Source organism: Dasypus novemcinctus, chromosome 10, assembly GCF_030445035.2.
Source record: "Dasypus novemcinctus isolate mDasNov1 chromosome 10, mDasNov1.1.hap2, whole genome shotgun sequence".
NCBI classification, from domain to species: domain Eukaryota; kingdom Metazoa; phylum Chordata; class Mammalia; order Cingulata; family Dasypodidae; genus Dasypus; species Dasypus novemcinctus.
In genome coordinates this window covers 95,432,958-95,505,046 of record NC_080682.1, presented here as the reverse complement: position 1 = coordinate 95,505,046, position 72,089 = coordinate 95,432,958, and the positions used below count along the sequence as shown (strand labels likewise).

Here is a 72,089-nt window from a genome sequence, read left to right as displayed (position 1 = left end):
TGATGTTTATTCCTTTTGTAGTTATGAAGACGTTTGAAATGACTGAGCTGATGACAGCACAACTCTGTAAGGAAACTGAGAGCCTCTGAATATACACTTTGGGTGGATTGTATAAGGCAGGGGACTTTATAATACAGTGAACCCATGCTGATAGTGGACTGTGGTTAACAATACAAATATGAGAATGTTCTTTCATGAACTATAGCAAATACAAAATATTAATACCTGGTGTTGATAATAGGATGGTTTGTGAAAAATACACCAAAATAAGTTATGGACTATAGATAGTATAGTAATATTATGATGATGTTCATTCTTAATTTATAATAAATGAGTCACATTATGTAAGGTGCTGTTGGAGGGGCAATATCTTGGAATACTAGATGATATGTAGATTATTCCTCAATTTTTGAAATAAAAAAATATAACAAGAAAAAAATAAAAGCAGCTAAAGTGTGAAAATATAATACAAACTAGAGAAGGGTGATGAGTGGACTCTTCTTATTTGAAAAAAAGGCAAGGCACCAAACAATGGAATGTTTTTACTCTTTTTATTATTTTTAAATTTTTTATTGTGAAATAATTTTATATTTACATAAGAACTGTATGCCCTTCACCAAGTTTACCCTAGTGTTATAAACCTTAGGTAATCATGATAAATTTATTAAAACTAAGAAATTAACATTGGTAAAACACATTAACTGAACTAGAGATCTACTTTGATTTTACTAGGTTTTCCACTAATATCCTTTTTCTCCTCTGCAATACAGTCCAGGATACTGTCTCACTTTTTTCAACATGACATTTTTGTCTCCTTCCATATGTGATGATTTCTTGTTCTTTCTTCGGGCTTTCATGACCACGACATTTTGAAAAAATACTATCCTATAGAATACCTTTGAATTTAGGTTTAGCTAATACTTTTCAAGATTAGCTTGGAGTTATGGACTTGGGGGAAGATTATCACTCATCACATTATATCAGATAATACATGATATCAATGTGACATGCTACTGGTGCTGTTAAACTTGATTATTTGGTTAAATTGCTGTCTGCCATGTTTCTTCACTATAAAGTTGCTATGTTGTTTTTTTTTTAAGTCCATACTCTGTTGGTTAGAAGAGAGTCATTGAATCCTATTTATATCAAAATGAGGAGAATTAAAATCTACCTCTTGAAAGCATGTCACATTGATATCCTGTATTATCTGATATTACTACATATTTTCCTACTTCTCTCCACGTAGAGGGCTTGGAAGCAGGAACACTTAAGTAGCAACAAATACACCTAGCACTGAGTTCTTAATTTCTAAATACTTTCATTCAATAAAACAAACTGGGGTTCCTTGTTTATATCAAAATGCTTCAAGATTTGGGGAAGAGAAATTATGAGTTAATTTTGTTGTGTCAAAAAGAAGGAAGTGATAAAAGACAATAGAGTTACATCAAAAAGACTAAACCTGAAAGAACTCTCAATGATCAAAGCTAGACGAGTTTTAGGGCCAAATTTATTAATATTATTATTCTTTTATAACACACACAAAAATAAATGTGAATGAGCCTATACTGATATAAATAAGCAATTAAAGAAATAAATATGGCAGAAAGAACAACTCTTCCATGCCGAAAATTCCAGAGAATAAATCTGGAATAAATGAAAGCATTATAAGATTAGTTTTACAACACCACAATAATAATTGCTACACACATGATTTACTGGTGAAAGCTAAAACTAGTAGGTGAAACTTTAAGGAGGAATAGGATATTTGCATAGCTTCAATTTACTTCCTGGAAATATTTTTTATTGGATGTTTTTTCTAGCCTTCCCCCTTTGCCTATTTGACCATGATTTTATGCTTCATTAAAAAAACATAGAAATGTAAATGATAAAGTGTGAACTTTGTTGTATGCAAATTGAAAATGTTTGAGGATGGCAGGATGTAGGCATACCTGACAAATAGTGCCAACTGCATTATAAATATATGACATATTCTCACTGAAGTTCATTAGCAAAAAGGAGATAACTTAAATAACTCCCAAAAGTAGTGCTTTGATAAGACACTATAATGCAAAAGATGAAAAGAGTTTTATATTAACAATGTACTTGCTTGTAGATTTTTTTCTTACAGGAGTATGGGTCAGTAACTTTGAAACTATTTAATATAATATTAGAGATAAACAAATAAGGAAATAAATCATAGATAATATGATCCAGATTGCTTACTGACAGATAAAGAAATTACAAATAAATAATATTTCTAAAGTGATATATGAAAAAAAAAAATTCCGGGAGGAGGAAAGATGGTCGCTGAGTGAACTTGCCTTTGCAGTAGGTCCTGGGAGGAGACGGTTGGGTGCAGCTACAGGCTCTCCAAGGCCGGGCTTTTTCAGGATTTTTGCAGGGCAGAAGTGCCTGGACATCGACTGGGTGGAAAGGTAACGGAGAGGATTGGTCTAATAGATATAATTTCGGTTCTATTGCCTGTAGGTGAGACCCGCGCACAGGCTCCTCCCTATTAGGGGTGGGGGGAATCGCGGTCCAGCCTGGCGGCACCGCTTTTAGACAGCTCTGAGCTGTCAAGTAGTTCACGAGTTCTGGGCGAGCTGTGCATGGGTTGATGTGACGGGTCGCCTTTGCAGAGCGATTTGGGAAGATAGACGGTGTTTTGTTGTGAAGCGGGAGAAACTTGTGATTGCGAACATAAACAATAGTGCTTCCGCCTGAAGCCCCGCCCCCAAAAGCCCGGCAGCCGGTCTCCGACCCAAATAGGCTGTAGGCAATAAAGAGACATAATCGGAAAGTTGTTTTAGGCTGCGGCAAGGGAGGGGGACACGTCTGGAAGCAGATTAGGGAATATTTGGCGAAGCTTGGGAAATCCGATTTTCGAATCTGTTTTCGGCGTCACAGGCCGGGCTTCAGATCTGTACTAGCAAAGTGGCTGCGGTGTAGAGGCACCCTCTAGTGGCAGAGGTTTGGAATCACAGGACGGGAGCTGTCTAAAAGCTGAAGTGAGATATACTAATGAGCCCAGCTAAGTAAATGAATTGCAGGGTTCAGTCATAATATAGAGTTTGCGGATCTGACTTCCCCCTTAAGGCTGGCATCCAGCTGTGGGGATCCGAGGGCTGTGTTACACTGCGGGGCTCCCAGGCTTCCTGTAGACCAGATTGAAGGTTGCCAGGTCTGAATTCCCTAAAATCTGGTGGCCCACACCACAGAGACTCACATCTCTTGAGACCTCAATATCTCAGACTTTCCATCCCTGAATCCATCACGCACTGAGGTCCATCTGAGGTCCTTAAATGCCCTAGCCTTCAACATTGGCGTTCTTTCCTTATCGTTTCATTTTGTTTTGTTTTTATTTTCATTTTGACTTATTCTTTACTTTTTTCAATTTCCTGATTGCTAACACCGCATTATCCCCTAGTCTTCTCTCACAGCGTATCCCCCAAAGTCTTTCTTTTACTCAGTTATTTAAGGCTTTTTTTCATGGTAGGTGCTGTGAAGTGGGTGTTTTAATTCTGGGTCCTGCATATCTATTTGTTTTCTTTCTTTCCCTTATCTGTTCCCCACCCTTTGCCCATCCCCTTCTACTTTCTTCCTCTCGTCCCTTCCCCCCACTTTCTTTTTTTTCCTTCTTTCTTTTTTTCTGTTGTCTCTCTCCCTCTTGTCCCTCATATTCTACTTAGTTTATTTTAACTCAATTATAAAATAGGTGCGGCAGGAAACACCTCACATTCGCTGGGGTTTTCTCATCCTCCACTGCCTCATTTCTGTGTGAACTGATTTAGCCTACCTACACTATCCTCTTTCCCCTACATCTTGATATCCACCACCATCTACTGGCTCTCCTATATTCCAACTCCCACCTCCCTTTCTTTGATCCACGAAGGGTCTAAGTCTTAATTTCTAATACCTATGTTTTGTTTTATGTCTGCTATCCACTCTTGAAACTATTACCATTTTTTTCTTTTTCCCTCTCTCACGAAATCAATAGCTTTTTAGCTCATACCATATTCCTCCCATATTCAATCATCTACCTCATAATAGGTACTCTACCTACTGCTATAACTCTACACAATTTACATGAATCTAACCTCCATCCTCCCAGATCTCATATTCTTGCTTTGTTAACATATATCACCAATACTACCTTACACTTTTCCCTTGCTTACACAATTGCCTTTCCCCAACACTAATACTTTCCTCTAAAGTGAACTTAACCAACAACAAGAAACTAGAATGAGAAGAAAAAAGTGACAAAGAGAAGATATAACACCTATGCAAAAATAACAGCTAATTAACCTCCAAGAGCAGACAAAGAAGCTAAGGAACTGATTAAATCCGTCAAGATAAAGAGATGACCAGAAAGCAACAAAAATCTACAAACCAAACCAGTAATCAGGAAAACATGTCTGAATCCAATCAACAAACCAATAATCACGAAGGGGAGCAAAACTTGGCACAAGCAATGAAAGATCTTAGAACATTTATCACCGACAAATTTGACGAAGTAATGAAAGAGGTTAACAACATGAAGACATCACTTGGAGGGGAAATTGCAGACATACGAAAAAACATAACAGATATGATGGGAATGAACACCACAGTTCAAGAAATCAAAAATACACTTGCAGCAAATATCAGCAGACTAGAAGAGACAGAGCAGAGAATTAGTGATGTGGAAGACAGTACATCAGAAATCAAGCAGATAGTAGAAGGGGTCAATAAGAAGATAGAAAAAATCCAATTAGGATTTAGGGACCTGAATGACAATGCAAAACGCTCAAACATATATATTATAGTCATTCCAGAAGGTGAAGAGAAGGGAAAGGGGTCAGAAGGAATGTTGCAGGAAATAATGGCTGAAAACTTCCCAAATCTACTGAAAGAGACAGATGTACATATCCAAGAAGCACAGCGCACTCCACAAGTCATAAACCCCAACAGGCCCACCCCAAGACATATACTTGTCAAATTATCCAATGCTCAAGACAAAGAGAAAATCCTAAAAGCAGCAAGAGAAAAGAAAACCATCACATACAAGGGAAGCTCAATTAGATTAAGTGCTGATTTCTCTTCTGAAACCATGGAGGCAAGAAGGCAGTGGTATGATATAGTCAAGGTACTAAAGGAAAAAAATTTCCAAACAAGAATACGCTATCCAGCTAAACTAGCATTCAAACATGATGGAGAGTTCAAAATATTCGCAGACAAACAGAAACTGAAAGAGTATACCAACAAGAAACCTCCCTTTCAAGAAATTCTAAAGGGAGTTCTGCAGGAAGAAAGGAAAAAACAGGAAAGACAGAGTTGGAGGAGAGTATAAGACCAACAAAAATAACAAAAAAGACAAAAAAAATATACAAACAAAATATGACAAACACAAATGCAATCAAAACATGGCTAACACAAATAATTCCTTGATAGTAATAACACTGAATGTCAACGGATTAAACTCACCTATCAAAAGATTCAGACTGGGACATTGGATAAGGAAATATGACCCATCCATATGCTGTTTACAAGAGACACATCTTAGACCCAGGGACGCATGGAGATTGAAAATGAATGGCTGGAAAACAATCATACAAGCTAACAATAACCAAAAAAAGGCAGGAGTAGCTATATTAATATCAGACAAAATAGACTTTAAATGTGAAACAATTGTGAGAGACAAAGAAGGATACTACATTTTAGTCGAAGGGAAAATCTGTCAAGAAGATCGAACAATGATAAATATCTATGCCCCTAACAAGGGTGCCTCTAAATACGTCAGGCAAACGCTGGAAAAACTAAGTGAAAGAATAGATACATCTACAATTATAGGGGGGATTTTAATACACCACTATCAACTCTGGACAGAACATCTCAAAAGAGAATCACCAGAGAAACAAAACATCTGAATAGTATATTAGAGGAGCTCGATCTAATAGACATATATAGATTGCTACACCCAAACACAGCAGGATATACATTTTTCTCAAGCGCACATGGATCATTCTCCAAGATAGATCATATGCTAGGCCACAAAGAAAGGCTGAACGAATTCAGAAAGATTGAAATCATACAAAACATTATCTCTGACCACAGTGGAGTCAAGCTGGAGATTTGCAAGGGACAGAAGCCCAGATTTCACACCACGATTTGGAAATTAAACAGCACACTCTTAGAAAAACAGTGGGTCAAAGAGGAAATCTCAAAAGAAATCAATGACTACCTTGAAACAAATGATAATGATAACACAACATACCAAAATTTATGGGATGCAGCAAAAGCAGTACTGAGAGGGAAGTTTATAGCCATAAATTCATATATCAAAAAAGAAGAAAGAGCAAAAATTGAAGAACTAACTGCACATTTGAAGGAATTAGAAAAACAACAACAAAGTAACCCAACAGGAAGAAGAAGGAAGGAAATAACAAAGATAAGAGCAGAACTAAATGAAGTAGAAAATAAGAAAGCACTTGAACAGATAAACAAGACCAAGAGCTGGTTTTTTGAGAAGATTAACAAAATTGACAAACCTTTAGCAACACTAACAAAGAAAAAAAGAGAGAAGATGCAAATACACAAAATAAGAAATGAGAAAGGCGATATCACCACTGACCCCACAGAAATAAAGACTATCATAAGAGGATATTTTGAAAAACTATATTCCAACAAAAATGACAATCTAGAGGAAATGGACAAATTCCTAGAAACACATAAGCAGCACATATTGACAAAAGAAGAAATTGATGATCTTAACAAACCAATCACAAGCAGAGAGATAGAATCAGTTATTAAAAATCTCCCAACTAAGAAGAGCCCAGGGCCAGATGGCTTCACAGGTGAATTCTACAAAACATTCCGGAAAGAACTGACACCAATCCTGCTGAAACTATTCCAAAACATCAAAACAGAAAGAACATTACCCAACTCCTTCTATGATGCCAACATTCCCCTAGTACCAAAGCCAAACAAAGACATCACAAGAAAGGAAAATTACAGACCAATTTCTCTAATGAGCCTAGACGCAAAAATACTTAAGAAAATACTTGCTAATCGTATTCAACAACACATTAAACGTATTATACACCATGACCAAGTGGGATTCACCCCAGGTATGCAAGGATGGTTCAACATAAGAAAATCAATCAACGTAATACACCATATAAACAGATTGAAGGAAAAAAATCACATGATTATATCTATTGATGCAGAAAAAGCATTTGACAAAATACAGCACCCTTTCTTGATAAAAACACTCCAAAAGATTGGAATACAAGGAAATTTTTTGAACATGATAAAGAGTATATATGAAAAACCTAAAGCCAATATTGTTTACAATGGAGAAATCCTAGACTCCTTCCCTCTAAACTCAGGAACAAGACAAGGATGCCCACTGTCTCCGCTCCTATTTAACATTGTCTTAGAAGTACTTGCTCGAGCACTGAGGCAAGAACCAGAAATAAAAGGCATTCACATTGGAAAGGAAGAAGTCAAAATTTCATTATTTGCAGATGACATGATCCTATACATAGAAAACCCTGAGAGATCTACAACGAAGATTCTAGAACTCATAAATGAGTTTAGTAAAGTCGCAGGTTATAAGATCAATGCGCAAAATTCAGTAGCATTTCTGTACACCAAAAATGAGCAAGATCAGGAGGAAATCAAGAAACAAATACCATTCACAATAGTAAATAAAAAAATCAAATACTTAGGAATAAATTTAACTAAAGAGTTAAAGAACTTATACACTGAGAACTATACAAGATTGTTCAAGGAAATCAAAGAAGACCTGAATAAATGGAAGACTATTCCTTGTTCATGGATAGGAAGACTGAACATTATTAAGATGTCTATCCTACCAAAACTGATCTACACATTCAATGCAATCCCAATAAAAATCAACGCAGCCTTCTTTAAGGAACTAGAAAAACTAACTATGAAATTTATTTGGAAAGGAAAGAGACCCCGAATAGCCAAAGACATACTGAAAAAGAAAAACAAAATTGGAGGACTCACACTACCTGACTTCAAAACATACTATAAAGCTACGGTGGTGAAAACAGCATGGTATTGGCATAAGGAGAGACACATAGACCAATGGAATCGAATTGAAAGCTCTGATATAGAACCTCACATATACAGCCACATAATATTCGATAAAGCCACCAAACCCTCTCAACTGGGAGAGAGTGGCCTATTCAACAAATGGTGTCTGGAGAACTGGATAGCCATATGTAGAAGAATGAAAGAGGATTACCATCTCACACCTTATACAGAGATCAACTCAAGATGGATCAAAGACCTAAATATAAGAGCCAAGACCATAAAAACCTTAGAAAGCAGTGTAGGGAAACATCTACAGGACCTTGTAATAGGAAATGGATTTATGAATATCTCACCAAAAGCACGAGCAGCAAAAGAACTAATAGATAAATGGGACTACCTCAAAATTAAAGCCTTCTGCACCTCAAAGGAGTTTGTCAAGAAAGTAAAAAGGGAGCCCACACAGTGGGAGAAATATTTGGCAATCATATATCTGATAAGAAACTTATAACGTGCATATATAAAGAACTTCTATATCTTGAAAATAAAAAGATAAACAACCCATTTAAAAATGGGAAAAAGACTTAAACAGACACTTCTCCGAAGAAGAAATACAAATGGCAAAAAAGCACATGAAAAAATGTTCCAAATCTCTAGCTATCAGGGAAATGCAAATCAAAACTACAATGAGATACCATCTTACACCCATAAGATTGGCAGCTATGAAAAAAACAGAAGAATACATGTGCTGGAGAGGATGTGAAGGAAGGGGAACACTCATCCACTGCTGGTGGGAATGCAGAAGGATCCAACCATTCTGGAGGACAGTATGGCGGTTTCTCAAAAAACTAGCCATAGATTTGCCATATGACCCAGCAATACCACTGCTGGGTATATACCCAGCAGAACTGAAAACAAGGACACAAACCGATATATGTACACCAATGTTCATAGCAGCATTATTCACTATTGCCAAAAGTTGGAATCAACCCAAATGCCCATCAACAGATGAGTGGATCAATAAAATGTGGTATATACACACAATGGAATACTACTCGGTTGTAAGAACAAACACAATACAAACACATGTGATAACATGGATGAATCTTGAGAACCTTATGTTGAGTGAAGCAACCCAGACATTGAAGGACAAATACTACATGACCTCAATGATATGAAATAAACAAGCTGCCCTAGATAGCAAGAGACTGAACGATAGGCTTACAGGAAATCGGAGGGTGGAGGAAGGATATGAGCCGATGTCTGCAGGGGTGGAATTTAAGATGAGATGGTGGTAAGTATGAACACAAAGAAGAGATAAAAGGGGGGCAAGGGGTTGCCTTTGGTTGGGGCTTTGCGGGTTTGAGGGTGGCTGGGGAGGGACGGATGGGTAACATTGCCCAAAAGTGGGGGGAGGGAGGGGTAGCATACGAACACAGGAGAGGGTCAGGTGTTGGTGGAGAATAAAATGCGGAGAAAATCATACCAAAATATAATAAAGAGGGTTACCTGTTTAGAATGCTCAGAGGGGAGGGTCTGATGCAGGACGGGCTCCTGGGGAATGTCTAAATGCTCATTCTGCCAGAGTGGGTGTCACCATGGGGTAGAAACCCAAGTAGTGAGAGTGGGGGTGGACCCACATCCTGGGGAGGACTAATGCCACCAAATAGAGGGAACTGTATCCCTCGAGAGAAAGGGTGGCTCCCAGGGCATTGGGGCAGTTGAGCAAGTTAGGCCCTGAACACTATTCCATCTATCTCTGGAAGTGGCTCCTCAGGAAACGGAGGTTGGCTGTCACTGTGGGCACCAAGGTGGAAGGGAAAATGGACGTTAAATGTGTGGAACCAAGGTAAATGGGGGGTAAGAGAGGAGTTTCTTGAGAGTACATAAGGATGGATATAAAACATGTAATATTACACCATAACATATAGGAGATGACAGACTGATAATGTAAACCATAATGTAAAACGTAGGATAACTAAGAATGTAAAGAACTGTGTATCCTAAAGTATGCACCATAATGTAAGCACAGATGTCACCTTGTTAGAAAGCTAATGTCTCAGACTCTGTACATCACGTTAAGTAAATATGATGTGAATAGGGTGTATGAGTATCGCTGTGGAAGGAAAAAGGTTTTGTGGTGGATGTATGGGAGTGCTGTATATTATATATATGCATTGCTGTGGTCTAGGACTCCTGTGAAGAGAAGCTGAATAATTAGGGGGGAAAAAAAAAAAAAGAAAAAGATAGGATGTAGAATTTTTTCAAGTCAACATTCTTTATCTACGTTCTTTATCTAACTTTATCCAAGTTCTTTATCTAACCTTTAAACCCATCGCTATATGCCATTCCCTAGTAAGGGACCATGACATTATATTGGGCTTCAAATTTCGGGGAGTTCTGGATCACAGAGTGTTTCAACAGTGGCAATGGAGGGATACTGGTATGGGATACCAAAGACAGGTGATATATGACTGACAGGGAGCTGTACAGAACATATGTCCAGGGTGCATGGTAATGTTTGGATATACTCATAGTGGCAACAATTGAAAACCACAGCAGGGGGGGTACTGGGTTCCTGGCCAGTGGTGCTCCGTCGTGGTCCCTAGGGGAGCAGCGACAGTCTCCCAGGTACAGCGGCGGGGACCGGGAGGGAGTGAGGTTTCAACAGTGAGCCCCTGATGCTAATGACTATGCTTGTGAGCTGATAAGCCTAAAATAAGAACAAGGCCTAGAGCAACATTGTGCCTGGGAATTTCCTCCTGTCAGCCTTCATGTTACTCAAATGTGGCCAGTCTCGAAGCCAAACTCAGCATGTAAATGCAATGCCTTCCCCCCAGCGTGGGACATGACACCCGGGGATGAGCCTCCCTGGCACCGAGGGACCACTATCAACTACCAACTGATGATGCAACTGGAAAATGACCTTATACGGAAGGTTCAATGCGGATCAGCAGAATATCCCTGTCTACATAAAATAACATGACTTTAAAAGGCTGTTTGACCTAAAGTAAGGGGGAAATGGAAAGGAGAAATGAGTTTATATGGCTACGAGTTTCTAAAAAAGAGTCTGGAGGCTGGCAGAAGGATTGCCCTCATGCACAACTGAGCAGAGTCAGAGAGACAGATAAAGCAGATACAACCCCCAGATATTGGTTCCTTTGAGGGCTAAAGAGACCCATGGGAGTTATGGTCATGGCCGATGGGGTTAACTACCAGGGCAGATGGCCCCTCTTTGGAAATGGTGTTTATGTGTGATGAATCTGGACTCAGATGGGATCTTCCTTCATAAGACTTTCATGCTAATGTGCTGGAGGTGCAGTTAATGTTGGGGTTTAAGATATATTTAGGGGATTTGAATCTCTGGACTGGCAAGGTGATAGCCAGGTCCTGAGCCTCAACAGACTCCAGCACCTACAATCTGATTTACTGGACTTACCACACTCAGCTAAGATGGAGTTGAAGAAGGACAACCACCACACCATGGAGCCTAGAGTGATTACAACTGAAAGTGGGAGGATTGCATCCAGCATCCAGGTGGAATCTGAGCCTCCTCTTGACATAGAGGTGCAATGGACACAACCAATCCAATGTCCACATAGAAGAGGTGGCATTGGATTGGGAAAAGTGGACATGGTGGCTGATGGATATGGGGAAAGGCAGGAAGAGATGAGAGGTGGAGGCGTCTTTGGGACATGGAGCTGCCCTGGATGGTGCTTCAGAGGCAATCACCGGACATTTTAAATCCTCACAGGGCCCACTGGATGGAATGGAGGAGAGTATGGGCCATGATGTGGACGATTGACTATGAGGTGCAGAGGTGCCCAAAGATGTACCTACCAAATCCAATGGATGTGTCATGATGATGGGAACGAGTGTTGCTGGGGGGGGGGGGGGGGAGAGGTGGGGTGGGGGGGTGGGGTTGAATGGGACCTCACATATATATTTTTAATGTAATATTATTACAAAGTCAATAAAAAATAAATAAAAAAAAATAAAAAAAAATTCCAACCTATAATTCTAATCTAGTAAAAATTTCTTTAAAAATTGAAGGAGAAATATTGGCATTTTCAGATTTGCAAAGCTGTATTAGAAATAATGTTAAAGTTTTTCAAGCCTAGAAGAAATGCTCTCCAGTATAAAATTGGACCTATATTAAAGAATACAGAGTATTGCATGAGGTAAATATGAAGGTAAATATATTTTCATCTTTTAATAATTTAACTACATGACAAGTGACTATATAATGCAAATTGTATTGTATTCATATAATTAAATACTATTCAAAAATACAAAGAATAAACTATTGAAACATAGTTGAAACCCAATAAAATTATATTCAGTAAAAGATGTCAGACTCCCCCCAGTGAGTATATAGCTTATGAATCCATTTATGTAATAGTCTTGAAAGATGAAAATTAATCTGTAGTAACAAAAAGCACTTTAGTATTTGAGGCCTGGTCACAGAAGGATTATAAACAGATAAAACAGAAACTTTTTGGGGGACGGATATGTTCATTAGCTTGATTGTGGTGATGGTTTCATGGGTGTACATATATATATGCCACATGTATCAAACTGTGCACTGTATAGAGGTGCAATTTATTGTATGCCTATTACATCTCAAGTATATTATTAAAATGAGAATAAAATCTTATTAAAATAGGTATGATGGAGACATTAGGAAAACATGAAGGAAGGTCACCTAGCCCAACAGAAAGCGTGGGGGGAGTGTAACGAAGGTTGTCTTCAGTGTGGTGATGCTACATGCATATGCTGGGTGGGGTGAGAGGAGAGTGTCTAAGGAAGAAGAGCATTGGGCATGGCAGGCAGAGCTACAGAATAAACTAATGATCAGATACCAAAAACCGCAAAGTGTTCATGAGGCACTTCAGCAATTTTAGTGGTTCTGGAATGCAAAAATTAAGGCATGGTCCATTGAGAGATAAGTCATATAAGGAGGGTTTTATTTGCCATGTTTAAATATTTAATCTTTCTAATCTCTTTAAAATTCATGACCTCAGTGAGGTGTCTCTAGAAATCCCACAGTTCAAGTGGATCTACCCTTATGTCCTCCTTGTAAACTGTACTTCAGTCACCAGAACACCGGTGGCACAATGAAGTATATGATTACATGCCTACTCTGTTAATTCATTTAAACTCTTCAGACTGAGGAAGCTATATTCTATTTTATTTATATTTTGAATAGGTGGTGGCTGAGGGTAGTTGAATAAATGTATTTCCAGTGAATGTTGAAGGGAGAAGTCAAAGATTGGCAATATATTTTCTTTCTTCTTTCCATGCCAACATTGTAAATAATTTCACAAAACAGTTTGTCCCAAAGTATTTCCATTTAAGTGATTTGACCTATTCCTGGTTATATATATTTTTTTTACACTTTTGTTATTAAAGTTAATAGATCACAAAGAACATTACATTAAAAAACATTAAAGAAAAAACATAAAAAAGAGGTTCCCGTATACCCCGCTCCCCATCCCCTACTGCACATTTTTATAAATTGTATTTTTTGAAGATATATACATCACACAAAAAAATGTTACATGAAAAATATAAGAGATTCCTGTATACCCACCAACCCCCCATCCCACTCCTCCCGTATTTTTAATAGGGCAATTTCATCAGAGAAGGTACCTGAAAGTCCATTCCAGAAAGACAGACATGGCAGAGTGCAGAAATCAGGTTCTCTAGTCTGACCTGGTTCATGAGATCCTAGTCAATTTTCATAAAATTGGCCTCCCAAGATGTCTACTCTGCTTTTTTTTTAATACTCCCAAAAGGATTAAGGGACATGGAGTTGTATATAAAGTATCTCATTCAATAACCATTGCTTCCCATGGAAATTTACAAGGGCACAGAATTTCCCATGTATGCATTAAGAAGTTGAGTAGCAATGCTGTAACTTCAAGCAAAGGGCTAGAGAATATTGGAGGCTTTGTCCACCTCTTGTGTATTGAAATCTAAAGAAATACTGAGGTGTATAATATATATATTGGAAAATATGACATTGCAGTTACTAGGATTTTTATTTCTTTAAATGCATCTAAATATTCTTAAGTCCTATTATCTGGTTCATATTCTTCCAATGGCATTCATGTCTATATTTATTATGCAAATCAGAAGGAAACATATTTTGATTTTATATATTTGCCAAATTTTTAGGAACTATAACCAAGCGAGACCTTCCTTACCTTAGTTTTGGTAGGATGCTAAGTTTTAAGTTGGAAAACATCTTAGATGTTACTGAATCCAACCCTTATTATCCTGTTTAGACCTGTAAATTATATTCTTTCATAAAGCTATCAGTTTTACCTAGAATACCCTGAGTCTTCTAGAGGGTGAAATTGAGTTTTGTAGAATGATAAACATGTTTTCCCCCTTGAACAGGGACAGCTTTGGATGTCTGGGGAAAGACTACACTATACTTCATCAGTGTTTTTAAATAATAAATTGACCAATAGATCAATGGAAGTTATAACCTGGATCAAGATTTCATCACTAGTATGTTATCCCTGTGGCTTATAGTTTTTTTGGGTGAAGCATCTTCAGGATGCGTACTCGAATCTCTTTGGTTTTGACACTGTAGAAAATTGGGTTGAGCATTGGAGGCACAAGAAAGTGCAGGTAGGAGAGAAGCATGTATACCTGGGCTGGTAGCTGGTTCTTTGTAAAGCGATGGATTATAGACAGGCTGACCAGTGGTGTATAGAATAGCAATACAGCACAGATGTGGGAAACACAGGTGTTGAAGGCCTTCAACCACTGAGCATTGGAAGCAATGTTCAAAACTGTCTTCAGGATGAGCACACAGGAGAGGAGTCTGAGAACAGCATCCAGCCCCAGAGTGGAGAGCATGACAAAGAGCCCAAAGCCACTGTTTACATGAGTGCTAGAACTGGCCAGTCTCAGAATATCAGGGTGAACACAATAGGAATGGGAAAGGGCACTCACAGGCTGGAAGTGTAGTTTTCCAAGGAGCACTGGCAATGGCAGATGAAGGGCAGCGCTACGGGCCACAATGGCCAGACCAATGGTCCCGATGCACTTGGTTGTGAGAATAGTGACATAATGCAATGGCTCACGAATAGCCACACAGTGGTCAAAAGTCATGGCCAGCAGCACAGCTGACTCAATGACTGAGAAAGTGTGAATGAAGAAGAGTTGCACAAAGCAGGTTGAGGCTTCTACCATCCTCTGACCTAGGAGAAAGACAGCTGCCATGGAAGGCAGTGTGGAAGCTGAGAGTCCCAGGTCAGCCATTGAGAGCATGGAGAGGAAGAGGTACATGGGTGTGTGAAGACTGGGCACAGTCTTGACAATGTACATGATAGTGACATTGCCCAGCACAGAGAGAACGTAAATACAACAAATAGGAAGAGCTGTCCAGCAATGAGCACCTTATAGTCCTGGGAGATCCATCAGTATAAAGAAGCTGCTGGAATTAATGTTGTTAGATATTGCCATATTAACTGTTGGAAGGGTCTTCTCTGGACAAATTGGAATAAAACGAAGAGTTATTCTTTCACAGCATTTTCCTATCATCTCATCACATAAGGCCCAGCCTACTGAGTAATATTGCCCTGCCTCATCTCATTGTCTCATAGTACTGAATCCTACTTCTTTAGTATCACTAGAGAGTGATGCTGATTCTCTTCTTGGTAGTTTGCCATCATTTTCATCAGCATATTTAAGCCCTTCATATAGGGAAAATATAATCCTCATCCTGAAGATAGTATATTTAGAAACATAAAAGACAATTCCAGGTTGAGAGCAAAGGACCCGTGTGCATAAATTAAATTATTTTTAATGATGAAATATAGGATTATAAACAAAATTAGGTAAGAGAATTGTATTGAATGGTTTGGTAGTTTAGAATGCAAAGTGTAATTCATAAATGCTTACTCTGAATTCCTGGTATTACCAGATATATCATTTTTTCTTTTTTTTAAAGATGCCCAGGACATCAAAATGAAAACTTGGGAAGGACACCAGGAGAGGCTTGGGCTTGATGCATACATTACTGGGTTTCAATTCCTTCTTAATTCTTGATAGAAGATGCTGTCTGCAAAATGCTAAGAGAGGTGGGACAGATATGTGTGAGGAAGAAAGTGACAACTAGACAGCATTTATATTCTCAAAGGTATCCAACATTTACTGAGATCCTGCTATGTACTCAATGTTAGGGATACAATGGCAGGCAATATACAGCATTTGCCTTTGTAACCTCCTGGTAAACATAGAGTACATCCATAAAGTATCTCATAAGGGTATTGAACATGAAACAGAAAAAAAGTCCTAACAGTTCATCTGCATCCTGCTCTCTGTATCTCATCTTTTCTAAGAAGCATCCTGGGTAACATTAAGGACACTTATTAGAAAGGAGAGTAAAGGGTGATATTTGAGTACACACAGCTGTGAGAAATCTGACTTAGATATCTAGTCATAGATATGATATATTTGTTCATGTCTCTACAGTCCATATTAAATGGCTTTATGCATTTCTCAGCATCTTAGAGAAATTCTTTTAACAATGGAAACCTCAACATCATCCTGGGAAGTCCACTATGAGGCAGTAGTGACTGAGAGAACATATTTCATTATGTTCTCATTTTTTTCCACCAGGTGGTCCTAGTTTTGCTCTATAAAATCATGAATATCTACAATCCCCACTCCACATTAATCACTGATCTAAGGAAAAACATAAGAGTAGAAATTCTTTGGAGGGTGAGCAAAGGTATCAGAATTGAAACAAGTATAGTAATCAGACAGTGAGCAAATATTGGCAGCTATGATGGAACAAGTGGTAGAGGAAGAAGAATCATAGCCACTTATAAGGAAGACAAAGAGCAGAGGCAGGCCTATGAGATTTGAGAAAAGAGTGTTAATAGAAACCAAGGAGAACTAGGTTTTTTTTGTGGGTGTACCTTTAAGGAAGATAAGGGTGAGTGGCTCTCAGAAGTTTTCTGCACTGGTTTGATTAAAATTTTCTCTGGATATTGGTTACAGAGTTACAGGAGAAGAGAGAGTAGATTTACCCATCAATCTCCCTCTGACAAGGTTTACCTCTAGGCTATTGAGCACCGTGTGATTTCAAAAGTAGGGAAATAAATGATACTACATGTGCTAAATCACATCATTTCCTCTGAGGTCAAATGCTTTTAAAATTAACTCTATAACCTAAGCTAAATATTATCAGTCCCTTAAACTGTTACTTTCAAGACAAGAACTCCATTTAGTTCTTCATCCTAGGAGCCTTATTTGTAAATATTTGTTGTTACCTCTATTACTTTGTTGTGGGAGAATCAGAAATCGTATCACAATAACTTGTCCTTACTAGTCCTTCCTCCCTTCCTCCATCCCTTCCCCCCTCCCTCCCTCTCAACTACCCTCCCTCTCACTTTCCTTCTTTCCTCTTCCCTCCCTTCTCCTTTTCTTTCTTATACCAATTATTTATAATTCATCTAATATACGTCATATATAAACATAGTATGACATGCAGTTGATCTAAACTCTAAGGGCAAGAATTACATGTTGAGTGATAGAAGAAAGGTCAAGTATTGTTTCCCAAAACTATGGGATATATCACACAAAAAAGTAGAGGAGCTATATACCTCCAGCAAGTGCTCTTTCTGCCTCAGAGATCCACATAGAGTTTTAATCCAAATATGGGACATCCCATGATTTCCATACCAAGTATACCTTCCACAAAGGCTATGGAAAAGTCTCTATGATCTGACTATCCCAGCCTAGAAGGTCTGCATCACTCACCACACCCCAGGACAGGGACAGAAGCTCTGTGGATAGTGGTGCAGCTGGGGCCTCATGAGGCTTCCTGCCTTAAGCATAATGTCAAGCATACAGATTTATAAAGCATTGGTCCTAGCTGTCCCAGGGGCTCACACCTAGTCCCAATGGTATAGGCTCTAAGAATAATTTTAAATATCCGTGCTTCTGGCAGAGCTGACTGTTGCTAATCATTATGAGTCTTTGCCAGGTCTCTGGAAGGCCACATGGTGTAAAGTTAGTACATGGAGCTAGTTCAGATTCAGCCTTCTTTTCCTCTTTTCCAAGCCTGACTTCCTTAACCTCTTACATATATATGTCACCCTAAAAACCCTAGCTTATCCTGCCTCAGAAACACCCTGCATCACCTTTATATCTCTGGGAATGCAATCCCTCCAAACACAGGCCCTCCCCACCCTGTCCAAGACAGCAGTTTTTTCTTAGATTGTAAATATGTTGGAGGTGGGAGTGTAATATCTAAAACACTCTTTTCATGAGTGATGATATTAGTAGATATCATTCAAGATAAATCATTCCTCACTTTTCATTACCATAGAATAAAGCTTACTGTTCACTAGTGTTCTCCCTTTCCCACCTCTAAGTAAATTCTTCATGTTTTCTAAGGAATGATTATGGGGGGTGGAGGGAAGATTAAAAGTGTTCCACCTGGAGCATATGAAATGAACCTGAATTTTATTCTGAAGCTGAGGAGAGAGTGAAATAAGATACCAATTATATCTCCAGTAAGTTTGTTCAGCTGGACAGGAATGAAATAGGGAAGTGGGATAGGGATGAAATGAAGAATGAGGCACCGGTACTTTCTGGGCGGGTGGTGGAGAGCAGGGGAGAGAGTACCATGACCACTTTCTAGTTAAGCAATTCATTAGTAGTACCCACACAACTCAATGTAAGTTAATACACATTGCTAAGATTTAATGTATCAAAGGACACTGTGCAGGAGACGTGGGAAATAGATACACATAGACAAAGATTAGAGAGATCAAATTCAGAATTCCAAGTATTTTCTCTCTCTTTGCAAGGGTCACACAGGATGCAGTTCTCTCTCTAGCTGCAAACCTCAGAGACACATGAGAGATGTCTGTATCCAGGGAAGACCACGTGAGTTTTGGAGTCCAGAGTTGGTCACATTGGTAGAAATCTGTCATATGACGAGTCATGGTGCAGACCACAAACCAGTCACCAGGTACACATAAAACCTTTCATGTTCACTTTGCACATGCTGCCAGCCTGATTCATCTTGAGTCCCTGCTTTGGGCATATACATTAACAGCAATTTTCAGTAACTATGTGGCCCTTGCATGGACTTAGTTCTCAGAACTTGGTCAAGGGTCATCAACATGACTATAGAGATAAGCAGGAGCAGAGTAAACCAGCACTTTCAAGAATGTTATTTCCCACTCAACATAGGTTAGAAATATTTTCATTATACATGCCTGAAATATGACTAGCTTCTAATGAGAAATAATACTAATTCTAATCACAGGTGACAAAGAAAATCACTGTGAAGTTTAGAATTATCATTTCAGAAAAAGAGGGGCCTCAATATGGACCCTTTAAGAGTAGGAGGGAATTAGAGTGAACTTACTGGTGTTCTCCTACAGAACTATTGTGACTAGTAATGGAAGAAACTCTAACACTGATCTGGAGAAAGTGGCCAAGGTAGTTGCTGAGGGCAGGGAGAGGGAAGAAAAGATGTGATGTGGGGCATTTTTGGGACTTTCGGGGTAGATGCTGGACATTATATATCCTGCCATAACCCACTGAATGTACTGGGGGAGAGTGTAAACTACAATGTAAACTATAATCCATGTGGTGCAGCAGTGCTCCAAAATGTATTCACGAAATGCAATAAATGTGCCACACTGATGAAAGAAGTTGTTGATGTGGGAGAAGTGGGGGGTGGGGTTTGGGGTATGGTGGAACCACTCATATTTTTTAATGTAACATTTTTGTGATTTATTATATTTTTTTAAAAAGACAATTTAATAAAAAAAAAAATTAAAAAGGAGTGTATTTTGTGAATACAGTATATTTTGAACAATTTGGAACAACTTACCAGAAAAACAGCAGTGAAAACATTTATTGCTTAACGAGTTATTCATTGATTTCACAGCATGATATATAATCATAGATGAACATTCAAGATAGAAATAAACTAACATTTAGAATTAATAGTGGTAATAGAGAGCATAGACTTTAACCTGGAAGTGAAGAGGACCAATGGAAATGCTTGCACGAGTGTGTGAACTAATCAAATTTAGATTTTGGAAAGCTAACTTCAATTTTGTTTGGAGTTGTCTGAGAATAAAGGCAAGGATGCCAATTAGCAGAATGGGAAATGGTTCCACTTAATAAGTCCTAAATTGAGGTAGGGACAGAGTTGATATAAAAGAGGAGAATGATAGGAAAAATGTTTAGGAAATTGAGTCTATAATATTGGGAACTGATGGGAAATTGTGAATGAGGGAGAGTAAAGAATATGTTTGGCATTATTCAGATTTCTGGTTGTGATGAGCAAGTTACTGGAGGTGCCATTCATAGAAACGCAGAGCATGAAATTGAGAGCAGGTGTGAGCAGCAGATGAGGAGGCAGAGGTGATAAGTTCCAATTTGGACTTATTAAGTTTTCCAGGAGTGAAATGGGAACCTGTCTGGAGTTTAGGAGAGATGTTGAGTTTGGGTTACACATTAGGGACTCATTATCATGGAAAGGTGAAAACTGGGCAACATCCATTTTTAGAAGTTTGCCATAGGAACTCGATCCAGCAAATGCAATGAATAGAACTAGCCAGTGATATCTAAGGATAACCGGAAAGAGAGGTGCAAGAGAGACCAAGGAAGTACAGAGAGTTAAGAATAAGTGAGTGGTCAATAGTGTCAAATATTGATGGGAGGTCTTGTGATAACTATATAAAATATAGTCTATTGGATTTCATAATTTGGAGTTCATTGGAGACATTTGCCCACACAATTTCAATGGAATAGTTTGAACATACTTTGATTGCATTAGGTTAGATTGCAGCACAATTTAATTGCAATTAAACTATGGTTTGAGAATGTATAATTAAATATTGATAATATAAAGAAAATAAAGGAAATGACCTATGTAAAAATCAGGTGAGTAATATAGTGGGAATGATGAGATTAAGTTCAGGAAAGAGTTCTGGGGAATTCTGGGTGCTGATGATTTACTATTTCTTTACTCAGGTAGTATTTACATGGATTCTCATTTTGCAATAATTTGTTAACCTACACATTTATTTCCATGAAGTTTTTTCATATGTTTTAAAGTCCACTATGAAAAGCTCAAAAATAAACTTGACAAGAGTTGAAAAATATGAATACATATTTTTCAAGTAGCTAGTTGAGCTGAAAGTAAAAAATAGATTAAGTTCCTAGCAATGACCACATAGTAAGAGCTTATTTTATGAGGGTAGAGCACATTAAATTTTTTTGAAACACTGGCAAAGCAGCTAGTGGAGTAGGAGTAACTGGAAAAAATTAATTCCAGGCAAGGTACTATAGTAAGTTCATTTTTTATAAGGAAGGTATATTTGTTACCTATTGCTGCCATAATACTTCACTACAAATTTCAGGGCTTAAAACAAAAAATTATTATCTTAAAGTTCTGGAGCAAAATGTTAAAAATGAATCTTCTGGAACAAAAATCAAAGTGTCAGGGATTTGAATTCCTTCTGGAGAGAAATACTTTTTCCTTGCCTTTTCCAACATCTAGATGTCATCTATATTCTTAAGCTGATGGTTCCATTTCTCCAACCTTGATGAAAAAGCATAGCATCTTCTCTTCTTTCTGACTTTTTGTTGTTGTTGTTGTTGTTTTTAACAAATCAATTTTGATACATATTAATAAAAAATGAAACCATTCAAACTGAGTCTTTGTGGGATTTGGAGTATCAGTAAGATCTTTGTTTCACTATGCATTCGATGTCTCTTTGGAAAGCTCTCATTTTGAAACTAAACTTTTTTAATAAACTTCAAACACAAAAATATCTTGGACTTCAAGACTATTTACTATAGTTTGGCAGCTCTTCCACACATTTCTATGGCACTCAATATTAAAAATAAATAATTTAGGTATGATTTTATCAGATGAAATTAGTTTCAATGTTGATAGTGGTGATACTGAGCATCATGATGATAATCGATATGATGAGAACAAAGATTAAAAAGTTCATGACAATTATAACAGTTAAGTGGGGAGACAAAAACCCTACCAAGAGTTTCATTTGAAGGTTTCCTTTTGTCCCCAAAATATATTACAATGTCATCCAGGAAACCTGCTTTATTTTCTTTGCACCTAAAAGGGTGTATACATAGTATGTTATAATATATGGCTCCAATGCATGGGAATGCAGCATTGTTTTGAAGAAGAAAGTGTTGAAGAAAATTTTGTCTATTCAGTAGCCTACAAGTGGGTCCATTGATAAATAGAAAACACAATGGTTATAATAAAATGACAGTGTGGACAACGATATTAACTGTGGCTCACAAGAAAATCAAAACATGGAAAGGTATGATGTGTGTCTATGATATAGAAATGTAAACATAATCCAGGGTTAATGGGAAACCAATTCATGAATTATAGATAGATTTTAAATACAGCACCATATCATTGTGCTAAATTTGGCTGAAGGCACCTGTGCTTTTTTGGTGCCACATTAACCATAAAATTTAGTAAATGACATAGATTAGTCTCTACATCATTTCTTTCATGCAATTATATTATGTTAAGCTGTGGTATAAATAATTCAATAATCTTCATTTATTTGCATGATGTTAAGTAATTTTACTTCCACAGTGCAAAATGTAAGGGCTCCTTCTAGAGAGTAGATCAAGGATGCCATTCTTACTTGGATAAAAAATATTCAGTCATAAGATAGTTGTTTGGCTTTGTTAGCACTTTAGAAAATTACTTTTCTATCATCTGAATTCTAGTTTCAGTCACACAAAGAAGTAGGCTATTTATTTTAAAACTTGCTTTTGTTAAGTGTTCTCATCAGAAATAATTATACCAAACTTATTTCATCGAATTAAATTATGAATGCTTTTACCTTGTATCTGTCATAACTAATCAAATTTATGTGGCTTTATAAAAATTCTCAAACTTATTTAGCATGAAGAATTGTGAAAGGCAATGAAGTGATTGCAGTGGATATACAGAACAAATCTAAATACTGATGTACAGCGAGGACAGTACAAAATCTAATTAAATATTTGCCTTCTGGAAAACTAGAGAGAAAAACACAAAATCACACGTCATGTTTTGCAATACAGGTTCCAAACTCTGAGCTAAATAGTTATTGGAAAAAGGAAATTTGCATGATAAATTAATAGCAATAGTGGAATAAAAAAAAAACCTAGCTTGCACAAGTTGTGAAAATACAACATAATAAAACTTTTACTTATTTTACTCCTTATGGACATAGAGGTAGATGTATAAATATCTATTAAGATGGAAGTGTTGGGTTAGTGAAGATTTAATTTTATATCTATTGTCAAAATTTATGTTACAGATGTGATATAGGATTCTCCATACCCTCTCCTGACAAAGAGTTTAGAATTTTTTCTCATATCTGCTTGTTTTTCACCACATAGACAATTGGGTTCATCACAGGAGGAATGAAAAAGTGCATGTTGGCCATGACCACACAGAAGTGTGAGGAAAGCCTCGGGCCAACATACACAGGCAGCATACACAGGCAGATCATGGGTGTGAAGAAGAGGACCAGAGTACAGAGGTGGGAGATGCAGGTGTTGAAAGACTTGAGGCAGTCAGCATTGGGATGCAATGCTCAGTACAATTTTCAGAATCAGCACATAAGAAAGAACAACAAGGATAAAATCAAGTCCCTTGTTAGAGAGCACCACAAACTGTTCAAAGATGCTATTAATCCTTGTATTGGAACAGGAGAGTTTAATCATATCAGAAGGTAGGCAATAAGAATAAGAAAGTACATTGGAGTGACAGAAGCACAGCTTCCCCAAGAGGATGGAAAGGGGTGCCTGTACAGTCAAGGTTCGTACAATAATAGCCAAATTTATCCTATCAATTATACCATTGGTGAGGATGGAGGTAGAGTGCCAGAGACAGGAAATGGTGACCTATAGGCCATTGCCAGTATGACAGCAGACACAAAATCTTGGAAGGTATGAATAAAGAACATTTGGGTGAAGCATAAAGTGTGAATCAGCTCTCAGGAATCAAACCAGAAGAACCTCAGCATTGTGAGAAAGGTGAAGAGGGACAGATCAAAATCAGAGGCAGCTAGCATGGCCAGGAAGAGGTACATAGGCACATTGAGGGACTGCTCCCACCAGATAATATGATGGTTACATTTCCCAGCAACGTAATGAAGAGCATGGTACAAAAGGGTATGCAGATCCAGATGTGTTCAGCCTCCAGTCCAGTAATGCCTGTCACCAGAGAAGTGGCGAATGTGGAATTGGTGCTATTGACAGGAAATGTAATGCCAAAGCCACATGCATTTTCGAGAATGAAATGAATTGTTGCGGGAATAAGTGAAAAAATCTGATATTATATTTTTACAGTCTGAGTGCATACACCTTGGAATAAATGATTACTAGAAATAAGAGCGCTTTTAAACTGACCCAGACTGTGTTTCCAAAATTAAATCAAATGTTGTTTCTTAATATATACAATCTGCACCTACAACTAGAAAATAATACCTTATCTTTTGAACGTCTCCAGATATTTTATTCTTAATATATTTTAGTATTTGAAAGGAAAGAGAAATCTTTGATTTTTAACTTGTCAACGTTATAAAAATGATATAACTTTATTTTTAAATACAAAATCTAAAATAAATCATTTAAAATAAAATCCTGAATAACATAATACACATACTTACCTTGCATTGTAATTCTAGTAGTATGACCCGACCTGCGGATCAGTTGAACCAAGACCTGAGGGAGGGAGCGGGAATGAAAGGGACAAGAGACACAAAGAATGGAGACAAGACAGGATTCTCATCAAGTCTCGTTTATTGAGGGTCAATCAGGGGTATTTATAGCCAGGGATGAAGGAGGTGGTAAATATTGACGACAGCGCATGTGTTGGTAAATGATTGGGTAACTAGATTTTTGATTTTCACGCCCCACGCATGCGCAGATGGTTGTTTGGCAACGTCCGCGGAAAGACTTTCACACTCTTTAGGGAGTGCCCAATCAGAGCCCGTTGAGTGGTGTGAGGATAGAAACTTAATTACTTCAGTGAGGGTGGGGAAATAGAAACTTAACTGGGTTAGGCGTTATTTTACGAGATGGCTGCGACTGATACTAGCGCCAAAAGCAGCCTCCCACAGTAGTTCAGTATTCTAAGCAATTTTTCTCTGCCTTGATCAACAATTATACACATTAGACTAATGGATCTCAGCATGTTTTGATATGCTGTTTTTTTCAGCAAAGAAATAAGTGTACAAACTGAAAACAATAGTTTAAAAATTGCTCATGAGCTTGAAATAATTATGTTCCTTTGGTCTAAATTCTATTCAATTAAAAATACAAAACACTATGGTTGATGATGTAAAGCTCATTCAAATAGTTTTTGAAAGCTCTAGTCTTATAAACAATGTTCAGAATCTTACTTAACAAAATATAAGGATTGAGGGATATTAATAAGATGAACAAGCAGGAAGCCCCAAATCTTGTCCTCCCATAGAAACATTGTAAAAGAACAAAACACTCTCAGAATCACTTTTTTCAGAATGCTGGAAAACAGGCAAAAATTTATAGCAAATAAGCAAATGCTGAATCAATAAAAAGGCCTCTTTAAAATTCTTCTGGCATTCAAGGAAATTTCTGTCAAAACAATAGCTGAATACTAGCTAAAGGAGCAGAGATTGCAGTAACCACACACAATAAGAAATCCATGCTTTGCAAAAACAGTTAAGGAAGCAATCAGACTACCACAGTCCTTAACTACAAACAAAATAAAACAAAACAACCAACCTAAGGAAGAAGGAGAAGATCTGATTTTCAAAGTTACAACATTAAAATACCCATTGTCTGATTTCAACAAAAATTCACAAGGCACATAGAAAAACAGGAATACATGGCCTATCCAAAGAAAAGAAATAGAGAGACATAAACCATCTCAGAGGAAGTCCAGACATGGGAGTTACCAGTAAAAGATGTTAAGTCAACGTTCTAAATAAGTTCAATAAGCTAAAGGAAAACGTGAAGAAAGAACTAAAGGGCATCATAAAAATTCATAACATCTCAGGGTAGTGTAGTTGCTAAAGCCTTGCTGTGACACTTTTCCCTTACATGTCCACCGTCCAGAATACCTGTGACCTGGTTTGATCTTTATTATTCATGCAGGTATCTTCTGAGGATAGTAATCCCCAGGGATGTTCCTTTTCTTTTTTTGATCTGAGGATTATCATTACCCATTTTTGCTTTATCATTTTTTTCCAATAATGGTCCAAATATTGGGTACTTTTTTACATCAGGTCAGTTGAAAATCAAAACAACAAAAATAGAATTTTCACATGACATATCTAAATAAGTGCTGGCATCTTCTCAATTAACTTTACAGTCAATTTTAAAAAACAAATTATCTACATCTTTGAATTATCCATTTATTCAGTAATATGTTTTTGGAATTCTCAAAAGCTAAGTTCCCCACTATGCCAAGCAGGATGGCAGAGTGAATAGCTACAGGGCTCCATCCTCCTACAAAATTTCTCAACAGCAAGAACTAGCAGAAATATCTTTCTCAAAGTTCTAGAAGACAGTTATAGAATGGCAATAACGCAGTGAGCCAAATCAAGGAAATACTACTTTAAAAGTGGCTTTTCTACGCATGCCTCTTCTGTCACTATCAATGAACCTGTGGTTTGTGCTGGGGTTGGCGTATGCCCAGGAGACTTGAATCTTGGACTGTCCATATGCCAGCTGGGCCCTGAGCCTCAGCAGGCACAGCTGCCATACGGGACTACTCTCCAGTTTATTGGACTTACCCACGTCAGTGAACAAGGAGTTGAGGATGGTCAACCACCACACCAAGGAACTAAGAGAGTCTACAATTGCAAGCAAGAGAATCCTATCCATCAGCCATGTGGGATCTAAGCTCCCTCGAGATTTAGAGATGGAGTGGGCATCACAATCCCAGGGTCCTCAGGATGAAGGAATAAATTATGGATTAGAGTAAACTTGCTATTATTCTACTATGGAATTATTGTGACTATAACAATGGAGGAAATTATATCATCAATGTGGAAACAGTGGCCATGGGAGTTGTTGAAGGCAATGAGAGAGGAAAAGAGGTATGACATGGGGGCATTTTTGGGACTTCGAGTTGTCCTGAATGATATTGCAAGGACAGATGCAGAACATTACATATTCTGTCATAACCCACTGAATAGACTGGGAGAGACTATAAACTATAATGCAAATTATAATCCATGCTCTGTAGCAGTGCTCCAAAATATATTCATCAAATGCAATGAATGTACCACACTAATAAAAGAAATTGTTGATGTGGGAGGAGTGGAGAGTGTGGAGAATGGGGCATATGGGAACTTCTTATATTTTTTTAATGTAACATTTTGTGTGATCTATGTATCTTTTTTAAAAAAGATAATAAAGTCTATTTCATTTAAAATTTAAAAAAAAAAAAAAAAGCAGTAGAGTTTTCTGCTGCCCATTCTGGCACTTCCTCAAATTGGAGCTCAAATTGGAGCCACCTGCATTCTCCATGCATGTTCCTGGTCTCAGATGCAGAGGGAGTTGAGTAACTTGCAGGCACATACTTTAAAAGAAAAAAAAAAAAAAAAGTGGAGGTTCCATACTTCCCAATTTCAAAACTTACTACAACCCCAGAGGAATCAAAACTATGTGGTACTGGCCTAAAACAGACATATAAATCAATGAAATAGAATTGAAATTTTACAAATTAAATCACTCATACATGGCTAGCTGATTTTTGACAAGGGTGCCAAGTATATTTAAGGGGGAAAGAATAGATAGCCTCTTCAACAATTCTTCTGGGAAAACTATATCCATTTTTAAAAGAATGAAGTGCAACCCATATCTCACACTGCATGTAAAAATCAACTATGAATGGATCAAGGACCTAAATATAAAAACTAAAACCATTAAGCTCTTCCATATGTGGGAACCTTCATAATCTTCTACATGGTTGTAATTTCTTAGATATGACACCAAATGCATGAATGAAAAGAGAAAATGATGAAGTAGACCTCATCAAAAGTTATTAAAAACTTTTGTACATCCATGACATTTTCAAGGAAGTTAAAAAAAAACCTATAATATGGGAGAAAATAATAGCTAGCAATATATCTGGTAAGGGCTTAATTGCCAGAATATGTGAAGAACTGCTATAACTCAACAAGAAAAAGACAAATAACTAAATTAAACAATAGGTTAAGTACTTGAATACAGATTTCCCAAAAGAAGACATAGAATAGCCATTAAGCATGTAAAAAGATCCTTAACATATGTGGTCACCAGGGAAATGAACAATGATGTTGATACTAATAAAATGGAGTGAAGCAGACTTGGCCCAGTGGTTAGGGCATCCGTCTACCACATGGGAGGTCCACGGTTCAAACCCTGGAACTCCTTGACCTGTGTGGAGCTGGCCCACCCTCAGTACTAATGTGTGCAAGGAGTGCTGTGCCATGCAAGGGTGTCCCCGCATAGGGGAGTCCCACACGCAAGGACTGTGCCCTATAGGGAGAACCGCCCAGCACGAAAGAAAGTTCAGCCTGCCCAGGAATGGCACCACACACATGGAGAGGTGACAGAACAAGATGATGCAACAAAAAGAAACACAGATTCCCTTGCCGCTGACAACAACAGAAGCGGACAAAGAAGAACACGCAGCAAATAGACACAGAGAACAGACAACTGGGGTGGACGGGTGGGGGGGAGAGGGAAGGGGAGAGAAATAAATAAATAAATCTTTAAAAATAAATAAATAAATAAAATGGAAATACTGTGTTGGCAATGTTGCAGAAAAAGGGACTTTTATACATTGCTAATAAAATTACAAAATGGTGTAGCCATTGTGGAAATCGAGTTAGTGGTTCCTCAGAAAGTTGAACATATAATTATCACATGATGCTGCACTCCCACTTCTTGGTATATATCCAAAAGTAAAAGGAGCAGGGAATTTACAAAAATTTATAAGTATTTGTTATACAAAAAAATTGTATAACAATGTTCATGGCAGCATTATTCACAAAAGTCAAAAGATGGAAGGAACACAAGTGTCCATTAACTGATGAGTGGATAAACAAAATGTGGTATATACAAACAGTGGAACATTATTTGAGCCTAAAAGGAATGAAGTCATGATACCTGCAATAACATATATGAATCTTAAAGACTTCATGCTATTTGAAATAAGCCAAACCAAAAAGACAGATATTGTATGATCTTGCTTATACAAAATACCAATATATGCAAATCTATAAAGACAAAGTGGATTACAGAACACAAGGACTAAGGATAAGGGGACATTATTGGTTAATATAAGCTGAGTTTCTTTTTGAGAGGATGAAAAATTGAGGTAATGGATGTTGGTGATGGTAGCACAATATTGTGAATGCAATTTATGCCACTGAATTGTATAACCTAAAGTGATTAAAATGAGAAATTTTGAGTTGTTTATTATTATGTTACATGATAATAAATTTTAAGAGTAAAAAGAAATAAACACTGAAAATTGATATCATAAATGCACATGTAGGAAAATATATTAATGACTGTGTTCTGTTGTTGGAATATACCAGTGAACTATGGTCATATGAAATAGCATTAAAGAAATCATAAATAAAATTAACTTGTGAAGGATCTTTGAGTATAACAGAAAATTCATAATTTAGTAGGAATCTGAGACAAAAAGCTCAATAAAAAAGAGAAACTGAAAAGTGAAAAGATTCTGAGACGCCTAAGAATTTCATAATTTCATGGTAATGTAGAAGGGTTTAGAATAGCTGTGGTTATTGGGTGAGATCACTTAGAGTGGATCTTATCTTGCTAGGGCTGCTGCAACAAAGTACCACAGACCAATTGGTTTAAAGAGTAGAAATTTATTTTTTTCACCATTCTGGAGGCCAGTAGTGGTCTCCGATAAGGGTTGGCCAGGCCATGCATCCTGTTAAATGGGAGAGGGGCATTCTATGCCTCTCTCCTGGTTTCTGGTGGGCAGCAGGCAATCCAGGGCATTCCTTGGCTTGTGGCAGTGTAGCTCAATCTCTGCCTCTGTCACAAGATGTGCACTATCTCTCTCTCTCTCTTTTCTTTGATTGTGCCCCAATTTTCTTGCCCTGTAAGGATACAAGTATTATTGGATTAGGGTTCACTCTAATTCAGTTTGGCTTTATTTTAACAAATAGCATCCTTAGAGAGTAAATTTCCAAATAAAGTCACATTTACAGACCCAGAGGTTAGGACTTGAACATGACTTTCAGGGGGTGTAATGCAATCCATAACAGAGAATATTTCCAATAGCTTCAATGCTAGATTTAAATCATGTACAATACTGCACAATCAAAATAGATGAGTGAATAGTAGCCTACAGAGCTAGAACCATTTACAAGTTTATTTGGAAATCAACAGTAAACTCTGAAGTGACATTTTGTGAATTGCCCTGAGACCAAAAAATAATATAAGCAACAAGCAAAGGACCTCTGGTTTCTGCTTAGCAACAAACTGAAAAGAGTATCATTCCCACCCTAAAATCAACAAAAAGGCTGTGTAAAGTTTCGCAAACATCACTGAACACATAAGAGAGATGAGGCCTCAGGTCAACAAATAAACCTGCAAAATAAGAAAAATCAAATGCCTAAAAGCTAAATATCGGTTATTTGGGTTAAATGCTAGAACCCATAAAAGCCAATATAAGGATTCCTGCTAAAATGTTTAAGGAATTGATAAAAAACAGAATATGGATATATTATTCAGCCAAAAGAATGCTGATGCAAAATAACAGAAACCAGTTGGGTTTTATAAAGGATGTTTATTTGGGGTAGAAGCTTACAGTTACCAGGCCATAAAGCGTAAGCTACTTCCCTCACCAAAGTCTATTCCAGGTGTTGCAACAAGATGTCTGTTGATGTCTGCAAGGGGTCAGCTTCCTTGGTTCCTCTCTTCTAGGGGCTTGCCTCTCTATGGGTTCGGCTGCTCTGTTATCTTCAGAAGTCCAGCTGTGGACTTTCAGGTGAATGACTCTGTCTCTTTCCCAAGGACTCAGTTCTCTGCAGATTCAGCTGTTCTGCATTCTCCTGTATGTTTACTTCCTGGGCTAGACCTCAAAATTCCAAACTCCCTATTCTGCAGGGCAGTTTTTCTGGAGTCCCCACCCACTGAGGGGGTGGGGACTAAGAATCCTACTGATGTGACCCTATCAAAGCCTTAATCATTACTTAATCAAGTAAAAGTGAAACCTCTGAATCCAATATAATCTAATATGCCTGGGGGGACAGAACAATTTACAAGCATAATTCAATATCTTTTCTTGGAATTCATAAAAAAAATCAAACTGCCACAATGGGCTAACATAAGATAGGTAAACTCCTGTGTGTGCCAAAGACTCAAGAAAACTTGCACACACTCACAAATTATTTTTTATAGACTTGAATGCACATGAGAAACATTGAAAGCAAGATAAGGAGCCAAAGAATGCTTCTCTTGTGGCTCAGTCTTGTGTGAAGGAAACAACTGCTGCTTAAGGAAATCATGTAGCCTAAGTTTGAATTGTTTACTTGTCTCCCCTATAAAGTACAAACCTTTAGATGCTGGGAAATGGCAAGAAATCCATTGTTATTAATGCATAGGAGAAAAATGCTGAAGGCTGGGAAAGGGAAGTAAAAATAAAAATCCTCTAGCCTTTGAGAAGGATCAGAAAGATATCCTAAGCTCATCTAACTAAAGGTCTCACAGTGTTGGAAAAGAGGAAACTCACTGATAAATCCATTCACACAAGACCAAGGAATACAGGGCCTGCCTAATACTGAAGCTGAACCACAAAAAAGCATACCTCTCACCCACCCTGCTCCCTACCACCAGAAAAGCAAGATTCATGTCCTATTAAGCAGTCCCTTGCTAGAGGAAGGATTTAGCAATAATAAAGAGAGGACTAAAAGTTGAAGGTAGAGGAGACATTGAGAAAAACTTTCTGAAAGCAAATATGATATTAAAAGATGTTCAGCACATTTGGTCGTTAAGGAAATACAAATTAAAAACACAGTCATATCCCTAAGTCTCTGCACAGCTAATAGGATGTCTTTTAAAACTACCTTGCAAAGACTTGGAACAGTCTCGCACTCTCATTTTAATAATAGGAACATAAAATGCTATATTTGGTAAGGCAGCCCAAATCATAGGTATTTAATCAACCCAAGTAAAAACATACCTGAACACACATCTATTACCTGAATGTTTGACCTGCTATCATAATCCCCCCCAACATAAAAGAACACAAATATCCGTCGATGGTGAATGGATAAACAATCTATTAACAAGCATGAGGCTATTTGGCATTAAAAATCACTAAACTTCTTATAGAAAGGAAAACCTGGGTAAATCTCAAGAGCATAATGCTGAGCATAGGAAGCCAAACACAAACAGCTATATACTGCATTATTTCAGTTTTATGATATTTTGGAAAAGCCCCAAATACAGTGACAGAAATCAAATAAGTGGTTTCCAGGGAGTGGAGTCAGTAGGAGAGGGAACTGACTTCAAGCACTTCATCGGACATTCTGTTGAGTGATGGAACGACTCAAAATTTTGTGGTGGTATTTAAATGAGTGTATTTCTTTGTTTAAACTCATAGAACTGTACCTCCAATGAAATTTACTATATTTAAGTTTTATCTCAATAAACCTGATTCTTCCAACAAAGTATGAATAATTGAGTTTTGCCATGTAGAATAATACATATATTAATACATAAGTATAAATGCTAATAAGATCTCTATAATGAAAAAATTGTAAGTCTTTATTAATGAAATTACTACAAATTTCTTTGTGTGTATTTTTAATAATCTCAGATAAAGCACATGTTGTCATAGATGAAGCAGAATTAGGATAAGGATAAAAAAGAGGAAATAGCTTTGAGAACTATTAAATATAAATGTGGTTCCACTTTAGAGTTTGGATTTCATAAAGTTCCCTCATCAAGTGCCTACACAGACTCCAATTTTCTGAAAGAAAAAATGATTCACATGTGATTGTTGTATGATACTTAAGTATATCTGAGCTAGAACTGAGTCCTAAAATTACACATTTGAATACTTTTAGGACTCAGTTGATGGGTTAGGCAACTTACAAAAGAAAATACACAGATATTCAACAATACATAAAAATACTTTACCCTCTCCAATTATACATATGACAGTATAAATTAAAGGAATAACAATATGCTCTCTGCAGCTAGCATATTGGAAAATTTAAGAGAGTGGCAAACATGAAATGAAAAGCAGACAAATCTTACACTTCCGTGGGTAAAATTTTATTTAACACTTTGAAGAGGAATTTGACAGTAATTACATATGAAAAATTGACATACTTCAGCCCAGAAATTTCACTTAAGTATTCTCTCTTACAGAAACACTAACACGAGTGCTTGGCATATCTACTAAAATGGAAGAATTATATATAATAGTGAAATATTATTAAAATATCTAAAAATCATTAGAGGAACAGCCAATGCATGATGTTACATTTCTATTGCAAAATATTAAGCAGCTTTTCAGTACAAAGGGGTACATTCTTTGAGCAGCTAAGGAAATATGTTTTGGTAGGCTCTTGAGAAACAAGAAAAGAATAGAATAATAGATTCTGATGTCATATACTTTATTATATTTTATTTCCTCCTCAGAAAGATAAATTTAGGAAAAAAAAATTTCCCTTCTAGAGAAAGACTTGGAGTCCTTTCTCCAAAATTACATGAAAGCATTTGATATTTTTAAAGTTTTGTCAATAAACATGCACATAATTGTGTGGGGATTAGTCCCACCACCTCTGCAAGGGCATGGTTAAATGATTTATTATAGGTCATCTGTTCTTGCTTAGGAGCAAAAATAGCTCTGTCCTTGCAATCTCTGCACAAGCTATCTCTTTTTCACTTGAAGTTTATAAACAGCTTCTTCTTGCATCTCTGCTGCTAGACAGGATGTGAGCCTAGGCACAAGGTTTCTTGTTCCAAGATAAAACATCCTTGAGAAATTTAACTTCAACCATAGCCCTTGGTTGAATCCAAAAATACATGATATTCAAGCAAGAGAAATAAACCAGATGAAGCCCTCCCTGCATGGAATTTTGGTGTGTGAGTCTTTCATTCCTGCGGCAACTGGGCACCCAAATATGGGGCAGCTGATTTTCCCCCTAGCAGAGGGGAATTTTTCGGGAAGGCCCCTGGGAACAGCCCAGAGTAACTATAGTCCAGACATTCATCGCTGCCAGTGATGACAGCTGCCCTTGAGATAAGTTGCTCACTGGGTTCAGTCATAGAAACATGTCTGCATAGTGAAATTGGTCCAGACTACGCATCCTGTACAGACAGGACAACAGCTGTCCTGAGAGAGGTAGCTGACCTCAGATGATAATATAGCATGGGAAATACATTATCAAAGCAACAGGAGACCTATATCGGCACTTTTCAACAACTATTGAAAGCAGCTAATTGTAAAGTGAAAGAAGAACTAGTTATTACATTGCTTCAAACAGTACAAACGTTTTGTCGATACTTTGCTAATGAGGGAACCTTAGATTTTGAATTATGGGAACTCTAGACCTAGAATTATGAGTAAAATTGTAAACTTTATGTTTCTGTTAGTATGTTATAATTGTTTTTGCTTTTGTTCAATGTCAGTGTTCATTTTAATACCTCTGAATGGTAATATAAATTAATAAATTAAAAATTCCTAAAAGAGATCTATTCAAATTGGCTAAAAATAAATATATTAATACATAAGTATAAATGCTAATAAGATCTCTACAATGAAAAAATTGTAATCTTGATTAATGAAATTACTCCAAATTTCTTTGTGTGCATTTTTATTGTATTTCTTTGAAGATACATAGATAACAAAAAAATGCTATATTAGAAAATATAAGAGGTTCCCACATACCCCATCCCCTACCCCACCCCACTTCTCCCACATGAACAGCCTCCTTCATTATTGCGGCACATCCATTGCATTTGATGTATACATCTTGAAGCATTGCAATACTGCATGGATTATAGTTCACAATGTAGTTTAAACTCTCGCCCAGAACATTCAGTGGGCTATGGCAAAATATATAATGTCCATTATCTGTACCTGTAATATCATTTAGGACAACTCCAAGTCCCAAAAATGCCCCCTCATCACATCTCTTCTTCCCTCTCCCTGCCCACACTAACTACCTTGGCCAATTTCTCCAGATCAATGCTACAGTTTCTTCCATTACTAGTCACAATAGTTCTATAGTAGAATACCAGTAAGTCCATTCTAATCCATATTTTATTCCTTCATCCTCTGGACCCTGGTATAGTGATGTCCACTCCACATCTATATTGAGAGGGGGCTTAGATCTCATAGGGTTGATGAATGTGATTCTCCTGCTTGGAGTTCCAGGCACTATTGGTTCCCTGGTGTGGTAATTGACCATCTTCAACCTCCTATTAACTGACCTGGGTAATCCTAACAAACCAGAGAGTAGGAGTTCCAACACTGCTAAGGCTCAGGGCCCAGTTGGCACAAGACCAGTCCAGAGATTCAAGTCTCCTGAGTATACACCAACCCCAGCACCAACCACAGGTTGAGTAAAAGTGATAGAAGAGGCATGTGTAGAAAGGTCACATCTGAGTCCAACTCCATCACACTCAGGAACACAAATTCCAAAGTGGGGCCTACTGACAAGTCACTGAACTCCCAAGCCAACTGCCAGGACCATAGAACCTGTGTGTCTCTGTAGCCCTCAGGAGCACCAGTACCTGTGGTTGTATCTATTTAGGCTGTCTCTGGGAACCTGCTGAGGCATGTAAAAATGTGACCCCTCTGATGACCTCCTGACTCTTTTTTGAAGACTCCTAGCCATATAAACTCATTTGTCTTTACCATTCCCACCTTTTATTCAAGGTCTTTTTCTAGTTGCATCACCAGTTAGTGATTGGTGGTAATCTCTTGGTGCCAGGGAAGCTCATCCCTGGGAGTCATGTGCCATATGGGGGTGGGGGAGGAAGGTTATGCATTTACATGCTGAGTTTGGCTTAGAGAGTGGCCACATTTGAACAAAATGGAGGCTTTCAGGAAGTAACTCTAAGGCATCCTGCAGCTCTAGGCCTAATTCAAATCTCAGGCACACAGGCTCATAAGCATAGTCATCAGTATCAAGGGCTCATCATTGCAACATCCTTCTTCACTGGTCTTTGCCCTTGTACTTGGGGGATTGTTACTGTTCCATTGAGGAATATGACAAGGTCCCCTGGTTAGGAACTCAGCACTCCCTCAGTTGTCGTTTGTAACTGTAACTACTATGAAAATACCCAATAAATATCCAAACATTTTTAAATACCCTATATACATGTCCTGGAGAGCTCCCTCCCCACCATGTGTCCCCCATCAATAACACCCCACACCAGCATTCCTCCCCTGCCATAATTGAACCCCTCTGTGGTCCAAAACTCCTTAAAAAATGAAGCCTATTATATTGCCAAATTCAATTAATAGGAAAATGAAATAGTAATGATATTTTAAAGATTAGAAATAGAATATACAGTAATTTAGAAAAGGTAAAATGAAGCAAAAATAATTTGCAGTGTTAAAAATGAGAAATATCATAAAACTTTATTTTTGCTTTTTTGCCTTTCATCACCGTAATAGGTGTTGCCCTGTCTGCACAGTGCCAAGACAATTTCTTTCATTTCTTCATCCGTGTCTACAACCTTTTTTTTTTTTTTAATTTTGCCTTCAAAAAAGTTTTAGATCACAGTAAGGTCACCTATATGTTTAGGAGACTCCCATTTATCCAACATCAAACCCTTTTCCCCTTCCCCAGCAATGACCATTTTACATGTTCATGTTATATTCATGGCAGCTGATGTACAGATATTGAAACATAGCTATCAAACATGGTTCCATTTTGGTTTATATTTGGTTGATATTTTAGACTGTACAATTTTATACATTTTTAGTTACATTATGATTTACCTTATCGCTTACATTTTAGCCTATAGACTTTTACACATTTTTGGTGAAATTTAACATGTCCTATATCCATCATTGCATGATCTTGTGGAACACTTTCATTGCCCCTCAGTTACCCTGTTTCCATCTATTCTATTCCTCTCTCCCCCTCCATTCAGAGCTCACAGTGGCTGCACTGCTTGAAGGATAAGATTCACAGATACTTGCAACAATGGTGAGGGCTTGACATTCTAGACTGTCCTACCCTATTGGGAGCTACCAGTTCTCTTGAGAGACACAATTCCCTCTGTTTGAGAACATCAGGCCTCCCCAGGATGGGGGTACACCTTCCGCCTCATTGTATGGTCATCCACCCAATGACATAACACACTATGACAAGATGAGCACTCACACACTCCCTAGAAGCCTGCCCTTTTGCCAGATGACCCCCTTAAGCACCTCAAACAGGTAACCCTTCTTTATTATATTTTCTAAAGAGTTTTATCAACATTATAGTTTCAACCACATACCCGACAATCTCCCATGTTCAACTGTTCCCCCTAACTCTCCCCCCAATTCCTTGGGCCATCTGATCCATCCTCCCAACCCTAACCCCACTCAAGACTTCAAAGCCCCACCCAATAGTATCTCTATGCCCCCAACTTATCCCTTCCCTGCAGAAATCTTTACTTCCACTTTATCATAGATTTTACCCATGTTGGCATCAGCTCAGAGCCTTCCTCTTCTCCTCAATTTCCTGTAAGCCTATCATCCAGTCTCTTGCTCTCTGAGACAGCTGGGTTTGCTTATTTCATATCAGAGAGGTCATGTAATATTTGTCCTTCAATGCCTGGTTTGCTTCACTCAAACTAAGGTCCTCAAGATTCAACCATGTTATCTCATGTGTTTGTACTGTATTCCTTCTTATAGCTGAATATTATTCCATTGTCTGTATATACCACATTTTGTTTATCCATTCATCTGTTGATGGGCATTTGGGTTTATTCCAACTTGTGGCAATAGTGAAAAATGCCACTATGAACACTGGTGTGCATATATTGGTTTGTGTCCTTGTGTTCACTACAAATTTCTTCATAAAAAATAGTTCTTGCCTAAATTAAAATACATATTTTGGTTTTCTTCACAGGATAAAATGAAGCATGTAAAACTTAAATGAACATTAAAAAAGATTAAAAGTTTGTAGGAATGCTAACTGAAATTTAATGTTTGTTCAAAAGAAATGTATTTTGTCCTAAAATAAAATAGCTAGTTTTCATAAAATCAAAATGGAAATATGCAAGAAAAAACTTAAATGCATATGGCAAGTTGTAAAAAGTATTGTGGTAGCATTCAGTGAGAGAATGTGTTCTTTGAAGGTAAAATTTATCTTAAGATAAATTAATCATAATGGCTATAAATAATTATAAGAAGTTTATGAAAGCATTGTTTGAATTGAAGTGTTTAAATAACTAATTACAAAAAGTCATTTTTAAACAGAAACTGAACTGATAATAATAGCAAAAAGTAGCTTCATAACCAGAAAAGTTATTAGCATCCAGCCTCCCTGTGTCAACTTGTTTCTAAAAAACTGTTTTTAGTATTGCATGCTACTATTTGAAATAAAGAAAAGTTATATTTTTATATAATCAAATTAAATAAGTTTTAAAAAGCTTTAGTATCAAAAAATACACTGATGAAAAGTTAAATTTTGTTCTTTCTCAAAGTTTTTTAAGTCCTTGGTATGCTTTAATAAAAATTTTATAGTTTTTCTCATGAACAATCAGAATATAAAGAAAGTCTGTTTTATCAAAATAGCTTCTTGTTCTTTAACTATATCATGCCCTCAGCTGTTTAAGAAAAACAAGTCATATCATGTTTAAGAGAACATAATGTTCAAACATACTTTCTCAAAGTCAAATCCTGAAAAATATCTTTTATTTCAGGTTTTCGCAAAGGATTTATTCTCTTACCTTGAAAGAAGTAAAGTGATAAAATAGTTAAGTTCATTTAATATGTTAAGTTAAATGAACACTATTTAAAAGTGTTACAAAATTTAAAAAAAATTCTTTAACCCTCTATTAAAGTTGTGAGTAAAAAGTACATATAAATACTTAAAAAATAAAATTACTAAAAGTTTAATAATGTTCTAACATAATATTAAATAAAAATATGATGTTGCTAGTCATAATTTTTTATTATAAAATTAATACATATCATAACAGCCTCTCTACTTAAAAATCAAAAAGTAAATACTTTAAGTCATACTCATCTAATTTACACTGAAAGCTGCCACAAGGCAGATGCTTTAACTCATACTTGTCCAATTCACATTGAAAGCTGCCATGGAGTGATATATAACAGTAAGCTATAAGCTATCATAAATTAAAGTAACATTACTGCTATGTGTAGCAACCGTAAATATCATTAGTTATTTTTATTACAAAAATATGCCACTGTCACTTTATTTTAAAACTTGCTAAAGCTTTCTCTAATATCTCCTTCAGCAAGTCAAGTCAGCCTTCATTCATATGTAAACAAGCCAACAATAAATTTTGCAATGCTTTCCCAAGACTCTGTACATAACCTAATCATCTATTTAAGCCTAATAACAAAAATCTAACTGATTAAAACTCCTGTAGTTTTAACCCTATTTCATTATACTAATAATATATTAACAAATAATTTTTTTTACAAAATAACCTCACTCCACCTTGAAACAATGCTTACAAACAAAAAAGGAGAAATAGGGTGTTAGGTCTAACCAATCCAAAAGATGTCATACAAATAGCCTTATATACTTTAAATTTTTAAAATTGCAATGAGGATGGTTACACAGCAGCAGAACAACATTTTCAGATACCAATTGTAAAAATGTATCCTAAAGTGTTATACAAACCCCTGAATGGACAAGAAGCTAATGGTAATTGGCATGGTCTAGTAAATTTACTAACATGGGGAAGAGCATATGCATGTGTTCTCTCCCCAGAGGACCTCTTTGGCTTCCAGCAATGCTGGTGTGTGAGTCTTTCATTCCCATGGCATATTTGTATTAAATATATTTTCTAAATCAATTATGTCATTGATTAAAAAGTTTGGCATTTCCTAAATATTTAGTTTTATCTAAACATATCTTCAATTTGTATGCCTAATGTTTTCACTGTAGCTGTTTCTCATATAATAAAAGAAATAATCACTAAGATGTAATGTTACAACAAAAATGAGACCTGTTGGTCTCTGCAGTACAAAAAGAAGCTCTAAAGTGTATAATGTTAATATATGCTCACTCCTTTCTCAGATCCCTTGGGACAACAAATTTATTAAGTTTCTTACCTGGGTTAAATGGGAACTCTCAGGGCTTTGTTTAATCTCAGCAGAGCCTTCCAGGCAACTAGGAGACCCTCTCTTGTTGGTCAGTAAAGGACTGTTAAACCACAAAGACCCTGAAGTAAGTTCCTATTTTTTTTTTTAAGATTTTTATTTATTCCCACCCAATACCTAAGTTCTTATTTCTCTTTTTTTATTTATTATTTTATTTTATTTATTCATTTTTTAAAAAATATTACATTAAAAAATATGAGGTCCCCATTCACCCCCACCACCCCCACCCCACCACTCCCCCCACAGTAACACTCTCCCCCATCATCATGACACATCCATTGCATCTGGTGAGTACATCTCTGGGCATCGCTGCACCCCATGGCCAATGGTCCACACCATAGCCCACACTCTCCCATGTTCCATCCAGTGGGCCATGGGAGGACATACAATGTCCAGCAATTGTCCCTGCAGCACCACTCAGGACAACTCCAAGCCCCAAAAACGTCTCCACATCTCAACTCTTCCTCCTATTCCCCACACCCAGCAGCCACCATGGCCACTTTTTCCACACCAATGCCACATTTTCTCGATTATTAACCACAATAGTTCATGAATAGAATATCATTAAGTCCACCCTAATCCTTACTGTATTCCTCCTTCCTGTGGACCTTGGCTTGGTTGTGTCCATTCCACATCTATGTCAATACAGGGCTTAGATTCCACATGGATACTGGATACAATCCTCCTGCTTTCAGTTGTAGCCACTCTAGGTTCCATGGTGTGGTGGTTGACATTCTTCAACTCCATGTTAGCTGAGTGGGGTAAGTCCAATAAATCAGAGTATAGTAGTTGAGTCTGTTGAGGCTCAGGGACTGGCTATCATATTGTCAGTCCAGAGATTCAAATCCCCAAGATATATCTTAAACCCCAGCACCAACTACAATTCCAGTAAAGGAGCATGAAAGGCTTGTGAAAAGAGATCACATCTGAGTCCAACTCCGTCATGCAGAAACACCAACTCCAAAGAAGGGCCAACTGACATGGCAGTGAACTCCATCTGCCATGACCATAAAACCTGTGTGGGTCTCTTTAGCCCTCAAAAGAACCAATACCTTGGGTTGTATCTACTTTATCTGTCTCTGAGACTCTGCTCAGGTGTGCATAAGGGCAATCCTTCTGACAACCTCCAGACTCTTTTTTAGAGACTCATAGCCATATAAACTGTTATTATTATATGTAGACAGGGATATTCTGCTGTTCCGAGTTGAATCTTTAATTCAAGGTCATTTTCTAGTTACATCATCAGCTGGTACTTGGTAGTGATCCCTCAGCCCCAGGGAGGCTCATCCCTGGGAGTCATGTCCCACGCTGGGGGGAAGGCAGTGCATTTACATGCTGAGTTTGGCTTCGAGACTGGCCAAATTTGAGCAACATGTAGGCTGTCAGGAGGGAACTCTTAGGCACAGTGCTGCTCTAGGCCTTGTTCTTATTTCAGATGTATAGGCTCACAAGCATAGTCATTAGTATCAGAGGCTCACTGTTGGACCCTCATTCCTTCCTGGTCCCTGCCATTGCACCCGGGGGACTGCTGCTGCTCCCCTAGGGACCACAACAGAGCCCCCCCGGCCAGGAACCCAGTACCCCCCCACCTGTTGTTTTAAATTGTTTCCACTATGAGTATATCCAAACATTTCCATGCACCCTGGACACATGCCCTGAATAAATCCCTGTCAACCATATGTCCCCTGTCAATAACATCCCATACCAGTATTCCTCTGCTGCCATTGTTGAACCACTCTGTGATCCAAACCTTCCTGAAAAGTGAAGCCCAATATAATGTCAGGTTCCCTTAATAGTAAAATGGAAATATAGTGATGAGTTTAAAGGTTAGATATAGAATACATATTGATTTGGAAAAATTCTACATCCTATCTTTTTCTTTTCTTTTTTCCTAATTATTGAACTTCTTTTCACAAGAGCCATAGATCACAGTAATTCATATATACAATATACAGTACTCCCACATATCCAATATAAAACCTTTTCCCTTCCACAGCAGTAATCTTTTAACTTATTCATATCATATTTACTGAAACTGATGTACAGATATTGAGACAATAGCTTTCAAACAAGGTAATATTTGTGTTTACATTGTGGTTTATACTTTAGGCTATACAGTTTTCTAAATTTTTAGTTATCCTATGTTTTACATTATGGTTTACATTATTAGTCTGTCGTCCCCTATATGTTTTTGGTGTAATATTACATGTTTTATATCCATCCTTGTGTACTCTTGTGAAACACTTTTATTACCCTCACAGTTACGTTGGTTCCATCTCTTCAATATCTATTTTCCCCTCCCCTTGGGGCCCACAGTGACAGTCAATCTTCATTTCTTGAGGAGCCATGTTCAGAGATACTTGCAACAGTGTTGAGGGCTTGACTTGCTCAACTGCCCTAATGCCCTGGGAGCCACCCTTTCTCTTGAGAGATACAGTTCCCTCTATTTGATGGCATTAGTCCTCCCCAGGATGCGGGTCTACCTTCACTCTCATTATATGGGTCTCTACCCAATGGTATAACCCACTCTGGCAAAATGAGCTTTCAGATATTCCCTAGGAGTCTGTCCTGCATTAGATTATTCCCTTTAAGTATCTTAAACAGGTAACTTTCCTAATTATATTTTGAAAAGGTTTTCTCAGCATTATACTCTCAACCAACACCTGACAATCTCCTATGTTCATATGTTGCCCCACCCTCCCCCCAATTTCTTGGGCATTATTACCCATCCGCCCATCCCTTGCCCCCATCAAACCTGCAAAGCCCCACCCAAAGGTAACCCTATGCCCCCATTTTATCCCTTCCTTGTACACATACTTACCTCCAGCTTATCATAGATTTCACCCATGTAGATGTCAGCTTACATCCTTCCTCTACCCCCCGATTTCCTGTAAGCCTATCTTCCAGTCTCTAGCTCTCTGAGGCAGCTTGCTTATTTCATATCATTGAGGTCATGTAGTATTTGTTCTTCAATGCCTGGGTTGCTTCACTCAACATAAAAGTTCCTATTTCTCTACACTGAGTTGAGTAACTCAGTACCCTACAAGAAAGGACCACCCTGCCAAAAGACACATCTGAAAGTGAAGGAGTCATTTAATGTGCAGTGAGTCAAGTGTTTCAGAGATAAAATATCAATGATCAATCATGATAATGTCCATTCAGGTATATTGGTATAATTATGACCAGCTTCCCAGGATGAAAGATCCAATAGAAATGGCTAATGCTGTTGAGGTGGGATATGTGAGATGGAGACAAAATTTTTTTGAGAATCCTGGGTTTGATAAGTAATAATATTTTAAGGTTAAGTGACTGTTTTGCTTTATCTTTGTCTTCTAAGTAATGATTATTATAGTGATGATCAAATTAGACCTTATGTGTTATGTAATGCCTTACTGCTTTTCACTAATAAGGTCATTCATGAATAGTATGTTTACACAGCTAGATATTGGACTCCTGTGATTTCATGAAAACTATGTTTCTCATAATTTTCCCCCATGTCCTGAAATCAGTGTCTCATGTATATAATTTGCACGTATATACTGGATTTGACTAACTCAATATATCCTAATTTTAGGTGCTAAACCATGAGATTATCATAGCATTTTCAAATTTTGAAGTATTTTCAGATTATCATAGAATTTTGAAAATATTGGAGTGTTTTCTCCTTAAGCAAGAGCTTTTCCCAATGTAAATGTTGAACTCATGTCTACTAAAGATATTTGTCATCTTCATTATATACTAAAAGTTATTAAAATTTTGGCCATGTTTTGAAAGCATTACCATTCAACACCAGATTTAAATTGCCAGTTTGAAAAATAAAAAATTTACGTGGGTAGAGAATTGTTTTGCTAGTATTTTGAGACTTGTTGAAATGCAATTTTAGCCCTTTATTAAAAATACAAGATGGTTATAATATTTCTGAATCTGAGATTTTTAAAAACATTATAATTTTACAGAAGTTGTGCCTTTACATAGGTAATACATTTGCCAACCCCTAACTAATGCTTCTTCAGAATTTAAGGACAATCTTTAATCGCAACTTATCAGTGAACCTTCTCCTTTATTCCCAAGTTAATTATATGTCTATATAATTATACATACATACATACATATATGTACATACACACATGTAAACTCTTATACAATTTAAGTGTGTGTATGTATAGATAGACGTAAACCTCTGAATAAGACCTCAATATATTACTTTAAGGTACAGTGTATAAGGTCTGTTTGCTTTTCTGTTCTGCCAGCATTGTAGAATATGCTTTTCTCTTTTGTACTTACTCTTTCTAAATGCCAATTAAGATAAGTATGATTACTTATATATTTTTAAAGATTTATTTATTTGTTTCTCTCCGCTTCCACCCCCCACCCCAGTTGTCTGTTCTCTGTGTCTATTTGCTGCGTGTTCTTCTTTGTCCGCTTCTGTTGTTGTCAGCGGCATGGGAATCTGTTTCTTTTTGTTGCGTCATCTTCTTGTGTCAGTTCTCCGTGTGCGTGGCACCATTCTTAGGCAGGCTGAACTTTCTTTCGCGCTGGGCGGCTCTCCTTATGGGGCGCACTCCTTGCGTGTGGGGCTCCCCTATGCAGGGACACCCCTGCGTGGCACGGCACTCCTTGCGCGCATCAGCACTGTGGGTATGCCAGCTCTACATGGGTCAAGGAGGCCTGGGGTTTGAACTGTGGACCTTCCATGTGGTAGACGGATGCCCTAACCACTGGACCAAGTCTGCTTCCTAATTACTTACATTTTGATAGCAAGAAATTTTATTTCTCAGAAAGGCTAAGTGACTCTCTGAGCATAAGGATGGAATGATATAATCAATATTTAAACCATAAAAATAAAGTATTCTTCCAAAATGTTGTTTTATTTCTCACCCATGTTTGACTCTCCAGTACTTAGATGGTGCTTGACACAACATGGTTGCCATTAAAAATTGTATAACTGACACAATGTGCTATAACATAAATCATAACATAACAGCATAGCATAACCTTAAAGGGGAAGCAAGGTAAATAGAATTTTCCTTTAAGCAACTGACATAAAAATGGGTTTAGAGCTAGGTACTGTCATTGAAAAACATAAACTAAATAAAGGAATCAGGGTTAATGATTCTGGAATTAAAAGGGTTGCATTTGGTTTGATGCCTGAAGCTGAGGTTATGGTAAAGCAAGAAGTGTCCATGCTGACAACAAAGTTGCATGAATGTGTGTAAATAAGTATGTGCAATTAATGAGTATTTATACTTATGCTTATGTATAAATGCAGGATGCTTTAAAACAAGAAGTGTTATGTAATTTTTACCTAATTCTTATTGAAAAAATACAAAGTGGAGCCTTTAGTAAAGCAAAAATACAGCTTTTCAAAAATTTTTGTAAGAGCATGGCTTCTGCTTGACTTAGAGAAAAAAAATCCCTACACATATAATGCATTCAATATATTTCCTATAAATATATGAAATATATGTGTGTGTTTCATATGGTAACATATTAGTTATTTTGATCCTAGTAATTTAATTACGAGGATCCAAGAAATAAGTACTGACCACCATTTTTAGTTATTCCTCATTAGAATCATATAGAGAATAGATACTACTATTTCCAATTTACAACTGGGGAAATAGGGACAGAGATTAAATTATGTGTCCAAAATCCAACTGTTAGTGTGGGGTGAGGCCAGATTTTGAACCTGGGAGTTTGGGTTTTGATCCTGTGCTCTTTACAACTACAATACTAACAGAAAATAAACAGGCAATAAATAGATAATTGCTTCACCAATAATATTTCTGAAGGAAACAAAAAAAAGGTTGTAAGGATCGGGAGAGATTCAATTAATCCTTATGCTTATGGTATATATTTGAAGTTCCTGCAGGAGTACCTGGAAAGAGGTATCTAGAAGCCAGTCAAATATGTATATAAATATATTTAGAAAAGATATGTGAGTTGAGAATATAAATTTGGGAGATTATGGAAGCCTTGAGAGTGCTCAGATTGTTCAGGTATGTATATGGATTAGAAGAAAAGAGAACCAGCAGAGAAGGAAATCAGGGAGAAATTCGGAACGTATGATTTTTGGCCAAAGTAAGTTTCAAATTTGTAAGAGAGAGAATATCTGTATCTGAGTTAGGGAATGTTGAAATGGAGAGAGAAAAATGAAAAAGACATTGTTGACAAAAAAGTTGTTGAAAATCTGTTTAATTTACTTTTAATATGATATTTGAACTATGTATATGAGAGTCAAGTGGGTGAATGTGCATTTCTGATAATGAGAGTCAAGTTATTTCATAATCTAGAGATACATTTCCTTTTTGAATGAGTTGAAGGGAAAGAATTTGAGAAGGTATCCCAGAGAGACATATTTTGATGAACTTTGGGTTTAGTATTATTAAGAATCTATTCCTCATACAAAAATATTTATTTTTGCAGATAAATTGAAATATAATTCAGAAAAAATGAAATTCACTAATTTTAAGAAAATAATTTCATGAGTTTTAAAAAATGTATGAAATGTATATGCCAATGTATAGACTGTTTGTTGCTGCCTCCCTTCACCCCTCCTCCTAGCCTTTGTTATCTCCCTTTTCCAGCCGTTGCTATCCTTCCCGCCAGTCCCGTCCACTTAGCCAACTCATAATCTGCCCCCTTTCTTAATCACCGCCTACTTCATAACTGCCTGCACAGTTCCGCCTATCCACTACCGCCCTGTAGTTTACCCGCCCCAATTCCTACCCCTCCCTTGACCCGACCTTATATAATCAAGTGTATTTCCGCAATAAAATTAGACTAGCTCATTCTCACAGGCTGTCTCCGTGGTTTTTACCGCGCGTCCCCCACGCCTGGAGAACCTAGGCCTACGCGTTGGCCTATGGGCTCACCGCCGAGCTGTGGAAGCCCGCCCGGTCCTCGTAGGTTGCTAACTTAGAGTAGCAGCCCACAGCAGGGGTTGCTAACTTGGAATAGCAACACTCAGCAACTGTTTTCATCTCCAAAGATATTATTCCTTACCCTTTGTAGTCAGTCTCCCTGATCTCCCTGCCTAGGAACATCTGATCAGCTTTCTATCAATACACTTTCGTCTTTCAAAAACTTCATATAAAAGGAATCACACAGCGTTTGGTCTTTTTTTTTTTTTTTTCTTTCACTTAGGCAAGTGAGTCATTCACACTGTTGAATCTGTCAGCAATTTGTTCTTTACGCTTTGAATTTTATGGATATGATTCAGTTTCTTTATCCACTCAAGAGTGGATGTATATTTGGTTTATTTCCAGATTTTTTGCTAATATAAATAAAGCTGCTATAAATAATTGTATACAAGTCTTTGTGTAGACATGTGTTTTCCTTTCTCTTAGGTAAATTCTTAAAAGTAGGATTGTTGGTTATATTTTTACTGTATAGGGCATATTTATCTTTAAAAGAAACTGCCTGGTTTCCAAAGAGGCTGCACCCTTTCGCACACATTCCATCAACTATGCATATTTCCAGTTCTCCCACATCCTCACTAGTACATGGTATTTGAGTCACTTTAGTTGTTGCCATTCTAATGGTATCTTATTGTAGTTTCATTTGTATTTTCCTAACAAATAATGAAACATCTTTTCATGTATTTAGTTAACATTCATATATCGAACGAAACAATTCTGAAGCTAAAAATATAAGGTCAATTTTGAGTTCTCCATGCCTTACTTTTAAAACTCCGTGTATAACCAATACTTCTAATTTGGTGTTTTAGCCTTCTTGACACGTGATTTCTCAACTATCGGCCTGCCGCATCCTGAAACTTTAGCCCTACCTGCATCTCACCATGGCAACTTTTAGTGACACTACTTCTAATCGGCTCATCTTCTCCTTCTTTGGTATCCCTGGACTGGAGGTTGCACAGATATGGATCTCCTTCCCCTTCTGTCTCCTGTACTTGCTGGCCCTTGTAGGTAATGTTCTTCTCCTTGCCCTAGTTAAAGAACAAAATCTTCATGAACCCCAGTTCTATTTTCTGGCCATGTTTACCATGACTGACCTAGGCCTTTCATTGTCCACAATGCCTAGTGTCTTGACTATTTTCCTTCTCTAAACTTAACAAAGAGGAAAAATGAATAAGTTCCTTCTCTTCTTGGGTTTACTCTTGTGCATTTACAGTCATCAGTAATTGAAGAATCTCCTGCTGGAATCAGGGAATAAGGCAAATAGATTTAAGTGCCCATTGAATTAATTAGCATGTGGTATCATTAGCAAGAATGCCAAGCTACTTTGAGAAAGTCTTGGTTGGATTCCTAAATGATACTCAGGTAATCAATCTAATTTTTAAGTCTGACATATTTAGTAGGTATCAGAGTCACACAGTAGAATAGAGTATTGACATAGTTTACACTCTACTACTGACAATCAGTTGGAATTTTTGGAACAGCAAATGAGTGAAATTCCTTAATGGAATATAATTAGTGAGAAAATGGGGCTTAGTTAGTATTACCATATGACTGCAGAGTAAAGAAAGCCAGTGAGAACTGGGTTTGTTAGGAACAGCTTCCTGGAAGATTGAGAAAGAAGGACCATGAGGAGAAAAACTGGAAGCTTAAAATTTATCTAAATTCCCAATGCATTCATTTACCTGTGATTGCTTAGACATTAATGGTATAGAGGAGTTCACCTTTTAAAAATGCAATCTTTGCAATTAATGAGAGACTTTTTGAGAAGCACAATGAACATTTAAAAAAATGTTTTAACATCTTTTAAGGTCCAATTTAATCTTTATCTTTATAGTAAATTTTTCCATTCAGAAGCCTCTTAACTCTGACTTTTCTAACCATGAATATAGATAACCATGGGCCATGGATTAGCAATTTAACCAATTTTTTGAAGATAGCTAATAATTTCTTTAAAGGGGAACTCCTCACTTTTCTGTGTGGTTTTGGTGGTACAAACAATTTAATAATTCTAATACATCTTTCTTTTTTTTTTTATTTATTTTTTTATTGACTTTGTAATAATATTACATTAAAAATATATATGTGAGGTCCCATTCAACCCCACCCCCCCACCCCCCCCTCTCCCCCCCCAACAACACTCGTTCCCATCATCATGACACATCCATTGGATTTGGTAAGTACATCTTTGGGCACCTCTGCACCTCATAGACAATGGTCCACATCATGGCCCATACTCTCCTCTATTCCATCCAGTGGGCCCTGTGAGGATCCACGATGTCCGGTGATCACCCCCGAGGCGCCATCCAGGGCAGCTCCACGTCCCAAATATGCCCCCACCTCTCATCTCTTCCTGCCCTTCCCCATACCCATCGTCCACCATGTCCACTTTTCCCAATCCAATGCCACCTCTTCTATGTGGATATTGGATTGGTTGTGTCCATTGCACCTCTATGTCAAGAGGAGGCTCAGATTCCACATGGATGCTGGCTGCCATCCTCCCATTTTCAGTTGTAATCACTCTAGGCTCCATGGTGTGGTGATTGTCCTTCTTCAACTCCATCTTAGCTGAGTGTGGTAAGTCCAATAAATCAGATTGTAGGTGCTGGAGTCTGTTGAGGCTCAGGACCTGGCTATCACATTATCAGTCCAGAGATTCAAATCCCCTAACTATATCTTAAACCCCAACGTTAACTGCACCTCCAGCAGATTAGTATGAAAGTCTTATGAAGGGAGATCCCATCTGAGTCCAGATTCATCACACATAAACACCATTTCCAGAGAGGGGCCATCTGCCCTGGTAGTAAACCCCATCGGCCATGACCATAACTCTCATGGGTCTCTTTAGCCTTCATAGGAACCAATATCTGGGGGTTGTATCTGCTTTATCTGTCTCTCTGACTCTGCTCAGTTGTGCATGAGGACAATCCTTCTGCCAGCCTCCAGACTCTTTTTTAGAAACTCGTAGCCATATAGACTCATTTCTCTTTTCCATTTCCCCCTTACTTTAGGTCAAACAGCATTTTAAAGTCATGTTTTTTTATGTAGACATGGATATTCTGCTGATCCGCATTGAACCTTCCATATAAGGTCCTTTTCCAGTTGCATCATCAGTTGGTATTTGATAGTGGTCCCTCGTTGCCAGGGAGGCTCATCCCCGGGTGTCATGTCCCACGCTGGAAGGAAGGCATTGCATTTACATGCTGAGTTTGGCTTCGAGACTGGCCACATTTGAGTAACATGAAGGCTGACAGGAGGAAATTCCCAGGCACAATGTTGCTCTAGGCCTTGTTCTTATTTTAGGTTTATCAGCTCACAAGCATAGTCATTAGCATCAGGGGCTCACTGTTGAACCCTCACTCCCTCCCGGTCCCCGCCGCTGTACCTGGGAGACTATCGCTGCTCCCCTAGGGACCACGACAGAGCACCACTGGCCAGGAACCCAGTACCCCCCCTGCTGGGTTTTTAATTGTTGCCACTATGAGTATATCCAATCATTACCATGCACCCTGGACATATGTTCTGTACAGCTCCCTGTCAGCCATATATCACCTGTCATTGGTATCCCATACCAGTATCCCTCCATTGCCATTGTTGAAACCTCTGTGATCCAGAACTCCCCGAAATTTGAAGCCCAATATAATGTCATGGTCCCTTACTAGGGAATGGCATATAGCGATGGGTTTAAAGGATAGATAAAGAACTTGGATAAAGTTAGATAAACAACTTAGATAAAGAATGTTGACTTGAAAAAATTCCACATCCTATCCTTTCCCCCCCCCCCTAATTATTCAGCGTTTCTTCGTAGGAGTCCTAGACCACAGCAATGCATAGATATAATATACAACATTCCCATACATTCACCACAACACCTTTTTCCTTCCACAGCGATACTCTTACACCCTATTCACATCATATTTACTTAAGGTGATGTACAGAGTCTGAGATATTAGCTTTCTAACATGGTAATATCTGTGCTTATATTATGGTGCATACTTTAGGATACACAGTTCTTTACATTTTTAGTTCTCCTATGTTTTACATTATGGTTTACATTATCAGTCTGTCGTCTCCTATATGTTAAGTCTGTCGTCTCCTATATGTTATAATACATCTTTCTTCTCAGATTTTAGCTACAGATACTGGCAAACTGGAATTTTTATGTTGGACCTAGTATGAAAGATTTTTGTTTTAATGTCTCTAACATTAGAAGGATACTAAACCACTTGTGATCACAATTTTCCTTATCTATATGGAGGAAGCCCAACTATAATAGGAAAAAATGAATAAAAAGCAAAAATTGAAGCAGATATGAGGCATCACTTCAGAGAGAAAGAGTTGTTACACTGCTGAGTCATTAAGCTATGGGGTCTGATGACCCTCTTTTAATCCTGTGAAGTATCCTAGTATCCTTCCCAGGCATGTACGCCAATAAATTCCATATTTTACATAAGCCTCTTTGGTTGGCATTTCTTTATTTGTGAATAAAATTAAGTCAGTTTAAAGGCATATTCTAACAAATAGGAAGATTTGAGCTATTTATTTAATTTTTTCCTATGTTATGGTAAATTTATTCTTGCCTTTTCTCTTTCACTAAACAGCAAGTCCATAAAGAATGGCATCTTTGTCTGATTCATCTGTCTACCTAACGTTTGACCCATGGTTAATTATCAAAATGATTGTGTAGAGATGCAAAACAAGGAGGGACAGAGGAAATATGTGGGTAACAAAGAGCAAAGGGAGAAATGTTAGAAGAGGTATACATGACTGGTAAATCGATAAATTAAAGATTCATGCATTAATGTCTAGATACTGTGATTAAAAATAGATGGAGGAAGCGGACTTGGCCCAGTGGTTAGGGCGTCCATCTACCACATAGGCAGTCAGCGGTTCAAACCCCGGGCCTCCTTGACCCGTGCGGAGCTGGTCCATGCTCAGTGCTGATGCACGCAAGGAGTGCCAAGCCATGCAGGGGTGTCCTCCGTGTAGGGGACCCCCACACTCAAGAAGTGCACTCCATAAGGAGAGCCGCCCAGTGCGAAAGAAAGTGCAGCCTGCCCAAGAATGGTGCCGCACACACGGAGAGCTGACACAACAAGATGATGCAACAAAGAGAAACACAGAGTCCCATGCCACTGACAACAACAGAAGCGGACAAAAAAGACGACAGTAGCAAATAGACACGGACAACTGACAACTGGGGTGGGGCGGGGGGGGGGGAGGAGGAGGAGGGGAGAGAAACAAATAAATAAATAAATCTTTTTTTAAAAATTGATGGAGTAATAGATGTAGTATCTGGTTCTGCTCTGTGATAATTAATTTGGAGGCATCATAAGTGTGCATAAAAAATTTGATGTCTATTACTGATGTGCAAAGGCAGAATGGGCAGATAAATAATATTATATAGAAAATATTTGCATGAATATTTGGATTGAAATGGAAGGCTTTAAGGTAAATTTCAATATAGGCTAACCTAGTATGAATTCTTTTGTACATTTTCAAACACATGCATTTTAGGAAAATCTATATAGTGAAGAAACTCTATCTATGAACTAGAGAACAAATATATTATTCTCTGGTCACCTTATTACTCACCATCTGAATTTTAGAAGAATTTATTCTTTTATATTTATCTTTAAATCCTGTTTGGTCTTTGACTTTTATTATAATTTTTCACTTGAGTTAATAATGGTTAGTAATCTTTTTCTCCCCCGTTTTTCCTGTAAGCCTATCTTCTAGACTCTGACTCTCTGGACAACTTGATTTACTTCATTCATATCAGATATTCAGGTAATCAATCTAATTTTTAAGTCTGACATATTTAGTAGGTATTTGTTCTTCAATGCCTGGCAGGGATAGATGCAGGACATTATATATCCTACCATAATGCACTGAATGGACTGGAGGAGAGTGTAAACTACAACGTAAACTATCATCCATGCTGTGTAGCAGTGCTCGAAAATGTATTCCTCAAATGCAATGAACGTGCCACAATGATGAAAGAGGTTGTTAATGTGGGAGGAGTCTGTATGGGGGGTGTGGGGTATATGGGAACCTCCTATATTTTTTAATGTTACATTTTTGCTATCTATGTATCTTTAAAAAAAAGATGATAAAAAATTGCTAATAAAAGTAATGGTTAATATTTATTGAGCATTACAATGTGGAAAGGCACTGTTATAAACATATCATATAATAATTTATATTATATGTAATAATTATAAATGGTAAGTAGATACCATTATTTCTGAGACTACTGAAGCATAGAGAGCCTATGTCACTATTTTCCCTGAATGATGTAGTTGATATGTTACAAAATCCTTATTTCTGTTTGAATGGTTTATGCTTATATTCAGCTAAATGTAAAATCCAAATTGATAAAACTTGATGAATGCAAGTATACATTACATAGAGGAGCAAATTTTAGGCACATGCTTTCTGTGATTTTGTTTTAATACCTCACTGAATTTTAAGTTTAGATGAAACTTTGATTAGGATGATTACAGAATACAAATTATAAAACACAAAAGTAATTTAAATAAAAATTGGGAAAAATAAACTTTTTTATCCAACTGAGACTATTTATCCCTACACTATTTCTTACTTCCCAAAGATTAAAAATATTTGCATACTGGGTAAATATTTTATTTTAATCAGATTTGGCCTTTATATATACATATGTATGTATATATATGTATAAGGGATTATTATATAGAAAATATTTGCATGGCTATTGAATTGAAATAGGAGGTTTTAAAGTAAATTAAAAGAACTCTAGGAATGAAAAGCACAGAGTAAATTTTTAAACAGCTTAAAAATTTTCTTTCCTAGCATAATATTTAAAACTAGTATGTATTCTCATATGTCCAGAAAGGTTGTACTGAAAAGATGCACAAATGTATCAAAGGGAATACTTCACACAGGAAATGAATGCCTATTTCTTCTCCTTTTGCCATCTCTGGTACCTTTTAATCAGTTCCTCAAAGAGCCCTCTCTTTGCTATTTTATACCATATTAAATGCAAACTGTCTACACAGCACACTTCTAAACTTTTTTATTTCCACAATGTACATTAATGGGTTAGGACAGGTCTTAGGAAAAGAAAAAATATTTGACAAGGTGATATGAGAAAGAAGAGAGTAGTACCTGCCTAGCCTCTGCATCAGTGTCAGGGCAATAAGTGGGACATAGAAAATAACCCAGTGTAAACATGGGAGACACAAGTGTTAAGTGCTTGAAGTTTTCTCTCTGTGGATGCAATGTATAAGATTGTCCCAAGGTAAGGGCATAGGACAGAACAGTAAGACAGAGTCAACACCGAAGGAGCAGAGAACCAAGGCTAGTCCATAGATGAGGTCACATGAATAGACTCACATGCTAGATTTGCCACATCAGGGTAGGAACAGAATGAGTGGAATAGAGCAATGTCCTGTTTGAGCAGGATTATCAAGAGGGTCTTCAGCATCAGTTCCACTCCATGGGCCAGAGCAACCAGCTCCATTTGAGTAAGGGGGAGTGGATTAGGACCACAGAGTAGCACAATGTGTGGCAGATGGCCCTAAAGTAGTCAGAGGACATTACCAGCAGGATGGATGACTCCAAGGAAGAGAAGATATGGATGAAAAACAGCCCAGAAGTCATGGAACTCTATCTCTGGGGGTCTGAGAAGAAAGACACTAAGTACAGAGGTAGCGTGGATGCTGACATGCCTGTGTTGGTGGTTGCCAACATGGACAGGAATACATATTTGGGCTCATTAAGGGTGGGTTCCTGCATATCCTGTGAATGATGATACTGTTCCCAAGGATGACAATCACATACATGATGTGCAATGGGATGGATACCCAGGCATGGGCCTGTTCCAGCCCTCTAGTGTCTAAAAGAAGGAAGAAGGGTGGCTGGTAGTAGGTTCCACTGAAGGTAGACATAATAGGAAAACTTGAAAATGAGAACATGTTTAGAAAAGTCAAGTAGTAAAGTTGATTCATCATTTAGTCACTTTAAAACAAATAGTGAGAAGTAAGATGAAAGAGAGAAAGTAGGTTAAAATAACTACAATACAGTGCAAGTAGAGTAGAAGGTACAACCATCTGAACCCTGGGCTGTGAAATATCCATATGTCCTTTCTTTGGGCTAATGTGATGATTAAAAGGACCAGAATTGAGGTTTGAGCAAGGGAACCAAACAAATGCAAGGTATACGGAAACCACATTCACATTTGCTCTGTCAGATACATAGCATCATGTCCACATAATCACAACTCTAACTTACCAGTAACACTGCTGGATACCAACCAGGTTTTACCTGCATTCTTTTGTGCCGAGTTAGTGTGGTACCAGAATGGTACCATGAGTGATGCCATGAGTGTGTGGCTGATTTAAGCATGGCATAATCTTACCTTATGACTTGTTTTATTCATCCCTTTATATCTTAAATAACATTTTTTAAATCTTTCACACAATGCCTGTATACTATCTTTAACATGTCCTATTGTTTGGCAAATTACCTACTGTCTATATTTAACATAACTTAGGAACTCAGATGTCTCACAAGGTACTTGTTTGCTCTGTTATCTATTCTTAGCAAATGTCATTCATTCTGGCGGCAGACTTGGCCCAGCGGTTAGGGCCTCTGTCTACCACATGGGAGGTCCGCGGTTCAAACCCAAGGCTTCCTTGTCCCATGTGGAGCTGGCCCATGCACAGTGCTGATGCATGCAAGGAGTGCCCTGCCACACAGGGGTGTCCCCCGTGTAGGGGAATCTCACGCGCAAGGAGTGCGCCCCATAAGGAGAGTTGCCCAGTACGAAAGTGCAGCCTGCCCAGGAATGGTCTGCGCACACGGAGAACTGCCACAACAAGATGACGCAACCAAAAGAAACACAGATTCCCGTGCTGCTGACAACAACAGAAGTGGACAAAGAAGATGCAGCAAATAGAAACAGAACAGACAACCCGGTTGGCGCGGGGGAAGGGGAGAGAAATAAATAAATAAATCTTCAAAAAAAATGTCATTCATTCTGCATGTATCTCACTAATTACTTGTTTATTCACTATCTATACTTAATGCATCCTTTGGGTTTCATCTACCTCATTTATTTTTCTCATATTCTGAAAAAGAATTGACTATTCTAAAATGATACCACAAATATATATTACTACTGCTAGGGATATAAATTTACTAAGACACGGTTTCTACCCACACATCTACACATATGGCAGGTTTTGGTGAGAGTTATAAGAAAATAAGAACAGAAAAGCAAATATGACTATTGTGATGCAGTAATAATAAGATAGATCTATGCATAAAATGGGAATAAAATGAATGAGTTGTAATTGTGTGTGTCAGATAATAATCAAGAGAGGACATATTTGGATCAAATACCCACAAATGCTTTGCATCCCCAAAACCAGACTACTTTTCTGGTCACAAAATGTGTCACATTTTCACACAACAAATATGCTTTCATAAATTTCTGGAAAAAAATATGCCACTAAAAAACAACAGGACCTGTTCATGAATTTTCTATGTAGTGTTATCTAACATGTACAGTTAACCCTTAACAACTGTGGCCAGTAGCTATTTATAACTCCCAAATTGGCATTTATCCCCCATTACTTTAGAAGATAAGCAGAACAAAATCCACAGTCACTAAAGGAATGAAATGATGGCAACCCAGTTAGGAGAAGTCACTTGTTCAATTGTTGGTGGCTAAGAACAATTCTCAACCTCTATTTCTGAAATCAATATATGTTCTTTATATTACATCCTACTTCTTGATTAAAAAACAATGGGGAAAGGCAGGAAGAGATGAGAGGTGGAGGCGTCTTCGGGACATGGAGCTGCCCTGGATGGTGCTTCAGAGGTAATCACCGGACATTGTAAATCCTCACAGGGCCTACATGATGGAATAGAGGAGAGTATGGGCCATGATGTGAACCAATGTATATGAGGTGCAGAGGTGCCCAAAGATGTACTTACCAAATCCAATGGATGTGTCATGATGATGGGAACGAGTGTTGTTGGGGGGGGGGGAGAGGGGGGGTGGGGGGGTGGGGTTGAATGGGACCTCACATATATATTTTTAATGTAATATTATTACAAAGTCAATAAAAAATTAAAAAATTAAAAAAAAAAACAAAAAAAAAAAACAATAGAGGGGAGCAGATGTGGCTCAAGCGGTTAATTGCCTGCTTCCCACATGGGAGGTCCCGGGTTCCGCCACCAGTGCATCCTAAAAACAAAAGTAAACAAAAAAAGCAAACAAACAAACACAAACAAACAAAAGAACAAACTCAGGGGACCTGATGTGGCTCAGTGGTGGAGCACTGGCTTCCACATATAAGGGCCCAGGTTCAATCCCTGGCTCTGGTATCTCAAAAAAAGACAAAACAAAAACCTAATAAAAGAACAATACAGGCAAAATATTTAAACAAATAAAAATAAGATTGATGTAGACAAAACTGATAAAGGAGAAATAAACAGCAGCAACTGTGACCAAGAACTCTTTCATATATAGACAAAAAGACAGACCAATACAAAGTAGAGAGAAATAGATATTGAAAATTTATTCATCTCCTAAAATCCACCAACTATTATGGTAAGATCAGTAGGTGACACAGATGATCGATAATTTATGATCCCTGCTCTAAAATTTCCTATAAATTATGTTATTTTTGGTGGAAGAAGCATGGATTCAAAAGTATGAACAAGGAAAGGGAGTTCATTTGATCATTACTATTAAATATAACCCTGTTAAGGACTCTCTTAGTTTTTCTGAACGTCTGTGAAAAATACCAGGAAAGGAAGTTATTGGCTCATAGATCAGATGCTAGAAGTCTTGCTTCTTTCCTGGGTCAGAAGTGGTTTGGTCGACCAGCAATCTGCAGGTTGCTTGGGTTTCCAGTCACAAGGTGATGTCCTTTCCCTCCTTTTACCGGTTCTAAATTCCGGCTTCTCATCCCTTCTCATGGCTTTCTCTCAACTCTGGCTTCCAGTTTCTTTCTCACTATAAGGCCTCCAGTAATCTGAATAAAGGCCATCCTCATACAGTTGGACCACTCCTTGTCTTAAAAGAAGACTAGTGCGCGGTGTTGTTTTTTCCCTCCTGTCTTCCCTTCCCTCCTCCTTCCCACCTTGGTCCCCTGGAGCCTGCTGGGGCGAGCGGTGGGTATTGCAGGTGCTTACTCTCCGGGCTGCCCGGCAGGTAGCTGGCAGGTGGCAGGAGGAGGGAGGAACCGTGATGGCCTCGGGTGGCAACTTCGGCGGTGGCGGCAGGTAACTGTGACTCCTCCACCACGGCTGCAGCGAGGGACCCGCGCTGTTAACGGGTGAAGAAGCCGAAATGGAGCACATCCACGCCGACCACAAGCTCCTCCTCCAGGCCTTTGAGAAATCAACACAGATCTATAGATTTCTTGGAACTCAACATGTCATAACACCAGTATTTTTGCACAGAACTCGTATGTCTTATCAAAACTCCAAGACAAACATCAAATAGAAAACATTTAAAGATGACATGTTATCAAAAGTAGAGAAAATGAAAGGAGAACAAGATTCTCATAGCTTGTCAGCTCACCTGCAGCTTTTATTTAGTGGTTTCTTTCGTAAAAATAAGCCATCACAAAACTGAGAAAATTAACAAAATTCTTTTACTCTGGAAGTTCTGCTTGTAAAAAATTGCCACCAAAAGTAAATAAATAAATAAAGGAGGTAAGTTGTCCAATAAGGAAGTTCCCACAGGTAAAAAGGAGGTGCCTTTCAATCCTGACCTCAATCAAACAAAACCTGGAAATTTCTGGTCCCTTGCAGTTTCCAGTAGTGAATTTGAACTTCGTAACAGCCACATAGTGAAGTTAGTGAAGTCTTGCTCCTTGCTATTAAGAATGACTTGTCTGGGAAGGAGAGTTTAATGGAATGATTAATGGAGAAACGAATGAAAATATTAATGCCAATTAAGAACCTCCAGCTAGAAGTAAAGGAAAAAGACATTCATTTCACAAATGACAGTATTTGATAAAAAGAGGTACTTACAGTTTTTAGATGGGGAATATAAAGGAGCCGCATAGGAAATGGTAGAATGCCCAATAAGCAAGAAAAGAACAATATAGGAAACTATTCTTGATGGGAAGAGGCTGCCTCCATTTGAAACACTGTCTCAAGGAGCTCAATTGCAGTTCACTCTTTGCTGGACAGGAGAGATCAGTGATAAATCTACAGCTCCTATTGCTAAGTCTCTCACCACTAGAAATTCAGACAGTCTCTATCAAGAAAGCAAGTCTGGTTCAGTTAAACCTACTCAAACTATTCCTGTGAAAGAATCATTGGCTACAGATCTACAAAGAAGAAAAGAAAGAGATACTTCATATGAAAACCGGCAAAAATTATGAATATTTTATCAGTTCCTTTATAAAAATAACACAAGACAACAAACTAAAGTAAGAGATGACTTGCATTGCTGTTGGTATACCCTGAACTATCACAAACTTTAAAGTTTATTCAATCATCTTAAATTCCACCATAGAAGATTTACCTTCAATTATGTTTGTCATACAAAAGGTGCTAAGATAGATACTTCTATCAGTGAATGTTATAATGGCCCCTTTGCAGGAAATCCTCAGGATATTCATGGCCAGCCTGGATTTGCCTTTAGTCACCATGGACCAGTAAAGAGAACACCTATCATGCACATTCTAGTGTGCAGGCCAAAATGAACAAAAGCAAGCATGTTGAATTTCTTGAATCCAAAGATGAAGAAGTGGAACAGCGCGAATATACAGAAGTGGACACAATTGTCTATATTTTCATAGTGATAACTGCTTACCTCTCCCTCCTCAAGAAATGAAAGTAGTGAAAATTTAAAAAATCCCGAATGGCTAAGAGAAAAAAAACACCGTGCACAAATTGAAAAATTTTCTGTTAATGAAGGGAAGAATGATGAAATTATGGAATCTCCATGCATGAAGCATGGGTTTATTGCTCAAAATCAAATGAATCTTGCCTGTATGCTATTTGTAGAAAATTATGGACAATAAATAATTAAGAAGAATTTATGACAAAACTTCATGCTTCATTAAGTCAGCATGAATAACTTTAACCTTATTAGCATAATATCAACAAAATAAAGCTGTTACCAAGCTCTGTGAAATGCAACAAAAAGTAGAAAAAGGAGAATCTACTTCCCCTGCAAATGAAGAAATCATGAATTAAAACGGGACAGCAAATGTATTTAGTGAAATTAACTCAGAAGAGAACGCTTTGAAAATAGACGATGCAGCAGTGTGATATTATTGATGAATTCCTAAAAGAAATTTTGGATTGTTTGTAAACTGAGCTTTTCCTCTGAGCATATTAGACTATATTGGATTCATAGGTTTACTTGATTAAGTAATTATGTAAAACTCTTGTGCCAGTAGGGTGTTTAGTCACTCACCAAAGGGGGTGGGGACTCACAGATAAAAGGCATGGCAAATGATAGATTTAAGTGGTTTTTTTTGTTTTTTTTTTTAATTTTTTTTTATTGACTTTGTAATAATATTACATTAAAAATATACATGTGAGGTCCCATTCAACCCCACCCCCCCACCCCCCCTCTCCCCACCCCAACAACACTCGTTCCCATCATCATGACACATCCATTGGATTTGGTAAGTACATCTTTGGGCACCTCTGCACCTCATAGACAATGGTCCAAATCATGGCCCATACTCTCCTCCATTCCATCCAGTGGGCCCTGTGAGGATTTACAATGTCCGGTGATTACCTCTGAAGCACCATCCAGGGCAGCTCCATGTCCCAAAGACGCCTCCACCTCTCATCTCTTCCTGCCTTTCCCCATACCCATCATCCACCATGTCCACTTTTCCCAATCCAATGCCACCTCTTCTATGTGGACATTGGATTGGTTGTGTCCATTGCACCTCTATGTCAAGAGGAGGCTCAGATTCCACATGGATGCTGGCTGCCATCCTCCCATTTTCAGTTGTAATCACTCTAGGCTCCATGGTGTGGTGGTTGTCCTTCTTCAACTCTATCTTAGCTGAGTGTGGTAAGTCCAATAGATCAGATTGTAGGTGCTGGAGTCTGTTGAGGCTCAGGACCTGGCTATCACATTGTCAGTCCAGAGATTCAAATCCCCTAAATATATCTTAAACCCCAACATTAACTGCACCTCCAGCACATTAGCATGAAAGTCTTATGAAGGGAGATCCCATCTGAGTCCAGATTCATCACACATAAACACCATTTCCAGAGAGGGGCCATCTGCCCTGGTAGTTAACCCCATCGGCCATGACCATAACTCCCATGGGTCTCTTTAGCCCTCAAAGAAACCAATATCTGGAGGTTGTATCTGCTTTATCTGTCTCTCTGACTCTGCTCAGTTGTGCATGAGGGCAATCCTTCTGCCAGCCTCCAGACTCTTTTTTAGAAACTCGTAGCCATATAAACTCATTTCTCCTTTCCATTAAGTGTTTTGATGTTGGAGTTTTGATGTTGGAGTTTGATCCTGAAGCCTTAAGCTGGAGTCCTGGAGAGTAAGCTCACAGAGGGAAAAAAAGCAAGCCCCAGGAACGGAGGAACCCAGGAAGCCTTAACCCTTGCAGACGTCAGCAACCATTTTGGTCCAACATGTGAAAATAGACTTTGGTGAGGGAAGTAACTTATGCTTTATGGCCTGGTACCTGTAAGCTCCTACCCCAAATAAATACCCTTTTTAAAAAACCAGCCAATTTCTGGTATTTTGCATCAGCACACCTTTGGCTGACTAATACAGATGGTGTCTCAGGAGTTTCGTAACAGAGCAAAAAACAAAAAGTCTAAAAAGACCTGACCCCATGTTATGGGAAAACACTGAAATTACATTTTAGGGGATTCAGCTTCTAGGAAGTGTTGTATTTTTGTTCTTGCTTTAACTCATAGGCATCAAACAGGCACTATTAGATGAAGTAAATGATTTCAGCATGGATATTTTTCTCAGTGTTCCTCTTTACTTCATTCTGTAAGCATTATTTATCTCAGTTTTATTTAATGTCATTAAAACATTTCTCAAGTTTGAGCATGAAAAGCAATATTTCAAAGAAAGTTTTTTTTTTAACCTCTAAAATGAAATACATTAAATTGCTAATTTAGAAATTTTTCATATATTTAAATAATAATGTTTTTTGCATCTGTGAATGGCTGTTTTTCTATTTTGTAATTGTGAGACATTTTCTTGGGGAGGTAAAATTGGAATGTGATTCTCTTTTTTAAAAATTGAAGATTTTTGTGAAATTATGTTTGCATCAGTATTTGTGAGCCAACTTTCATCTTTGAATTTGAAATCATTTATCTGTTTGGAATGAAACACTAAAATGTAAGACATTTTTCATTAAGATCATTTTACAATTTTAAAATTGCACTTGTCTTATGCAGTTTGAGGAGATGATAATTTTTTCATTATTGACAGTGAAATGACATGTTGGTTTATGATGTTACTGACCACTTGTTTTTTATGGATAATTTTAGTGCATTGCTCACCCAGAGTATCTTAAATTTGAACATTTTGCAGTTACTGGTTCTTTTTCTATTTATCACATGGAAAATTCAGCTGCGCTGTCCACATCTTTTCATTATGATTGTATATCAAGTGAAGAATGAGTTTGAGATTTTTAAGATGCCACTTTAAGGAGGGACAATGTTTTATAAATATGACCTAGGAAATGTTATACTTTTTTTTGTAGTTGTTGTTTTGTAAGGATGTCTTTGTAATGTATTTCATGATTAGAATACCCAGTACAGATAAGCTCACTTGAATTGCTGTAAGTCCTTTTGCCCTGTGTTATATGTGCTCTACTGGCACATTTCACTACTGGCTAATTAATGATCATCAATAGGTTTTTATTCCACTGCAAGCACTGTGCTTGAGTAACATCACCTTAATTTTTTATTATCCTTAAAGATATTGCATTTTCATATTCTGCATTTGTAAAGCATCAATGCTGCTGTAAATATAGGTATTTTTAATTTCACACCATCATTCATAAATGCAGTTTCCCATTTTCTTTACGAAGGAGTATAAAAGCTTTCTGTCTTTTAAAATTTATAAAATGTAAATACTGGTTTATATGTGAATTACATATCTTTAAGACGTGTTTAACTGTAAGACTATTTAATAATATGGATGTGTTTTGTCATCTAGTATTAAGCAGTTAGTCATTGAATTTCATGTCAAAAAATTGAAAAGAGAGAAAACGCAGCTTTCGTTACAGACTCCTTGATTGGAAAACTCTCTAAATGAGTTATAGTAAATTCTCATTATGCCTTTTGATAGTGGATCTCAAGCATTTCTCTCTGGCTTTAATTTGTTAGCACTCTGCACATATGCAAGAAAAAGGAAAAAAGCAGATTATTTAAGGGGCATTGTTGATGTAGAATTATTGCTTATGTCGTTTTAAGGGGGTTATTGATGTAGAATTATTGCTTATATCATTTCTTAAGCATTTATGCTCATATTGCTTAAAAGAAGGTTAGTATTGTTTGCACAAAATGTTGGTGATCCCCTTCACAAATAGTAATGACATTACTTCTCTTGAGTTAACCTTTTATGTCATCTTATATTAAAAGCTGAAAAAGTCCCTTTGTTTCTATTTATTTTTTAAAAATTGCTTCTCTATATGTTCCCTTGACAAGAGATTTTGAAAAAATCATGTAAAATGATAAAATCATTTGAAGGGTATAGTAGATATAAAAATAACGTCTGTTTAAAAGAAATTTTGGTTTTAAATTAAATGTTTATTTGAAATTTTTTTTTAAAATCTTCAAAAGATCATATTTACAATGTGTTTACCCTCACAGGAATGTGAATTTAGATTAAGAACATATTCAAATTAGGGTACATAATTCAATCTACCACAAGGATGAAACCAGGATTGCTTTTCTCTTTTATCCTAAAATTAAAAAAAAAAACAACAAAATAAAACATAACCCAACATCATCAAGGTTCAGAAGGACTAAACAAGTTCCTGAGACATTGGGCTCTGATTCAGCTGCTATTAGAACCTAATTTTTCTCTTCCTACTGTTGTAGAATTTGAGAGAAGTTCAATTATTTAGTATAGAGAGGCCAGGACTCAGGAATGATTTTGAGAAGGAAAAATGGTTTATTGACAGCCGGCCGGACTCGGGAACTTCTGTTTGAATCCCGAGCCCCGAACAAGATTTTCAAACGTCTTTTATACAGAGAGGAAAGGCCAAATGGTCCCTTTGTTTCAGTTCTCAATAGGCTTCAATTAGCATATATCTCTTCCACATCTTAGGTAAGCTTTTAGCATGGACTCCAGATATTCTAGATAAGCTTTTAGCATATTTACTTTTTGCATTTCCCCTAAATACTTAAAGTTTATAGCCCTTGCATTGTTAAACATTTCCTGGGACTGGAGCCTGTTGTCATTTTCCCTAAGGGCAGGGCTGCAGCCTCTTACCATTCCACACTCACAAGTCAAACAGCTTAGTTATCTCTGAAGAGACAAAGAGCCTTCCACCCATAGCCCACATCACTACCACTGTGTTATTTATGATAGTCATTTGCTAAATTTTATGGAATATATAAACATGTTGTTGTAGAATTTGAGAGGTTCAATTACTTGGGTATAGAAAGGCCAGGATTCAGGAATGATTTTGAGAAGGAAAAATGATTTATTGATGGCTGGCCGGACTCGGGAGCTTTCAGTTTCAAACCTGAGCCCTGAACAAGAATTTTGACAAATGGTCCTTTTGTTTCAGTTCTCAATAGGCTTGAATTAGCATATATCTTTCACATCCTAGGTAAGCTTTTAGCACCTTTGGTTTGCATTTTCCCTGAATATTTAAAGTTTATATAGTTTACATTGATAAACTGTTTCCTGGGACTGGAGTAGTTGCCATGGTTACCAAGGGCTGCAGCCTCTCACCATTCCACACCCACAAGTCAGGACAGACAGCTTAGGTTAAGGTTATCTCCAAAGAGACAAAGAGCCTCCCACCCATACCCCAGATCAATGTGACAGGTAAAAGTGCAGTAATGAGGACTTAAGCATATCAGAATAATTCAAGAGTGAAATGGAAAGTGAGTTAGAAATTGGGGTATTAATAAACTTTAAAGTGAAAAGGAGAAAATGGGGATAATTCCAAGTTACTCGAATCCTAAGACTAATGGTGTGTAATTCAGAATGGTTGGTATATTCTGGAAGCAATGCAGATTTGTAAAAGGAAAGAAAGGTAAAATAGATGAAATAGGTATAATGGAGACCTACTGTAGACCATATATTTATGGACAGAAGTTCAGAAATGAGATATTGTAGAGTCATAGGGGAAAAGAGGATGTGGTTTAATGAAGATTCTAACAAGCATCATTGTGCAAATTCATCAGCATGAAAAGGAGCTAGAATTCTTCCAGACAAACTACTTGGCAACTCTTGTAGTGAGGTATCAAGTGTTGAGAACGTAAACAAGAGTTTGATACAGTCAGGAGAGACACATGTAAGAACATTTTAAGGCAGAAAAAGAAATTTAATTAACTTGATATACAGGATGAAGTCCCAAATCCTCTCATTTTACACCAATATTTTGAGCCTGGTTTCTTGGCTTAGAAAGTAACATGAAAGGATAGTTCAGAGAATTAACAGGAGTCAGGTTTTTGAAGGGAGAGGTAGGGAAATATGCATTTTTAAATATTTAATTTGCTATCATTATATTTAATGGTCTTGCCATAACTATCAACAATTTTGCATTGCTGCATCAGCATCCAAATTACTTTGGCTAAGCCATGTGTCTCAACACTTACCTTTGGCCTCCTTCACAAGCAGTTTTTCAGCCTGGGGCATAAACTCACCCAGAATCCAAACCAGCATCTGCCTTCATGACCCACACACCTCACTCCAAACTCACAGCTGGTACCAGATGATAGGCTAACCATCCCCACTGCTTACAGATCTCTAGTCCCTTCACCTTTTCACATGCATTTGCTTTAAACTACCAAACCTCGACTACTGTGAGAAATTTACTAACCTCCAGCCCTGGGCCACAATAAAAGCAGTAGCTCCTGGGTCCCTCTCCTCTGCCTATGTGCTCCACACCTGCTGGCTGAGCCACCAGAGAGGATTCTGCTTCCCGTCAACCCTTCACAGCATCCCTCCCTCGCTGGGGCTTGTGAGTAACAAACCATCTTTTCTCATGGCCTTAATTTCCCATTTTGTCACACCTGACTTTCATTCAGACCCAAATTTAAAATTCAACTTAACCCATTCAAAACAGGTGTATAGTTAAAGGCACTGGGTTGGACATATAGGTAGATTTAAACTTTGGTGAAGGGGCATCACTCATATTGTTGTAGAAGTTGAGAGAGGTTCAATTATTTGCATGTAGGAAGGCCAGGACTCAAGGATGATTTTGAGAAGGAAAAATAATTTATTGATGACTGGGCAGACTCAGGAGCTTTCTGTTTCAAACCGGAGCCTTGAGCAAGATTTTTAAGTTCCTTTTATACAGGGTGGGGAGTCAAACGGTGCTTTTATCAAAGAAAACTACTTTCTTTGTTAGTTAAGTCTTTGCCTGAGTACCAGATAGGTTTTGAATTAACATATCGCCCACATTTCAGGTGAGCTTGAATTAGCTTCTTGCCCACATTCCTTCTGAATGCAACCTTGAATACACATTTAGTCTTACATCTTTTCTGAACATTCAAAGCCCAAATCACTTAACTGGATTTCTAGAGACTAGGCACACTTGGATACAGAATTAGATGATTTTGAATTTACGCACAGGTTATATTTCCCATTCGAGGCCAAGTCCAGGTTCCCTTAAGTTTCGGCATCACCACCATCAGAGTTTCCCTGGACTGACTGGTATGTATATAGAGTTTGCATTGCTAAATGGTCTCCTGGGACTGGAGTTGTTGCCATGGTCACCAAGGGCAGGACTGCAGCCTCTTACTTTTCCACACCCACAAGTCTGGATAGACAGCTTAGGTTATCTCCGAAGAGACAAAGAGCCTCCTACTCATAGCCACATCAATATAGAGGTGACAGCACTAATTCAGAATACATGATGTCTATAATAGAAAGCACAAGCCAGGGCTGTAGAGCTAATTAGTGATACTTGGTAGATGTCCATAATAAGGAACATGTAAGAGGGAAAGGAGGAAGGAAGTGAAAAACATAGTGGGAAATTTAAAAAATGGAAAAGAAAATTGGATTTCGGACTTTCTAAGTAACCAAGAAGGAGAGGGTTTCAACAAAGTCAGTGCAAGCAAATAAGTATTCTATACTGAAATCCCCCAAGTTGTGCTTGGTGATTAGAAAGTCTGTTAGTAAAAAATAGTTTTAGAAGAATAGTGTACCAGAGAGTAAGACTATAGAAGAATGCATCTAGGAATGAATGGTTTGAGAAACCGATAGAAGAAAATATAAAATATAAAATGTTGCAATAAAACCAGTACTAGATTTATTTTTTTACAAGATAACAAAGAGAAATGGGGTTTGAGAGCTCAAGCTCTGGGGTGAGAGAGACATCTGAACCCTGTTACTTTTTTGTTCTGTTTTGGTTGTTTGTTCTGTTTTGTTTTTTTCCATTTACTGGTTTTGTGATACTGAATAAGCTGTTTACTTCTTCATTCCTAAATATCCTCTTCCATAAAATGGATGGATCAACTGCACTCTGTCACACTCCATTTAGGCAAAGACTTAAAACTAAAAACGAGTGAATTTAAGTCTGAACCATTAGAATAGGGAAGTGAAAGAAAAGAGTAGGACTTAAGAAGAAAGAGGGTGATGGGGAAAAGAGGGAACATCAAACTTTCAAAGTCCTAATTCTGCAAAGTCCTTTTATTGTGAAATACAAGAAAGCACCTGTATTGTTAAAGTTAAAAAGCAGTGTGTTTTGTCACTCTGCACAACACAGATGTTGTAGAGAAGTTGGGTGTATGCGGTATCGAAGGTCAGGACATGAGAACTCTGAGAAGGAAGTTGATTTATTTCAACCAGCTGGACTCGGCGGACTCCTGTCCTAATAAAAACCAAGCCCCAAATAGAATTTTGGGTTCCCTTTTATACAGAAAAGATATAAGGGTTGGGAGTTAAATGGTGCCCTTTTGAAAGAAAACGACTTTCCTTGTTAAGTGTTTGTCTGAGTGTAGATAGATTTTGAATTAAAGTACCCCGCACATTTCAGGTGAGCTTGAATTAGCATATCCTCCATATTTCAGGTGAGCTTGAATTAAAATCCCCCCCACACATTCTGTCTGGATGCAACCTTGAATACACATTCAGTCTTGTCCTTTCTGAACATTTGAAGACTGTAGGGCTTATATTATTTGGATTTCTAGAGACTAGGTACACTTAGAAACAATTTTGAATTTATACACAGGCTATATTACAGAGACATGGAACTGCTTGCTCTTCTATCATATACCTGTGTTCTCTAGCAAATACACAGATATATATTTTTTCTAGGCAGATAATGTGTGGTGCTGACAAAAAAGGATGTGCTCAGGTACAGAATCCTATTTTCCCAAGTCAGTTTAGGGTTGTCAGGTAGTGGTCCCTTTGGATTACTCCTTGGGGGAAAAGAGGTCTTTACTAATTGCTAAAGGAGTAAAATACTCCAAGAATTAGGCTTGAGCAGCAATAAAACTAAATTACTTGGTAACTCTCATCCTAACATAGCATTTTCAAGTATCTGAACAAAACACAGAATGTGAGATTCTGCTACACTTTGAAAGAGAGGGTAAAGAGTACTATTGTTGTACAATTTGAGAGGTTTAATTATTTGCATATAGAGAGGCCAGGACTCAGGAATGATTTTGAGAAGGAAAAATGGTTTATTGATGGCCGGCCGAACTCGGGAGCTTTCTGTTTTAATCCCGAGCCCCAATAAGACTTTTGAATCCCCTTTACACAGAGAGGAAACCGTTAAACGGTCCCTTTGTTTCAGTTCTCAATAGGCTTGAATTAGCGTATATCTTCCACATCTTAGGTAAGCTTTTAGCATGGACTTCATACATTCTAGATAAGCTTTTAGCACATTTGGTTTGCATTTCCCCTAAATACTTACAGTTTATAGACCTTGCATTGTTAAACTGTTTCCTGGGACTGGAGTCTTGCTGTTGTCACCAAGGGCAGGACTGCAGCCTCTTATGGTTTCACACCCACAAGTCAGACAACTTAGGATATCTCTGAAGAGACAAAGAGCCTCCCACCCATAGCCCACATCACTATTATAAATGTTCTGGGATAGATTTAAAATTTTGATAATTCAGTAAAATAAATTAAGTCAGTCCCTCCCGTGATAAGAAATTAAAAGTATTAGCTATAGGAAATGTAAAAGTGTTTGATAAAAAGGATGATGGCGAACCAATGGAATTGGAAATGTTAAAAAAAAAAAAAGTGGAAGTATCTCAATTTGAGAGTTGCAATTCAGGATAGAGGAAGGGATTAAATGTAAGGGCTAAAATCAATCAAGAAAAAAGAGCAATATAAGTAAGCATCTTAATGATTTGCTTACCTTAAATTCAGCCACTATAAGAACATTTTAACATCCAGCTTTAACCAACCTGTGACCATCTTCCATGGACATCCTCTGGGTTGTAATTACTTACTGATTTCTTGCAAAAAAAAAAGCACCCAGTCACATCTGGGGCCAAGGGATCTAGGAAAGATAGTAGCATGTGCCAGGATAGTGCTCAGGAGAATTTATACCTTTTCCAGGTGGCAAAGTTAAAAGCTAATTTGGCCAGGCCTTGTGATGTCTTAAAAATTGACAGAACCCCTGAGGGAATAAGGTTGGGAGCTAAAAGTGAGAAAACAGCCCAGCAAAATGTTCGTTCATTGTACTTGCACAAAATCATTTTTAGAAAAGTCAGCTCCCTGTGCAGACTACAGAAGTAGGTAGATCCAGAGTGAGATTTAGTGTTGAGTGTGAGTGTATGCACATGTGTGTATGTATGCAAAAGGTTGGAAGGGGGAGGATTAAGTATTAAACCTAATTATTTGGACTTAAAATTTGGTTTTCAAGCACCTACTTTTCAAATGTCAATCATGATCATATTTCTAATGTGATAAATACATTCAAGAATTTAAAAAAAAACAAGTAAATAGAAATTAGCCTACCCAGATCAATTTTGATAGAAACTTGAAGGCATCCTAGTTGGTCTTTTTTCTGTGGTAAATTGAAGGACTGCAACATTTTTGAGGGAGCCACCCCCACCCCCCAAAAATGAGCAATCTTACAGCAACACAGTTATCTTTGAAACTTCATTTAGAACAATATATGATGCTGTTATAGACCAGCGATATTGACCAGACTCAGACTTTGAATATAGTTCCAGTTGAGAGCTTTATTAGCCGCGTGGCGACTGTCTCATTCCTCTGCAGAGGAGAGAGCATCCCCGAGTCTCAGGGAAGAGTGATTTTATAGCTTTTAGGAAGGGGGGCATCTACTAATAAGTGAAAAAGCAAGCAGGCACAGAAACGGAAAACAGCAATTAGCTGAAGATAACGTATATCTATATTTTTTTCTTTTTGAAAGGCTTCTTCTTGTAAGCAGTACCATATTATTTATTGGCACTCTCCTTACAGGCCATCCTGTTATTTACTGGCACTCTCCTTACAGACTGTCTTAAGTCATTTATCTATTTGAAGGCACTTGTAATTCCCACCTCCCAATGTAGTTCTATTCCTATTTTCCCAATGTGGCCTTTCCCTTACAATGCCATAATAAGAGATTGCAGAAATCCTCATACAGATCTCTATAATTTTATAAAGATGAGATGTGGACTGAGCATGTGAATTGCCAAGGTTAATAAAAATGCTTGTAGTGAAATTATAAATAAATCCACGTTTTTTGACTAATTTACTTCTCTTAAGTAAGATAGTCTCTGAGTAGAATGATTATGGAGCAGGGATTCTACCACCCAACTGCCTGGATCAAAGATCATCTGCCATTGACCAGGAGTGCCCTTCAGGAATTTACTTAAAGGCTGTGCTTCTGTATGCTTACTGAGGAAAAAGATATGTTAATACTACTAACCTAACCTTGTAGGAATAATAAAAGTGTTAACTCCTGTAGAGAATTTAATACATTTACTGGCATATATTAAACACTATTAATATAACCTCATAACCGCTGTTGTCACCAATTAACACATTTCTCCTTAAGACCCTTCCCTTGTATCCTTGGGAAAAGCCTCTGTTTCCTTGTAGATCATAATTGTTAACTACAAGTTTTAAGAGTAAATGTTATTTTAGTTTACATTCATTCCTTTACTTCTCTTTGTTTTACAACATTGCTATAACTGATTGTAGTAGAGAAATCGGGTATGCGCGGTATCGAAGGCCAGGACACGAGAATAGCGAGAAGGAAGTTGGTTTATTTCGACCGGCCGGGCTTGGCGGACTCTTGTCCTAATAAAAACTGAGCCCCGAACAGCCTTTTCCAGACCCTTTTATACAGAGGATATAGGATTAGGAAGACTAACAGTGATGGTAAACAGACCTTTGGTTAGGTTCTTCAGTGTTTGATCTTAGTATCAGATAGGTTATTTCCTCCAGGTGAGTTACATATTCTCCACATCCAAGCCAGTTTGGATTAGCATATCTTCCACATCGTCTGGAGGCAGCCCTGAATACACACTCAGTCTCACATCCCTTCTGAACATTCAAAGACTGTAGGGCCTATATTACTTATTTGGCCATCTTGGAGACTAGGTACTCTTGGAAATAATTTTGATTTAATGCA

General features: G+C 37.6%; 1 protein-coding gene and 2 pseudogenes across 1 annotated transcript; 1 reads left to right on the top strand and 2 right to left on the bottom strand.

Moving 5' to 3' along the window:
* Positions 1-14,577: 14,577 nt before the first annotated feature.
* Positions 14,578-15,522, bottom strand: LOC101433511 (olfactory receptor 51G2-like). Its single transcript, XM_012522292.2, is given in 1 exon segment — positions 14,578-15,522. A coding segment is annotated over 1 exon segment (945 nt).
* A 7,863-nt stretch (positions 15,523-23,385) lies between these two features.
* On the bottom strand, positions 23,386-58,304 carry LOC139439933 (olfactory receptor 51G2-like; annotated as a pseudogene).
* Positions 58,305-58,585: 281 nt separating this feature from the next.
* LOC101433945 (polycomb protein SUZ12 pseudogene) lies at positions 58,586-62,163 on the top strand (annotated as a pseudogene).
* The last annotated feature ends 9,926 nt before the right edge of the window (positions 62,164-72,089 follow it).